The sequence below is a fragment of the Lepus europaeus genome, chromosome 5, assembly GCF_033115175.1.
Source record: "Lepus europaeus isolate LE1 chromosome 5, mLepTim1.pri, whole genome shotgun sequence".
NCBI lineage: Eukaryota > Metazoa > Chordata > Mammalia > Lagomorpha > Leporidae > Lepus > Lepus europaeus.
In genome coordinates this window covers 145,576,059-145,648,147 of record NC_084831.1, presented here as the reverse complement: position 1 = coordinate 145,648,147, position 72,089 = coordinate 145,576,059, and the positions used below count along the sequence as shown (strand labels likewise).

Sequence of the window (72,089 nt, the reverse complement as noted above, 5' to 3'; positions counted from 1 at the left end):
TTAAAGACACAGACAGATTCAGAGCAAAGTGATAAAAGAAATATTCTTACAAAAAGCAACCATATCAAATTGGAGAGGCTTTCCTATTATAACAAAAATAGACCAGAAGGCAAAAATGGGTCACTGTATGCAAAGTGGTACATTTTAGAAAAGTGTAGGTTCAATCTATTAGAAATGTGTAACAATTTTAAACATGTATGCACCTAAAAACAGAGCTCCCCCCCAAATACGTAAGGCAAAACTGAGAAAATGAAAAGAGAAATACACACTTTTATGTCTCACTTTCAATATTATATAACTCAACCAGACAGAATATGAACATGCTATAGGAAATTTAGCAACACTAAGAAATATCTATAGAACATTGCACCTGAAAGCAAGATGGTACAAATCCTTCTCAAGTACATTTGGAATATTTTTAGTAAATACCATGTGTGAGGTCATAAAAATAGCCTCAATACCTTTTAAATGATTGAAATTATACAAAGTTTGTTCTCCAAACACATTGGAATTGTCAGAAATTAATAACAGATCAGGGAGAATATATGATATTTGTCCCTTTGGGACTGGCTTATTTCACTCAGCATAATGTTTTCCAGATTCCTCCATTTTGTTGCAAATGACCGGATTTCATTGTTTTTCACTGCTGTATAGTATTCTATGGAGTACATGTCCCGTAATTTCTTTATCCAGTCTACTGTTGATGGGCATTTAGGTTGGTTCCAGGTCTTAGCTATTGTGAATTGAGCTGCAATAAACATTAAAGTGCAGACCACTCTTTGGTTTGCCAATTTAATTTCCTTTGGGTAAATTCCAAGGAGTGGGATGATTGGGTTGTATGTTAGGGTTATATTCAGGTTTCTGAGAAATCGCCAGACTGACTTTCATAGTGGCTAAGGAAACCTGTTGAAGTGAAATGGACACTATGAGAAATGGTGACTTGATCAGCCCTTGCCCTGACTGTTGATGAACAACTTAATACTTTATCCCTCCTAGTATTTTTTGTTTGTTTGTTCTACTTAATACTATTGGTTGAATTCTGTAATTAATACACAGTTATTCTTAAGTGTAGAAACTTAACTGAAAAGTGATCCCTGTTAAATATAAGAGTGGGAATAATAGAGGGAAGAGATGTACAATTTGGGACATGCTCAATCAGACTTGCCCCAAATGGTAGAGTTAGAAATATACCAGGGGATTCCAATTCAATCCTATCAAGGTGGCATGTATCAATGCCATCTCACTAGTCCAAGTGATCAATTTCTGTTCACAATTGATCATAATGATAGGACTAAGAATCAAAGGGATCACATAAACAAGACTAGTGTCTGAAAATATTAACCGATAGAATAAAAAAGGGAGAGAATGATCCAACATGGGAAACTGGATGCACAGCAGACTCATAGAATGGCGGATGTCCTAAACAGCACTCTGGCCTCAGAATCAGCCCTTAAGGCATTCAGATCCGGCTGAAAAGCCCATGAGAGTATTTTAGGCATGGAAAGCCAAGACACTCTGGCAAAAAAAAAAAATGACCTAAGTGAAAGATCTCCTCAAGTGAGATCCCAGTGGAAAGAACAGGTCATCAAAGAAGGAGGTACCTTTCTTTGAAGGGAGGAGAGAACTTCTACTTTGACTATGACCTTGTCTAAATAAGATCGGAGTTGACGAACTCAAAAGGCTTCCATAGCCTTGGCAACTCATGACAAGAGCCTAGGGTGATTACTCATGCCATAAAAAAGAGTGTCAATTTGTTAAGTCAACAGCAGGAGTCACTGTGCACTTACTCCTCATGTAGGATCTCTGTCCTTAATGTGCTGCACATTGTGATTTAATGCTATAACTAGTACTCAAACAGTATTTTTCACTTTGTTTTTCTATGTGGATGCAAACTGTTGAAATCTTTACTTAATATATACTAAACTGATCTTCTGTATATAAAGAGAATTGAAAATGAATCTTGATGTGAATGGAAGGGGAGAGGGAGCAGGAAAGGGAAGGGTTGCGGGTGGTAGGGATTTATTGGGGGGGGGGAAGCCATTGTAATTCATAAGCTGTACTTTGGAAATTTATATTCATTAAATAAATGTTAAAAAAAGAAATTAATAACACAGGGAAAAGTGAGAACTTTACAAATAAGTGAAAATTCAACAACATGCTCCTATATAACAAGTGGAACAAAAAAGGGAAATTAGAAAATATTTTGAGATGGATGAATGTCAACATGTAACATGTAAAAACCATGAGATACAGATAGAGCAATACATAGAAGAGAATTTATCACACTTAACATATATTTGAAAAAAAATAAAGATCTTTTACCTTTAGAAAATTGAGAAAAATGTGCAACTTCAATGAGAGCAAGGATATGGAAGGAAATAGTTTTTGAAACAGGCTACACACAAGTGAAATTGAATGTATAGAAACAACAGAGGCCGGCGCAGCGGCTCAATAGACTAATCCTCTGCCTGCGGCGCCAGCATACCTAGTTCTAGTTCTGGTCGGGCCGCCAGATTCTGTCCCGGTTGCCCCTCTTCCAGGCCAGCTCTCTGCTATGGCCCGGGAGTGCAGTGGAGGATAGCCCAAGTCCTTGGGCCCTATACCCTCATGGGAGGCCATTGGAGGGTGAACCAATGGCAAAAGGAAGACCTTTCTCTCTGTCTCTCTCTCTCACTGTCCACTCTGCCTGTCAAAAAAAAAAGGAAGAAAGAAAAAGAAACAACAGAGACAATGTACAAGACCCAAATTTTCTTTTCTGAAAGGATTAACAAAATTTACATTCCTGGAGACTTATTGAAGTACAAGGAAAAGAGAGTCAACATAGTTAAGCCTGGGGTGAAAGAGGACACTAATACAACTTTGCATACATAAGAAGCATTATAAGGGAATATTATTAACAAATATATACCAGCAAATTAGTTAACTTAGATGAAAGGACAAATTCCTGGAAAGACACAAACAGTTGAAGCTGATTTGAAAAAAATCAAACAAATATACATATAAAAGAAGTAAGGAGTTTAAGTTATTAATCAAGGTACTTCTAACAAAGGAAAGCCAGGCACACATAACTTCACATGAAAATTTCTCCAAACATTTAAAAAAATTAACCTCAACCAGTTACAAATTGTCCCATAAAAAAGAGTAGAGGAGATGACTTTTAGCAGCTAATCTTACGAGGTCAGTGTTGCCTTGGTATTAAAATGAGATAAAAAAATGACAAAGGAGGAAAACTGCCTATCTTAAGGATCTGGTTATAAATACCTTCAACAAAATACTATCAAGCCATGTAAGGTATTATATAAAAAGTATCACACACAATACCAAAGTATATTTTACTCCAAGAAAGGAAAAAAAAAGGATTAACATCTTGCTAGGAAACAATGTAAGCCACCACACTAACAGGGATGACAAAAATAGGTGATAATATCAGTAAATGCAAAGGAAAAATATGCTTTGAAACCCTCCAACACTCTACCATCATAAAAACACTCAAAAAACAAGGAATAGAAGGGAACTTCCTCTACCTGATTAAGAGCATCTACAAAAGCCCATAGCTAATGTCTTACTTAATGGTAAAAAATTGATTTCCCCTTAAGTTCAGGAATAATATGGTGTTGCCCACTGCCACATTTTATTCAGCGCTGCACTGAAAGTTCTGGCCAGGACAATTAGGTGAGAAAAACCAATAAAAGGCATTCATCTTGGGAAGGATGGAGTAAAACTACATATAATATCATTTTATCTGTAGAAAATACTAAAAAATCCAATAAAATCTAGTAGAACTATTAAGCAAGTTCAGCACACTTTCAGGGCACAAGAATAATATATGAAAATCAATTGTATTTCTGCATACTAGTGATTAACAATCCAAAAGACATTAGGAAATCAATTCCATTTAAAATAGCAAGAAAAAATAAAATGCTTTAGAAATAACTAAATAAATTTCAATATTTGTACCCTGAAAACAACAACATATTGTTGAATGATATTAAAGAAGATGTAAATATGTAGGAAAACAGATCTCTGTCACTTTTCAGGAGACAATATTAAACAGTAGCATCAACAAGATGGCTAAATGAGGTGTCTGGTGCACTCCCCTCCACATAAAAATGACCAAACCAAAGAACACAACAACAGTTATATCACTGGAATATTTGAGGCAGAGCATCAGAGTGTGGTGGCGATGTTGCAGAGATACCATGGAACACAGAGATACGCAATAGCCTTATAAAGAAGGAACTAAGCACATGGCATCCAAGGTTCTATCTCACAATATTCACACTAGACAAGTACTTTGCTTGGTGATAAAACACAAAGATAAGCAGGAGCCCCTCAGGAGTCCTCACTAATGCCACAGACATTTGCAGTGTTTACCATCCTATGCCCTTGCAGCCTTCTTAGGTTCTGAGCCCAGTCTGGAGAGTTCCTCCTTAGACACAATGCTATACAATATTCCAGCAAACACTCTGCTCTTTTCCTCCCAGATTCCTGCTGCATAGAGTCATGGTAAAGCTCGACCCACCCAGGGTCCTTTGAAACAACTACAGCTCTGCTAAACTTAGCTCCACAACCCTAAGACAGTACCCAACCTTCCGTAGCCCTGGGAAGAAAACAGATGGCTCACTCTTAGTGTCTCAGCAGGCAGAGGCCCTTAGAAAATAATCAGATTGGGTTCAGTGCTGTGGCATAGTGGGTAAAGCTGCTGCCTGCAGTGTTGGCATTCCATGTGAGAGCCGGTTTGGGTCCTAGCTGCTTCACTTCCAATCCAGCTCTCTACTATGGCCTAGGAAAGCACGAGAAGATGGTGCAACTCCTTGGGCCCCTGCACCTGCATAGGGGACCTGGAAGAAGCTCCTGGCTCCTGGACTCAGATCTGCCCAGCTCTGGCCTTTGCAGCTATTTGGGGAGTGAACCAGCAGATGGAAGACCTCTCTCTCTCTCTCTCTCTCTCTGCCTCTTCTGCTACCTCTGTGTGGCTCTGACTTTGAAATAAGTGAAAAGAAAGAAAAGACAGAAAGACAGGAAAGAAGGAAGGAAGGAAGGAGGGAAGGAAGACAGAAAGGAAGGAAAAAAGAATCAGGTTGTTTTCCCTATTCTTCCATGGCTCAGACGTCAGCACATGACCTGTGTGTTCACCCTTGAACACAGGACTTAACCAGGGAACCAGCCCTAAGAGCTCAATACACTGAAACCCCAATGAGGAGCTCCAAGGAGTAGAGAAGGCTTTCCCACTCTCACACTGCCCTAGAAATCAGTCAGCTTCATTTGCCCACCTTAAACTCTGAAACATAGCTAGGCAGGCATCACTGAACAGCTCAGCCCAGATACAGGGAAGCAGACAAGCAGCCCACCCACCCACCCACTCACAATGCCAACAAGCAGCCAAGCAGCCTTGACTGAGTGCTCAGCATGCTGTATCCCCAGGGAGACAACTGGGAGCCCTCACCTATCTTCTTGTTGCCCCCAAAAGCAATTGAGCAGCCCATTCTCAGAGGCTTGGCTCATGGAGGCCCTGAAAAGCACACACTAAGCCCAATTCATCCATTGTTGGCTCTTGGAGGCAGTCTTACAACCCCAGAAACCCAGGAAGTGGACACATCCTCAAATATCGTTGACGGTTGATTATAACTGAAGAAGCTATATGGACACTGTACTAAACCACTCACCTGAAACAGAAGCTAAGGAGCATATCCAAACAACACCACAAGACACTGAAATATACCCTACAAAATCGGTACAGTCAACTGACCAATCCTATGCAAAGTTATAAATAGAGGACGTAGAAGCATGCAAAAGCAAGGTTCAGATGCAAGACAACGAGACACTTTAGTGACCCCCTCCACATGGGGGCACCAATGTGAACAGTTGTTCACTCACCAAGTCACATCTGGAAGAGCTGTGGAAACCAGGTGAGGGACAACAATGCTTGCCTTTAATATGATAGTCAGAAAGTCACGTTAAAGAAAGCAGGAAGGAAAAACTTGCCCGTATCACCCCTCTCTGAGCACCACATAGCACAACCTAGAGAGATGCTTCCTTCTTGGGGGAGGGAGTAAGAATTAAGTTCATTTCCTATGTTGGAATCCCAGTGCCAGGTCCAATATGATTAAATTTAATGTTATACAGGGACCCAGGGCTCCAGCAGATTAAGTATTTGTACCTTTCATAGATTATCAACCTCCTGAATAAAATGGAGGGAATATGTAAGACACGAGAGGGAGTTTAAAACTTTGCTTTGGTGATCAAGGTCAGACCCACTGCCAAGGGACTCAGCATCTGTTAGATCCTAAAGGCCTCTACCTGAGTCCAGTGCTTGCAGATGGAGCCTCTAGTCTTGTTTCAGCAAGAGACCTGCACTTGGTGAATAGACTCTTTCTTTGTGCATTGACTCAAGTGGGGCTACTATGCACCCCTACGAGCCTAGTGACTGAGAGCCAGGTGTGATCCAACCTAATTTAAATATCAGATTGACACCTGTGCTCTTGTTTTTTTTTTTTAATTTTTTATTTATTTATTTTTTTGACAGGCAGAGTGGATAGTGAGAAAGAGAGAGACAGAGAGAAAGGTCTTCCTTTTTTTGCTGTTGGTTCACCCTCCAATGGCTGCTGCGACTGGTGCATCTCATTGATCCGAAGCCAGGAGCCAGGTGCTTCTCTTGATTTCCCATGCAGGTGCAGGGCCCAAGGACTTGGGCCATCCTCCACTGCCTTCCCGGGCCATAGCAGAGAGCTGGCCTGGAAGAGGGGCAACCGGGATAGAATCCAGCGCCCCAAATGGGACTAGAACCTGGTGTGCCGGCGCCACAAGGTGGAGGATTAGCCTGTTAAGCCATGGCGCTGGCCGACACCTGTGTATCACTGCCAGCCTCATGTGGACCTTTTATGCACCCTCAAATTGCACAGACCTAATAACTCTGAGACTGAGGTGTGATGACCCCTCTTCCACAATGATTGCCTAGATACTTTTGGGGCTGCCTCAATCACCCTTCCTTAAGCCTTGAGCAAATAATAAGGAATCACAAGACTACTTTGGCATTTAAGGACAGGCTGGTAAATCCCAATAATGAGCAGATCCTAATGGTTCCTGTCATCAGGCCAATGCCTGCAGATGGAGCCTCCAGAGACTTTGGTGCCATGTGGAGATCTGGAGCCCCAGCTATACTGTCATATCCTAGAGATCAAAATTACTGGTGAGTAGGAATCGTGTCAGGTGGAGAATCCACTTCAACAGTAGACAACAGAAGGGTGGGTTGAATGAGTCTAAGTAGACTGAAGGTTTTGGATATGATATAGCATCATGATGTTAGTAGCCAGAGGAGCAGGCTCTTGGGCCGACCACAGCCACAAGAATGGACCTATAGTGATGGACCATTCCTTCTCAGACACTTCCCCAGTTTATTCTGAACAACAGACAAACTGCATATCAGGAACAATTCTGAACTTAGGTAGTCTTTTGGGATGGAAACAGTGAAAAAAACACCAAAGTGGAATGGCAACACTCTTTGACTTAGAGTGCCATACAGTGATGAAAAAGCAGAAGTATATACATGCTGAGGAAAAATAGACTCATAAGAATTTCAAGAGACAGCCACAAATGAAGCCATATTATTATAACCAATTCTACAATGTACAAGTGATGCCAAACAAAAAAACATAAGAAATTCTGTGGGAGGGGGGATGTGGGAAATAAGCAATACAGAAGGTATTACAAGAAACATCAAAAATGAAAAACATGGAGAATGAAGTGTAAATGTTGAGCTCTTTACTAGTATTTATTTTTTAATTCTTTCCCTATTTTGTGTTCAATGGTACATTTCTACTATATCAAAAATGGTTTGTTATAAGCAAAAGATTACTTATAAAATCTTCTTTGCTTATTTCACATTTTAATGTAATGATTAATGTTTATTTCTATTTTTTAGTATTCACACTGAAGATACAAATAGCTTATGCACTATGTTATATTATCTGATTATTCTGAATTTGTCCTTATAGTTACTCTTACCAGTGAGTTTCCTACCTTCTGATATTTTCTTCTTACTCATCAGCATCTGTTTCTTTCAGTTTGAAGAAATCTCTTTATCATTTCTTGTAAGATGTTTCTCGAGGTAATAAATTTTCTCACCTTTTGTTTTTCTAGTAATGTCTAGATGATAACATTTCCCACATCAAAATGCAAAACACAACAATAAAGAAAAATCATTCTACCCACAAGTGAAGATTATGAGAAAGGTGGAATATAAATGAAGGAACTACGACAAACTAGAAATCCAATATAAAATTGGTAGTATTAATTACCTTAAATGTAAATGGATTAATTTCTCTGATTAAAAGTAAAGGAGTAGGGCCAACATAATGTATATTGTTCAAAATGAAATCTTGGAAATGAATAATTCAATAAATGAATAAAAAATGTAATGGAAAGCCTTAACAACAGAGTCAATGAGAAGAAAGAATATCCAAATTAAAACACCACATGACAGGCCATAAGCAAGTCTCAGAAAATTCAAAAATTGAAATCATATCATGCATCTTCTCAGATCACAATGGAATGAAGCTCCAAATCAACAACTCAAGAATCACTAGAACATATGCAAAAATATGGAAACCGAAAATCATGCTCCTGAATGAACAGTGAGTCATTGAAGAATCAAAAGAGAAATCAAAAATATTTCTGTAAATCAATGAAGATGATAATGCAACATATCAAAACTAATGGGATACAGCAAAAGCAGTGTTAAGAGGAAAGTTTATAGCAACTAGTGCCTACATCAAGAAATTGATGATGTCACCAATCACCAAATGAATGAGCTATCAGTGCATCTCAAGAACGGGAAAAAAATAGCAAAAAGAAAAAGCTCCAAAATTAATAAGAGAAAAGAAATAATTATAATTAGAGAAGAAATAAATAAAATTGAAACTAAGAAATAATACAAAAGATCAGTGAAGAGAAGAGCTGATTTTTATGAAAAAATTAACAAAATTGACACACCGTTGGCCCAACAAAAAAAAAAAAAAAGGAAGGAGACGACCCATATCAATAAAATGAGAAATGAGAATGGAAATGTAACAACAATACCACAGAAATAAAAAGAATCCTCAGAAATTACTACAAAGAGTTGTATGCCAACAAATCAGGAAATCTGGAAGAAATGGATAGATTCCTGAACACATACAACCTATCTAAATTGAACCATGAAGACACAGAAAACCAAAACAGACCAATAGTCAAGATGGAAATTGAATCAGTAATGAAGACCCTTCCAACAAAGAAAAGCTCAGGACTGGATGGATTCACTGCTGAATTCTACCAGACATTTAAAGAAGAACTAACTCCAATTCTTCTCAAACTATTTGGAACAATCGAAAAAGAGGGAATCCTTGCAAATTCATTCTATGAGGCCAGCATCACCTTAATTCCTAAACCTGAAAAAGATGCAGCATTGAAAGAAAATTACAGACCAATATCCCTGATGAACATAGATGCAAAAATCCTCAATAAAATTCTGGCCAATAGAATGCAACAACACATCAGAAAGATCATCCACCCAGACCAAGTGGGATTTATCCCTGGTATGCAAGGATGGTTCAATGTTCGCAAAACAATCAATGCGATACACCACATTAACAGACTGCAGAAGAAAAACCATATGATTATCTCAATAGATGCAGAGAAAGCATCTGACAAAATACAATACCCTTACATGATGAAAACACTAAGCAAACTGGGCATAGAAGGAACATTCCTCAATACAATCAAAGAAATTTATGAAAAACCCAAGGCCAGCATCCTATTGAATGGGGAAAAGTTGGAAGCATTTCCATTGAGATCTGGTAGCAGACAGGGCTGCCCACTCTCATCACTGCTATTCAATATAGTTCTGGAAGTTCTAGCCAGAGCTATCAGGCAAGAAAAAGAAATTAAAGGGATACAAATTGGGAAGGAAGAACTCAAACTATCCCTCTTTGCAGATGATAAGATTCTTTACTTAGGGGATCCAAAGAACTCTACTAAAGAGATTACTGGAACTCGTAGAAGAGTTTGGCAAAGTAGCAGGATATAAAATCAATGCACAAAAATCAACAGCCTTTGTATACACAGGCAATGCCATGGCTGAGAAAGAAACTGCTAAGATCAATCCTATTCACAATAGCAAGAAAAACAATCAAATACCTTGGAATAAACTTAACCAAGGACATTAAAGGTCTCTATGATGAGAATTACAAAATCTTAAAGAAAGAAATAGAAGAGGATACCAAAAAAATGGAAAAATCTTCCATGCTCATGGATTGGAAGAATCAATATCATCAAAATATCCATTTTCCCAAAAGCAATTTATAGATTCAGTGCGATACCAATCAAAATACCAAAGACATTCTTCTCAGATCTGGAAAAAAATGATGCTGAAATTCATTTGGAGACACAGGAGACCTCGAATAGCTAAAGCAATCTTGTACAACAAAAACAAAGCCAGAGGCATCACAACACCATATTTCAGGACATACTACAGGGCAGTTGTTGTCAAAACAGCATGGTACTGGTACAGAAACAGATGGATAGACCAATGGAACATAAGAGTCTTGAATTTATTTGGACAATTTTTGACAGAAGTAGATTTTTATTTGAAAACATAAAACAGCATTTTAAATAAATTTATCATATGTAATCATCTTGTTTAATTTTAAAAATCAAGTTCTACTTAAATTTGTCATGAACGTTGGAGAAATAAACCAACATTTATAATATATAAATATTTCCTCCTGTGGCCAGCACTGTGGCGTAGTAGATTAAGCCTCTGAATTGGATGCCAGCATCCAGTATGGGAACCAGTTCAAAGCCCAGTTGCTCCACTTGCAATCCAACTCCATGCTAAAGCACCCGGGAAAGCAGTGGGAGATGGTCCAAGTTCATGGACTCCTGCACTCACGTGGGAGACTGGAAGAAGCTCCTGATTCCTTGCTTTAGCTCAGTCCAGCTCTACCTGGGAGTGAACCAGCAGATGGAAGATCTCTCTCTCTCTTCTCTCTCTCTCTCTCTCTCTCTGTCTCTCTCTGTAACTCTGCATATCAAGTAAATAATAAATAAGTCTTTAAAAATATATATACCCCCATTAATTTAAGGATTTGTAAAAAAAAGTACCTTCTATAAATATTGACTTCTGAAATTGTATCATTATGCTTTATTTCCATCATTTTGCATTCAAAAACAATACAAACATTTTTAAGATACTGTTTTATAAAAACTAGTAAAATACTATTATGTTTAGCAGCTACTGTTAGAAATGAACACAATTTTCATTCTCTGTACAGTTAAGAGAATATTCCCATAGCATAAATCTTTGATAGTTCAACAAAATGAATGTGAAAGTTATACTACTGTCTTTTTTGCACTCACAAATTTTGAAATGCTTCATAGGTAAATGAAATTCCTTGGATATACTATCACATGTTTAATTAAAAATACTTCCCGGCACTGTGGCATAGCAGGTAAATTTGCTGCCTGCAACACCATCATCGCATATCAGCACAGGTTCATGTCCTGGCTGCTCCATTTCCAATGCTGCTCCCTGATATTGTGCCTGGGAAAGCAGCAGAGGATGGTCTGTGCCCCTGCCACCCACATAGGAGACCCAGAAGAAGCTCCTGGCTCCTGGCTTCATTCCGGGCTATCCCTGGCCATTGCAGTTATCTGGGAAGTTAACCAGCAAATGGAAGATACTCTCTCTCTCTCTCTCTCTCTCTCTCTCTCTCTCTCTCAACTCTACCTTTCAAATAATAAATAAATCTTTTTAAAAATACAAAAATAAATTCAGAATCCTAAATTGTTCTCTGCACTCTTAGCTTCTGACACACCCATCTCTGAAAAATTATTACCAATAAATACATTACTGTACTAAGACTACTGTCTACAACAAAAGCTTTAATATTGAAATACATATATATCTCAATTATATTCATTTGATGATTTTTAATATTTGTGGTTCTGAAAGAAAAACCATTAAACTTATATTCCCAAAAGAAAAATTTCCACTGTCATGACAGCATTCTGATTTTTACATTTTTATGTTCTTATTCTGTCCACACATATACTTATCACTTTAGATTTTGGTCAAGAACATTTATTTTTCCTGAAATGTCTGATATTACAGTGAGCTAAGTTCTTATTAAACAAATCCTATTTTGATTTCATTGACTTATGGTTCAGTATGTCTGATTTCTAGAGACTGCTGAATGCCTGGTCACACTGATCTATGCTAGTGATTTTCTAAAATGAACATCATCCTTTCCTTTGATCACTAGTGTGACTGTAACGGTAACAGTATTATTCCCTAAGATCCTGGATAAGATTCTGTGGGAAAACATGTACATTTCTTCCTGCCTGCAATGCTACAGCTAAAGAGTGAGGCTAATAATTTCATATTCCGTGTGTGTGTGTGTGTGTGAATAGATTCTTAAGGAATACGTTCAGAATAATTGTGGATATGGCCTAGTTGTTTTATGGGGATCGGATAGCAAATGACTTCTACAAAAATTATATTATGCTGATAATTGTTTTAAAAGGGCAGAGAATGAAAACATACTATGTACCTCATCCTAAGTCACAGCCGTATAACATGTACTGTACACATATTGATGTGTGAACTACTTAAAAGAGCACTATGAGATAGCTAATTAATCTTGATTGTTGAAAGAAGGTATATGTATTTTAGAATATTTATTAATTCTCTTAAGTGCACAACCTGACATGAGAGTCTCAAGCGATGAATAAGTCTGATTCTGCAGCCTTTGTTTTTTTTTATAAACTTCAATCTAAGGAGACAGCAGTGAAACACTCAAATCTGGGGACATGAGAAGCACTCAGTTAGCGATTAGCCTTTCTGAATACAACCTCTACACAGCAAACAAAGATGTATCCGTAAGGAGGATTTTTAGTCTCTAGCTAGTCTATACTTTGTAAAGTTCTGGACATGAGAAGATTCTTTATTTGTATTAAGTTTAGCTTTGGAGACATGCTTAATGAGCATGAGCATGGGAAAGACTGGGGAAAGACTGTCATTGCTAATTTTTCAGAGGGAACGTGGATAGTGCCTTGCCAGCTGTTTGCCCACAGCTCCCAACAGAAAGCAGAGAGTCTCTTATGTCAAACCCCAAAAGCCCTTATGAAAGCTTAGATGGAAAATGTGTGATGGACACTGTTAGAGCATCTTCTTTTCCACGCTATGTGATTTGGTGATAGATTTGTTTTTCAGGTTGGATCTATTACACAGCATATGTACAAACACCATCACTCACGTTTTCATTTTGCTTTTTAAAATTAACAGAACCATTTCAAAATATGATAAAGTTTCCTTACTTAATTTTTCCTTTACAGACAATTGTGAAATCAGTGGAATTATGTTCTATTTTATAATAGTGATAAAGGCCTTGTTTGCTTTCATCTTTTCTATTTAGTTTATCACATTATCAAATGAATTTCAATGCTATTTTCAACTACATTTGATTTTCCCATATGTCATGGAAGAATATCCTATATTATTTTCAGTCTTTTAATGAATTTGTATTTTTTTAATTGAAAGACAAGTGCCCGAAATAATTCAAATGTTCCCAATAGCCAGGGTTGAGCCAAGGTCAAAGCCACACAGGCCAGGAATTTAATCTGTGTCTCCCATCGGGTGGCAGGGACCTCCTTGGGTGTGCATTAGCAGGAAGCTGGAATCAGAAGTAGAGGTGGGACTTCAACAAGTTAAGCTGATAAGTGACTCAGGCATCCCAAGTCACATCTTAACCACTATTCCATCTTCCCCTACTTTTACTCTTCATATATTGATCATTCCAAATCAACTGCTTATAGTCAAAATAAACCTTTTGAAGGAAAGTGAACACTTGCCTGCTTTTTCCTAATGGTTTTGGATGTAAAAAATTACAAGAAAAATGTCTAAATCTTTCATCTGAATTTCTGTGTTAGACTGTGGAGTATTGCTATTTTTTGTGTTTTTTGATTAGCTAGTTTATATTTTCTTTTTTTAAGATTTAGTTATTAATTTGAAAGGCAGAGTTACAGATATGAGAGAGAGAGAGAGAGAGAGAGAGAGAGAGGTATTCCAACCACTGTTTCACTCCTCAGATGGCCACAAAGGCTGAAGCCAGGAGCTACGAGTTTCTTCTGGGTCTCCCACGTGGGCGCAGGGGCCCAAGGACTTGAGCCAACCTCCACTGCATTCCCAGGCCATAGCAGAGAGCTGGATTTGAAATGGAGCAGCCCGAACTCAAACTGGCTCCCATATGGGATGCCAGCACTGCAGGCAGCAGCTACCTACTACACCACAGTGTAGGCCCAAGCTAGTTTACATTTCCAATGGCTAACTATACATGTTGGAATGAAAAGATGTCAAGGAACATTTACATAAATATATGTTGTTTATATAGCTAAAAACACAATAGAAAGTGTATTTTCTAGTCCATGACTTCCAAAAAAAATTTTTAACAGTTTTCTACAATAGTTCTCTTCTAAAAGAGTTGAAATATAGTTGGTGTACTGACTATGAATGCCTATGGGAGGTGCCAAATTAAGTTAAATCAGTTTCTGTAACAAAGGATTTATCAGAAGCTTTTAATGTAGTGTGTGTGTATGTGTATTTCTTCTAGAAACATCTCTATGATAAAGCACATGATTTAAGAAATTACACTTCTAAATGCATCAATTTGTAATTCATGTCAGAAGATTCAGATAATGATAATACATCTTATAAAATGTATGAGTTGGATTTTTTTTGACAGGCAGAGTGGATAGTGAGAGAGAGAGACAGAGAGAAAGGTCTTCCATTTTGCCGCTGGTTCACCCTCCAATAGCCACTGTGGCTGGTGCACCGTGCTGATCCGAAGCCAGGAGCCAGGTGCTTCTCCTGGTCTCCCATGAGGGTGCAGGGCCCAAGCACTTGGGCCATCCTCTACTGCCTTCCCAGGCCATAGCAGAGAGCTGGCCTGGAAGAGGAGCAACCGGGATAGAATCCGGTGCCACAACCGGGACTAGAACCAGGTGTGCCGGCGCTGCAAGGCGGAGGATTAGCCTGTTAAGCCATGGCATTGGCCGAGTTGGATTTAATTTTCAGATTTATAATTTAAATAAATCCTCCTTTGAATTTAAAGTTTAGCTATTAATCTGCACATCTGTCCATTCACTGTGTACTTTGAGTAACTACACACTCTCTGTACTTGCAGACACAGGGACACACAAAGATGAATTAGACACAATCTCTGCCAAAAGGTACACACAACAATGAAAATGCATTGTGGATTTGACTGGAAAAAGAAGACAGCAGAGTGCATTTAAATATTTAATATTTCATAGCAATGATGCATTTCAGTTGTCTTTCAAGAAATTACTAGTTTATTAGGTTCTGAATGTGCTGAGTAAAAATGTAAAAGCAGAGAAAATATAAGCAGAGAGAGAGGTTGGGTAAAGTATTTCAGATAACATGTAGTGGAAGAATAAATGCCCTTCTCTTGTATGTTTTGACTTCTGTGGTTAATGTATAGTAGTAGACTGAAAGTTGCAAGACATCTGATTTTTCTTCTAAATCAACTGGAAAACAACAAAAGACATTTCACCCTTGATACACGAATGCAGCAGCTGATGACTAAAGGTGAGGCCTCCTTCCACTTCCTGTTCCTGAGAATCACCAAGGGCCAGATTCCGGGACCTTGTGTAAGTGGATTATTTTTCTCACATTGAAGCATTGCCAGGAAGTTAGTCCTTTCCTGCAACTGCAGTGCAGTTCTTACGGGGAAATACTCCATCTCTTTTAAACAAAATTAGAAAGAGAAAATCTGGAAAGTGAAAATGAAGAAACACATCTTAGCTCTTCCATAACAGTGTGCCTGGTAAGGGGAGTGGATTGAATGAGAGGGAAACATGGGAGGTATTCCAGAAGTTTTCTTGATGATTTTATGATCATTCATTTGTTTCTTCTGAATGTCAGGGATCCTTGATAAAGAGAAATATGCACCTTCAGCACATATGATTTGTATTACCTTCCAGAGCTGCCTGTATCTCCCGATGCCTATCCATACTTAGGGGACCATTCGTTAACACAATGCTAGAAATACCCCAGAGAAAAGAAAGAGAAAGGAACAAAAACAAGATAAAATAAGAAAATGAAAATGGAAAGATGCAGGAAAAATCATTCAGGGTAAATGTAAAGAAAATTGGCAGAAATGAACTATGGAGCTGGGAGGAGGAGTGCAGAGGGAGAAAGACAATGATGGAACATTTCCATTTCTGGCATTTTTTCAATCTCATCATCTTCAAAATCTTGGGTTGAAGTGTTGTGTTCTTTCGGGGGCATCATGTTGTCTTCTTTAATCTTTTTTCTTGAATTAATGCTTTTGTATGGAGCATTTGTGGGACTACTCATTGATTTCTTCTTTTTTGTTTGATTTTTGCTGTGGCAGCTTTTATCTTTGTACTATGCCTCTATAGATTGGTGGAGGTCTACTTTCAGTGACTATCTAGAGGTGTGTGGTGGGTGTGGCCTGAGAGCTCTGTTCAGTTCTCCAATGTGAAGGGTGTGTCTAAGGTGACACATCCAGGTTTGCCCTGGTAAATTTCCTCTTTTTTACTTATTTATTTATTTATTTATCTATTTATATTATTTATTTATTTGACATGCAGAGTTAACAGACACTGAGAGAGAGAGAGAGAGAGAAAGACAGAGAGAAAGGTCTTCCTTCCATTGGTTCACTCTCCAAATGGCCGCAACTGCTGGAGCGGCACTGATCTGAAGCCAGGAGCCAGGAGTTTCTTCTTGGTCTCCCATGCAGGTGCAGGGGCCCAAGCACTTGGGCCATCCTCCACTGCTATCCCAGGCCACAGCAGAGAGCTATACTGAAAGAGGAGCAACCTGCACTAGAATCCAGCGCCCATATGGGATGCTGGTGCCACAGGTGGAGAATTAACCTAGTGCACTATGGCAACAACCCCCTCTTTTTTATTTTAATCAGAGGGGAAGTTTATTCTATTCCACTGAGCTCCTCTCCTCAAAGGAGACCAGTGCCTGAGTGCTAGCCCCAGTGGGTATAATATTCACTGTGCCACAAGGACCACACACAGGATCTGCGCAGTCCTCAGTGTAAGCTCAGATTCCTCAGCAATGTCCCTTACCAAGTAACTAGGGATCCCTGAGCATGTGGAGTCTACCACAGTGCCTGCCCAAAGTCCCAGCCACACTGTGAACCCTCCCAAGTAGCCTCGGTGTTTTCACAGTCCTGGCACACAGGCTCCCACTGTCACAGCCCCAGTTATTTCTGTCCACCAGAGTCAGGACTCTCTACTCTGACAGTTGCTGTGTGCAGACACAAGCTGGCACAACTGTTATGTATGTCCACAATGGCACTCGCTCTATCAGCTTATTACATCACACTGTTGCAGGGTGATAAGAGAGAGAGAAATGTGCCTCTCCTTCAGCAGTCTGGTGTCACCTCACTCTCCAACGCTAGTGTGGAAGCTCTCAGCTACTGGGGTCCTGAATTGTGGGTATCCATTCCCTGCATGTAGGATTAATCTGTCCCTCTAATCTGTGTAGAGTTCCTCTACCATTTTCTCCCTAACTCTTCCTTGAGACTGCATTCTCTCCATTTTTTAAAGCTATCTTCTCCTAGAATAGAACAGTAAACTCCCTCTCTAATCTGCCATCTTGGAAGCAGCCCCCCCTCCCAATTTCACAATCATGGAGGAAATCATAATGCCAAACTTTAAAAATAGAAAGAAAAGTACAATGGCCCTTAAGAACACAGAAAAGAGTTTTCTTTTCAATGCTTATAATCATAAGATTAAGTTCATTTTCTCTCCTATATGTTAATAAATTCAAGGTAGTTTTCATAAAGCAACTCTTGCAATAATAATGATGTGCTGCTTAATCAACTATTTTGGTTGGTGGAGACTTATAGTGCATAAAATATACCGGTTTCCAATGTTCACATAAAAAGAGACTAAAATATGATAATAATTGGACACTACAAAGTGGACAGTAAAATATTGCATATAAAATTCAATTTGAAGTTCAATGTAGAAAGTGAATTGCCTTGAATCCTTAATGTATTAATTATTCTATGGGGAAAGAAAGTTAATCCAGCATGATTCTAAGAACACATTCTTTTTTTTAAATATCTTTTAGTTAAATAATTTTTAAAAATAGCAGCAGGGGCAGTGTTGGGACACAACAGGATAACCCAGTGTTTGCAACACAAGAATCCTATAGGAGTGCTGGTTCAAAACCTGGAGGTTCTATTTCCCAATTCACCTGCAAATACACCTGGGTAGGCAGTTGATGATGACAGAAGTGCTTGGGATTTTTTCATTTTTTGTGGGAGTCCCAGATGGAGTTCTGGGTTCCTGGCTTTGGTCATGCACAATTTGAATAGTGTTTTACTACCTTAGCATGAAATTTCTCAGAGATTCTAAAGTGGCTGAATACAGAAAACGCATGATTTTGACCAGGGGGAAATAGCAGAAGAAAGGTGGAGGAAGTTCATTCCTTGGAGAGAAGTTTGCCATGGAAATTCTACAGAAAGGAGAGGGACGCTGTGCAGCAGCAGCATGGAAATTGCAGACACGTAGCAGTGAGAGGGGACACCACTCATGATTCCCACAGCTGGAGGCTAGAGGAGAAACAAGCCTCTGAGAGCAGAGAGCAGACTGTGGCAGCTCATGCTACTGGTGATACTGCCCGAGTGATAGCCTTGTGGACAACACCGACTTTGAGTCTGATCTGGAATCCTAGCAGTGGGCAGGGTTCCCCCCTAATCCTGTGAAGTAAAAGCACAATTCTTCCTCCTCACCCCCTAAAAGGTACCCAGTGACCAGCAGAGAGAAGGAACCATCTTGATGCCAGTAGAGAATGCTGCAGCTCTCACCCTTGCACAACCAGGGGATTTTATCAGAGGAAAAATCCATATTTGCCATATTTTGAGTCTGGCTGGGAAGGTTGGCAGTGGACTAGTCACTCACTTAAGACTATGAGGTACTCCCATCCCCTCAAACTATCACAGGGCTCTGGGATTCAAACTGCCAATTAATTGCCATTTATTTGCTATTCAATATGGTGTGGAAGTTTTAGATAGAGCCATTAAGTTTGAAAAAGAAATCAAAGGGATACCAAATTAGAAAAGAGGAATTCAAACTGTCCTTATTATCAGGTAACATGATTCTATATATCTCCCTACTTATGGATCAAAAAGTCTCCACTAAGAGACTACTGGAAAACACAAGAGAGTTTGGTTAAGTTACAGGTTATAAAATCAACACACAAAAAAATCAATAACATTTGTATACACAGATAATGCAGTGGCCAAGAAAGAACTTGTATGATCAGTCTCATTCTTGATAGCTACAGAAAAATTAAATCTCTGGAATTAATTTAAGGATGTGAAAGATCTTTACAATGAAAATTCAAAATATAAAAGAAAGAAATAGAAGAAGAAATAAAAAAAAGAAATAAAAAACAATGGACAAACTCTTCCATGTTTATGGATTGGAAGAATTAATATTATCAAAATAGACATACTACCAGAAACAGTCTACAAATTCAATACAATCCCAATCAAAATACCAATAACAATCTTCTTGGACATAGAAAAAATTATACAAAAATTCATATGGAAACATAGAGACTCTAAATAGCTAAAGTAATCTTACGCAACAAAACAAAGCCAGAAGCATCACAATACCAGATCTCAAGACATACTACAAAACTGACATAATCAATAGACATGTAGACCAATGAAACAGAATAGAAACCCAAAAATCAATACTTGATTCTACAACCAACTTATCATTGACAAAGGAGGTAAAAGCAACCCCTAGATAAAGGAGAGTCTCTTCAACAGTTGGTGCTGAGGAAACTGGATCTCCACATTCAGAAGTATAGAACAAGACCCCTACCTTATATATTTTACAAAATCAACTCAAAATAGATAAAAGAACATTAGGGAAACATGACAAGTCATTGGCATAGGCGAAGATTTCTTGGAAAAGACTCCAGAAGCAGACATAATCAAATCCAAATTGACAAATGGTATTACTTCAAGCAATGCAAAGGAAACACTCAGTAACTATGAACAGGAAACTGACAGAATGGGATAAAACATTTGCAAACTATACTACTGATACAGAATAATATTCATAATGTATAAAGAGGCCAAGAAACTCAGCAACAAAACAAATAATCCAGTGTGTTTTGAAATGGGCAAAGGACTTGAACAGTAGTTTTTCAAAGGAGAAGATTCAAATGGCCAACAGACACATGAAAGAATGCTCAGGATCATTAGATAGGAGGGGAAAGCAAATCAAAACCATAAGGAGTTTCACCTCACTCCAGTCAGAATGGCTCTCATAGAGAAATCAACAAACAATAAATACAGGCAAGGAAGTATGGGAAAGGATACCCTAACCCACTGTTGGTGGAAGTGTAAAATAGTACAGCCATCTGAAAATACGTTACGTTATGACCCAGCCATCCAATTCCTGGAATTTACCAAAATGAAATGAAATCAGTGTGTATAAGAGATATTTGTACACCTTTACTTTAGATCAGTTTACAATAGATAAGATATAGAATCAACCTGGATGCCCATCAACCGAAGACTAGATAAAGAAATTATGGGATTTTTACACCATGGCATACTACACAGTGGTTAAAAAAAAATCTAATTTTTTCTTTTGCTACAAAATGGATGCAACTTGAAACCATGATACTTAGTGAAATAAGCCAGTCCCAAAAAGACAAATACCATGTTTTTCTTGATCTATGGTAACTAATAGAGTACAAAAAATGTAGGGGCCAGCACTGTGGCATAGCAGGTAAAGTCACCGCCTGCAGTGCCAGCATCCATAAGGGCACTGGTTTGAGACCCAGTTGCTCCACTTCTGATCCAGCTTGCTGCTATGGCCTGGGAAAGCAGTAGAAGATGGCCCAAGTCCTTAGGCCCCTGCACTGCATGGGAGACCCAGAAGCTCCTGGCTCCTAGCTTCAGATTAGCACAGCTCCGGCCATTGTAGCCAACTGGGAAGTGAACCAGTGGATGGAAGGTCTTTCTCTCCCTCTCTTTCTCTGCCTCTCTTTTTCTTTCTGTGCAATTCTTTTATAAATAAATAAATCTTTAAAAATGTAATGTATAAGAATGAAATTGACATTTTGAGTTTTGATTATTGTTTACAGACCTTGTCTCTATGGTGGAGAAACAGTGTTTTTATTCTTCTTGCTAGTTGTTGAATTCTTTACTTGTGGAGTATTAAGCCTATGATTATAAAATAAACTGAAACTATGTCATTATAAAAATTAAAAGATAGACTAAGAAAGGAAGGTTTTGGGAAGGTGGGAGCATGGGAGGTAGAGAGGCTGGAGTGGGGAGTATCACTCTGCTCTAAATCTGTATATATGAAATACATGAAATTTGTTCATCTAATAAAAATATTTTAAAAAGTAAATTTCTCACAAATTTATGTAATGACAAAAGTGATTCACACTGCACAAACTTATTTTATTTTTTTTATTTTTTTTTAACTTTTATTTAATGAATATAAATTTCCAGTGTACAGCTTATGGATTACAATGGCTTCCCCCCCCCATAACTTCCCTCCCACCCGCAACCCTCCCCTCTCCCGCTCCCTCTCCCCTTCCATTTGCATCAAGATTCATTTTCAATTCTCTTTATATACAGAAGATCAATTTAGTATAAAGATTTCAACAGTTTGCACCCACATAGAAACACAAAGTGAAACATACTGTTTGAGTACTAGTTATAGCATTAAATCACAATGTACAGCACATTAAGGACAGAGATCCCACATGAGGAGCAAGTGCAAAGTGGCTCCTGTTGTTGACCCAACAAATTGACACTCTAGTTTATGGCGCCAGTAACCACCCTAGGCTGTCGTCATGAGTTGCCAAGGCTATGGAAGCCTTCCAAGTTTACCGACTCTGATCATATTAAGACAAGGTCATAAAAGACAGAGTGAGGATAGTAACCAATGATCCTAAGAGTGGCATTTACCAGGTTTGAACAATTATACAGCATTAAGTGGGGAAGAGGACCATCAGTACACACATGTTGGGAGTAGAGCCATTGGTGGTAGAGTAGAGGTTATGATTACAAAGGAATGAGGCCCAAGTGCACTAGACAGGGCCTAGAACAAAGGACAGAGTCATTATTAGAGGAGCTAAGAAAGGTGCTGTCTAAGCTACAATTAAGTTTTCTAATTGAGAGGCAAATAGAACCTGATAGAAGGGGCTTGATAATAATCTGGTGGGCTTTAGGCCTTGTAAATTCAGAGGCCCAGACCTATCTATCTCTTCACATGGGGTATATCCTAAGGGAGGTGTGAACCTCCTAGGGGAAGGCACTCTGTAGACTTTCATTACTTGGCTGGCCTGGGAGGAGAGCTGGCCAGGTAAAGGCAGGGGGCATCTCTAACAAGAAATTTACAGTTCTGCCTGCAATGTTGCTGACCCTACTTGACCATCCCCTCAGCTGCAGTGGTCACTTTGGAAGTTGGGCTGAGTGAAGGGCTTTTCAGCTTAGAGCCAATAAGATCTGTGGCTCTGACCTGGGCATCCTTCGACTCCAGGGCAGGTCCATTTCCAGTGATCCGACTCTTGGCTGGCAGAGCTGCCAGGGCTCTTCACAAGCTGACTTCTGCTGAAGCCCAGGCTTACCACATTGAAAGCCACTGCAGTGGACTGGCCTGTTGGGTCTCCTTGAGGGCAGATCACTGTACAGATCAGCCATTAATAGGCCTGCCACCCATTGCTTCTGATGCCGAGCTTTCTTTTCCTCCTGGTTTGTGTTAAAGCAGACCAGAGGATGCAAGTCAAGGGAGTGCCCGTTTCCCATCTCTAATCTTCGGTGGCCTGAACTACAAGTCTATAGTCACAGGCATGTTCTGTAGTAGTTTTTCTAAGGTAGACAATGCCCATGAGGAAAATTATATTCTCACTTTAAAACTTTCTTTCTCTTTGGTCTGAAAGGGAGGTTTTTTCTACTTACTGTATATTTCGCTGATGGCGAAGTGAATCTAGCTATGAGATTATTATTTAAGTTCTTATTTTGGCTATGCTATTGCAGAAAAATGTTAGCCATCTCTTTTATAAGGTCTAAAGATTAAATTGTGTATCCTACAGATTCCTTCATAATAGAATTAGTTTCCTACCTTGAAGAGAATAGAGAAATGAAAGAACAAGTTGGGCTTAGAATAGAGAAATGAGGGAGCAAGTCCTAGATCGCTTGCTGACAATAGCAATATCACATGAATACTTAGCAAACCGTTTCAACCATTAGATAACAACTTAAGAAAACATTTACCAGAAGGTCCAATGCCTTCTATAAATTTTAAGAATCATGTATTTGGAAACACCTCTTAAATATCTAACATGGTGTAGTTTGTTTAGCCAGTAAACTTAAGCACAACCATCTAAAATGTTTTTAGTTTCTTTCTACCAACAAGTCTAAAACATATGATACACAGATTCAGGTCCCACAAATTAAAATGTATCTTTGATTGATTTTAGCAGCTTAAATTTATGGACAATCTTATCTATAAGCCATTTAAAATAGAACTCTTAATAAAATTTCCTCATGTGGACATACAATATGTACACACATATAATATAGCATAATAGACCAATATAGCAATTTTAATAATAGCTTTTAAAATCTTTAACTCTTTTTGTAGATTGCCAATTGATTTGAATTGCTTTTTCTTTTTAGTAACCTCAGTTAACCATACTTTCTCTCAGTTGGTACTCTTAATACATTATTGGCTTCATCTGTTTACAGAGCCATCCCAAAGTACTGAATACAATAAAAGTGGCTGGAAAAAGTCCATAGGAACCTATAGGAGGACAGCTAAACACAGAACCAACAACGCTTTAGTTTTATGAGCAGCAGATCATATATAACTGTGGATGACAAAAGACTTTAAGTCGCCATGTTTCAAATTATAAACTCATCAACCAACAAGAGGCACTTGCTTACTTCACAGTATTTTTGAAAGCACCTGTAGGATTTTACAAGTATTTAACCCTTTAAGCCTCTGGGGCTTTCTCATTAAGATAACTATCATGTCTAGTAACACAAGATCATTAGACTTTTTAATTCTCAAACATTTGTATTAATAGCATTTTCCATTATAGAAACTTAAAGTCTGGTACCACATCACATCTTGACAGTACTTCTAATATACTCCAAATAGACTGATTAGTTGGTGTCTCTATAAGATGAGAGACATAGGTCCTTCGATTTTTTCAGTTGGGCCCAAACTGGAAAAACCAAAGTCCAGTGTTTACTGGAAATTTTAGAGACCAGATTGTTTGAAACTTTGATTTTTTGAATGCCTGTCAAGAATGCCAAGAAGGCTCAAAATCCAAAATATCTGGTTGAAATAAGATTTCTTAAAATCATGACATAACATAGACCAAATTTGATCATTGTTACAAGGTGATTATTCAAATCTTTGAAAATAAGCACATATTTAAATAACCCATAGCTCTTAATAAAAATTCAGCTGTTTTTGAACAATTAGAAGTTAACAGACATCAAGAGAACATAATAGATTACTTTAACACATTGCTTTAACAGAGCATCAGAGTTTAATTCTATGTCAAAGAGAAATTGAGCTTCCTGTGATCTTTTGCTGTGAGGTTTCCTTCCTTTACCTTCTTTCATATTGGTGACCATGTTTCTGTGTTTCTGTGTGTAAGACATCTTTAAGCATCTTTTGCAGGGCAGGATGAGTGGCAACAAATTCTTTCAGTTTCTGTTTGCTATGAAAAGTCTTCATTTCACCTTCATTCACAAATGAGAGCTTTGCAGGATATAGTATTCTGGGCTGGCAGTTTTTCTCTCTTAGTACCTGGGCTATGTCTCGCCATTCCCTTCTAGCTTGTAGGGTTTCTGATGAGAAGTCTGCTGTGAGTCTAATTGGAGATCCTCTAAGAGTGATCTGACGTTTCTCTCTTGCACATTTTAGGATCTTTTCTTTATGTTTCACTGTGGTGAGTTTGATTACAACGTGTCGTGGTGAGGATCTCTTTTGGTCATGTTTATTAGGGGTTCTATAAGCTTCCTGTACTAAGATGCCTCTGTCCTTCTCCAAACCTGGGAAATTTTCTGCTAGTATCTCACTGAAAATGCCTTCTAATCCTTTCTCCCTCTCCATGCCTTCAGGAACTCCTAGAACCCGAATGTTGGGTTTTTTAATAGTATCCTGTAGATTTCCGACAATATTTTTTAGATTTCTAATTTCTTCTTCTTTTCTTTGGTTTTCCTGTTTCCTTTCCTGTTCTCTGTCTTCTAAGTCTGATATTCTCTCTTCTGCTTCGCCCATTCTGTTTTTAAGGCTCTCTAATGTGTTTGTCATTTGATCTATTGAACTCTTCATTTCATTATGATTTCTAGTCACTATCAGAGTTTCTTGTTCCAGTAGTTGTTTCATTTCATTTTGATTCCTCCTTAATATTTCACTTTCACGAGAGAGATTTTCTATCTTGTCCATGAAGGATTTCTGTAGTTCAAGAATTTGTTTTTGAGAACTTCTTAATGTTCTTATCAATTTTTTGAGATGCACTTCTTGCATTTCTTCGATCTCATCATCTTCATAATCTTGCATTGGTGTGTCTTTTTCATTTGGGGGCGTCATAGTTTCTTCCTTGTTCTTGTTAGCTTGGTTTTTGCGTTTGTTGTTTGGCATGTTGGAGATATTTGGTTTCTTCACTGTGGTGTTTTTTCTTGTTGCACTATGGCTCTATATTAAGTGGACTGTCTGCTTTCAGTGGAGCCTTAGAGGCTTGAGATGAGTGTGGACTGAGAGCTGTGTTTGGTTCCTCAGGGTTGAGGGTGTGTCAAGGATGACACTCCCAGGTTAGGTGTGGTAAATCTCTCTTTCTTTTTTTGATTTAAAAGGGAAGTAATTCCGCACAGCTGAACGTAATTGGAGGTAGTTAGCAGGCAAATGATATACCCACAGGAGCCAGAGATCGGAAGCTCTTTCCCAAGGACCACACAGGGAATCTGTGCTGCCCTCAGTGTGGGCTCCAATTCTCCTGCAGTCTCCCACTGGGTTGCCAAGTTAGATGCTAATCTCCTGTTATTTCACCCCTCCCCACAGAGTCAGGTTTTTCTGCTAGGCTCAGGGCTGGTGCAGACCTGAGGTCGCCCTGCTTATGACGTATGTCCAAAATGGCGCCTGCTCTGTCTTGCTCGCCTTTGAGAGGTGAGCGGAGAGAGAGAAACTTGTGTCCGTATCAGTCACTTTTTTAATTTTTTTTCTCTCTCTACTAGTTAGCCTGGTGAACTTTTCCCCACGGAGTTTCAAGCCTCGTTCCCTCTAGCCTCCTCTTTCTGCTTGCCTGCTGGTATCTCGGGCTATGGTGGTTCGGCTCACCTCGCGTTCCAGTGCTGGTGCGTTGAGTCTGCCGCTGGTGTCCCGAACTTGGGCTCCCACGCTCTCCACGCAGGTCCACTGTGAATCACTAGTTCCGGAAGAGTTTCCTCTGCTGTTTCATCCCCTACTCTTCCTTGAGCCTGCAGTATCTCCACTTATATTAAACTTTCTCTACCCCCGGACTAAGTGTGCTCCCTGCCTATTCCGCCATCTTGCCGCCTCTCCCCCTTCACAAACTTATTTTAAATGTCCTGAAAGATAACACTACTTGCAATAACCATTCTTCTTAGTAAATATGTATTTTTTTTAAATTCTCCATGATGGCTATATCCCATTCTTGTCACATGTATATTTGGAATTTAATTCAGACTCCACATCCCAAAGGAAAGTTATTTGCTTCCATTTTTCTCTTTAAAAAATGATCAAAAAATCAGAAACTGATAACGAAATTATAGAAATTTAGTTCAGTGTGTTGGCCTCAAAGTTGTGATTGATACCACATGCATTATTAATATCCATCAGTGTCATAATTGCTGTTATTATTATTACAGATTAATTTTTAAAGATTTATTTATTTATTTGAAAGTCAGAGTTACATAGAGAGAGGAGAGGCAGAGGCAGAGAGAGAGAAAAGTCTTCCATCCAATGGTTCACTCCCCAATTGGCCGCAAAGGCCGGAGCTGAGCAGATCCAAAGCCAGGAGCCAGGAGCTTCTTCCAGGTCTCCCATACAGGTGCAGGGGCCTAAGGATTTGGGCCAGCTTCTACTGCTTTCTCAGGCCATAGCAGAGAGCTGGATTGGAAATGGAGAAGCCAGGTCTCAAATCGGCACCCATTTGGGATGCCAGCGCTTCAGGTCAGGATGTTAACTCACTGTGCCACAGTGCCAGTCTCAATAGATTAATTTTTTAAATGTCTGTCACTTCACTTTTTTAAGATTTATTAATTTATTTGAAAGTCACAGTTAGAGAAAGAGAGAAGGGGGGAAAGTCAGAGTGAGATTTTCCATATGCTGGTCCACTCTTCAAATGACTGTAATGGCTGGAGCTAAGCTGATCCGAAATCAGGAGCCAGGAGATTCATCTTGGTCTCCCATGTGGGTGCAAGGTCCCAGGGACTTGGGCCATCTTCTACTGCTTTGCCAGGTACAGTAGCAGGGAACTGGATTAAAAGTGAGTGAGATCCCAGTGGAAAGAATGGGGCCATCAAAGAAGGAGGTACCTTTCTCTGAAGGGAGGAGAGAACTTACACTTTGACTATGAACCTATCGGAATAAGATCAAAGTCAGCGAACCCTAAAGGCTTCCATAGCCTTGGCAACTCATGACTAGAGCCTAGGGAGATTACTGACGCCATAAACAAGAGTGTCAAATTGTTAAGTCAACAACAGGAGTCACTGTGTACTTACTTCTCATGTGGGATCTGTCCTTAATGTGTTGTCCAATGTGAAGTGATGCTATACCAGAACAGTATTTTTACACTTTGTGTTTCTGTGTGGGTGCAAACTGATGAAATCTTTACTTAGTATATACTGAATCGATCTTCTGTATATAAAGATAACTGAAAATGAAAAAAAAAAAAAAACCCTGGTGTTAAATTGGAAATTGCATAGAAAATTAATCAATTTTTTAAAAAAATATCATGTAGGATCATGTAGGATATCTGTCTTTAATGTGCTGTACACTGTTATTTCATGCTATAACTAGTACTCCAACAGTATTTTTTCACTTCGTGTTGCTATGTGGGGGCAAACTGTTGAAATCTTTACTTAATATATACTAAACTGATCTTCTGTATATAAAGAGAATTGAAAATGAATCTTGATGTGAATGGAAGGGGAGAGGGAGCAGTAAAGGGGAGGGTTTCAGGTAGGAGGGAAGTTATGGGGGGGGAGCCTTTGTAATCCATAAGCTGTACTTTGGAAATTTATATTCATTAAATAAAAGTTAAAAAAAAGTGGTGCAGCAGCCAGCCCTGCAGGCAGCAGTTCAACTGGATATACCACAACACCAGCTCCTGTTACTTCACTTTTAACTCTCCAAAGACAAGGATGCCTTAGAATCCATGAAGAATCAGGAAATGTGTCTAGTTTGAATGAGGTTAATATTTGTCTATTGTTGTTTTAAAAGTGTTGAGTTCATGGATATCAATGATGTTACCATTTAGACAAAGTCGATTTTTGGTGTGCTGTGACTTACTAACAAAGAAAAGTATATCATATAAGTTTCTGTCAAACATTTAATCCAATTAGTACACTGAAAAATATTATAGTTTAAATTTTAACCTGATTTAATACGAAATTAAAAGTGTGTGAACTCAGGACCTTTTCTTTTCCCAATTACCTAGTTTTAATGATTATTCAACTTTTAATTAAAGGTTTGAGCAAATTATTCTCAATAAGTATTGCAACTATCAAGATTAATCATAACTGTAATAGCTTTTAAATTAACACAGTCTTTCGCTTAACAAATCTTTGTGCAATAGGGCAAGAAATAATTACATTTTATTTCCCTTAAATGTGTTAGTAATTAACATTTCTAATTTTGTGTGTAAAATAAATGCCTTGATTCAAATATAAAAGGAAATTAATGAAGATTGTAGTTTGTAATTTAAACTGAAGTCACAGGATATACCTATTCATTTGTTAAAACTAGACTTTTCCTTAAGGTTTTTGAACATAATTTCTTGTGATTTTCTAAATATAAGATTATCCTGACACCATAACAGTCAGAGTATGTTCAAGAAACTGATGTGTAAAACTCTGAAACAAAGACAACTAAGGTTAAAAAGTACAAATAAAAGCAAAAAATAAATAGATGTAGACAGGTCAGAGTTTGTATCAGTGTAATGACCTGGAAGCATTTGTACACACTTTAGAAAACAGTTTATTGATCAAAGTGCCTAGACACATTTTAGACAGTAGAAATAGCATGTGAATTATTTGGCACCAACACTTCCCATCTCTTGAAAAGTATTGAAGTATTACAAAATGTCACTGGGGGATTTCTGTGCATAGTTTGCAGCACGTTGCTAACCACACATTCAGTACATCCAACCAATTCAATATCAACTAAACTTTACTGAAATTACAGTTGATTAAGTTTACTAAATGAACAAAGACAAGTAATTTCTTTCCTAAGCAACCAAAACAAACACTATAAATAAAAGCAAAAAAGTGTATCAGTCTCCACTACTCTCTGACAATAAGAATTCAAGTCATTTTATAGCTTTCAATGTAACTAGTATTGAAAGTCACAAGTTAAAATATAAATAAATGCTTAAGTTTAATATAAAGTAATAATGCTAATTAACGGTTGTAGATGACAATGAAATATTATGAAAAATATTCTATTAAAATTATTAAATTAATTTTCAATTTATTTTCTTGGTTGTTACAATACAATTGAAAGAAATAAACTGTTTGATGCATCTTACCTGAAAAATAATTAGCATTTTTGCTTTTCCAAAAATGTGCAAAATAGCAAAGTTATTTTGTTGATGTAGATTCAGAATCAATCATGAGAATGAATCACAATGCTTTTTCATGACATTAGGGAGAAACCATTTAAATAAAAAATAAACAATCACCAGAAATGACATTCTTCTCAACATTTAGCTGATGAGCTCACACTCTGACTTTTGCCTTTACTGAAAATAAAAAGAAAGCTAAAATATAAAAATGTGGAGTGTCAGTGATAGGCCAATTTTGGAAGATTCTATCCATTTCAACAGTTAAAAATTTGAAGATTTCTCTTAATGTTTCATCCCAACAAACACACCCTACAGTACCAACATTTTTGGTAAATTGAATAAATTCAGTGAGGAATATAATCAGTTAGACCAAGATTCACTGCAAAAAAGAAATAAAAGAATTTGTTGTTTGAATTTAATTAAGACAAGCTTAAATGTGGAAATTTTGGAATATAAATTAATGAAACATGTTTAAAACTGTATAACTATTATTCTAAAAAGAATACATTCATCAAGTAATTGCTGTATGAAATATATAACTTCGATTTAAATGTCAGAAAATATGACTAATCATTTAGTTGGGTAATATATAAAACAGGCTTTTACCCAGATAGATTGTGTTCCATTAGAGACAAAAAGAAATGAAATATTATTTTCTCTTACTTGTTTTTTCTATCAGTTTAGCCTTATAAAGATCACACATATTTCTACTCTTGGGTTACTTGCATTTGAATGCTTAAATTAACAGCAATTCAATGATTGATTATATTTTTAAGAACATTTTTATTTAATGAATACAAATGTCATAGGTGCAGCTTTAGGAATATAGTGGTTCTTGTCTCCATACCCTCCATCCTACCCCAACTCCCATCCTACGTCCTACTCCCTCTCCCATCCCATTCTTAATTAAGATTCATTTTTAATTAACTTTATATACAGAAGACCAATTCTATGTTAAGTAAAGATTTCAACAGTTTTCACACACACACACAGTATAAAGTACTGTTTGAGAACAAGTTTTACAGTTAGTTCTCATAGTAGAACTCATTAAGGACAGAAGTTCTACTTGAGAAATAAGTGCACGGTGACTCCTGTTGTCGATTTAACAATTAAAACTCTTATTTTTGATGTCAGTGATCACCTGAGGCTCTTGAGATGAGCTGCCAAGGTTATGGAAGCCTTTTAAGTACACAAACTCCACCAGTACTTAGACAGGGCCATAAGCAAATTGGAAGTTCTCTCCTCCTTTCAGAGGAAACTACATCCTTCTTTAATGGCCCCTTCTTTCCACTGTGGTCTCACTCATAGAGCTCCTTCAGGCAGAACAGTTTTTTGCCACGGTGCCTTGGTTTTCCATGCCTGAAATGCTCTCATGGGCTTTTCAGGCAGATCTGAATTATTAAGGGCTGACTCTGAGGTCTGAGTGGTATTTAGGATGTTTGTCAATCTGTGAGTCTGTTGTGTGGACTGTTCCCATGTTGGAACCTTCTCTCCTTTTTAATTATATCTATTGTTATTATCAGACACTTGGTCTTAATCATTTGGTCCCTTTGACAATTAATCCTATATATATTATCAATTCCTACTTAATGTGATCATTTGATCACATAAGATGGCATTGGTACTACCAAGCTTAATGGGATTTGAAGTCCCATGGCTAGTTTTTAGCTTTACCTTTAGGGGTAAGTCCCATGATTGGTTTTAACCCAGGAATGTTTGCATATGGAAGAGGGGATGGGAAATATATAATGGGAGATTAAATTAGCCCAAGATTATTTGTTATTCTTCTCATGGGTGTGGCAAATGGGAGTCCAGTTCCCCTCTTCTGAGATCTGGGATGGAATTAGGGACTTGATAGAATGTTAGAATGTGCTGGAAACTGAGTAAAAAGAAATCCTACAGCATCAACTCAAGGCTCATGCAAAACTCCCCTTTTGTGCAAGAATGAAAAGACTCCAACAACTTGTAAACCTTAATGTAGAGGACAGAGAATTGATTCAAACATACTATTGAATACTTCAAGGACTCTTGTTGAATGGCTTTTTTCTCTCTCCCTGGGCATTTCTGTTTGACTCTTATAGTTTGAATTTCTTTGCTAAAATCTCAAACCTGTTCATATACATTAACCATTTTTAATAGATACTTTAACATGTTAAGTATAAATATTACAATGGTATCTGAGAGCGACTTGGGGGTCATCTCGGATTCATATTCTTCTGAGTACTTTGTTTCTTGGCATTGGGTGAGGTTTTTTTCTTCTTGTGTTTCTCACAAAATTGTATGTTGTCATAACTTGGTATCAAATACAGAACATTCTATGTAATACAGTAAATTTTGAGATAAATATCATTTAGATAAAATGTGCATGTCACTTGTTCTCTTGGAACATTAAAGTAGGAATTGAGACAATCTAAGCAAAGGATGAAGTTTCTTTGGGTTTGTTTATACTTTGAATATGGTTAACGTCAGTGACCATGATCCTCATCTTTCTTCACTTCTGGGCAGCCAGCTCATTATGCTTAAGATGGAGTCTTGCCGGGGGTGGGGGGACTCAGAATTTTGTCACAATGTTAATATTTAAACATTAACTTTTAGTATTCCCTCTCCCTCTCTATTTCCATCTACAGACCCATCTGTGGTGGTCTCTCTCCTTGCTTTTGCCACCTCCCATCCTTAGATTTTGCTGTTCAGTATATGTATTTGTGCCGGTGAAATACTACTCTTTCAGACTTTTCTACCATGAATATATATATATATATATATATATATATATATATATATATATAGAGAGAGAGAGAGAGAGAGAGAGAGAGAGAGAGAGAGAACTCAAAGAAAGTGTGTAGAAAAATCTGATGAGGGGGACTCCAATGTGACCCCAGGCAATTCAACATGCAATACTATTCCATAGTTGACCTTTGGCCATTCAATAAATTTACCTGACTTCTTATATATTTATATGGTAACTTACACCTCTACTATTAGTGTTTTACCACAAATGACATAATCCATGCATCTTGGCTCTTGTGAGATTTGTCCCTCTTTTTGACTCACTACTTAATTCCTTTGGTACACTTAGTTCTCTAGTGGTTTCAAGAAAGTTATGATGTGTTGATTTATTTGACTTTATTTCACTGTTGGTATGACAATATCATTCTTTAAATCCTTGTGTGTCTTAAGCAGAAATGGAAGTCATGTATATTTGTTTTTGTGGTTGTATGCATGCAGTAATTATGAAACCTTTATGACATTTTATAGACTTGAGCAAAAGAGGAAATGTGTGATGTTGTTAGGCTTAGAGTTCTCACTGTGTAACAGAGGGAAGGCAAGCAAAAACCTTCTAGGGATAGAGTCATGGATTGCTCCAAGTTTTCTAAGGAGATAGATACTGGCAAACAGAAAACATTTTGGTAGCCTTTTTAATGACTAAAATTAAAATACTTCTTAACCCTCTGAAATTCTGTAATAATTAACAATAAGACTTCCTAAAATAGCAGTTGGTATTAATAATCATATTTTTTGAAAAAATAAGGTTCTCTTCACAGTCACGTGTTTATAAATATTAAAGGCAACATAACAGAAATGATATAACTGATCAAACTAAACATTATAACATAAATCTTATTGATTAAATAATTGACCATTTTTCTTATATTTTTATATTTAGTATACATTCACTAATGAAATATATTTCGTTTGCAAAATGATAAAAATGTTCATGGCATCTGTATTTGTAGCAGTAAAATACTACTACAGTTTCAGATTTTCTGCTATGAAAAATATCATTCTTTTATCAAAACATATTCATTGACACGGATTGACAAAGAGAAAATGGAGTATACCTGAATAAAACTTTTACATCTGAATTTATTCTTGTGTTGTTTGTGAATCCTTTTTGTTGATAGTACATACATTCTGAGATTTCAATTTAGATCTGAAGTGAAAGTGAAAGAATATGTTCTTACAAGATTTGCAGAGAATTCTACTAACTCAAGTGGTCTAGATTGCTGATACAAGTACCTGAACTTTTTCACACTTTTTTCTTTACCTGCTTCTATCTCCACTAAAAATCTTCATTATTTTGCCAGTCATTTAACTTGTATCTACCATATCTGATTCTATTGAGTCTTGATTTCTCACACCTTCTTATTAAAACCTTTGGCAGGCCCAAAGTATGAGCATTTTACTTAGTTTCTAATCTACTGCAAAAAATCAAAGCCCAATCCTCCGTTGATTAGAGTAACCTCTGTTCTAGATTCCCAATATTTGACCTCCTTCATCTCTAAACTCTTGAATCTTTAATGCATCTTCTTTCCTGGTTGGTCTGATCATAGTCAAGGCTTCATTTTTTTTAAAGTCCTATCTTAGTTAAAAAGGACTTATCTATCAATAGCCCTTCCTGCACATTACTCATTTCTTATAACCTCTTTTGCTTCTTAGTATTTTCAAAATAATTTCCTACTATCTGACAAATCTTTAGGAGAACATTAGTTTGTTGAAAATTATTGTGCATAACATACTGTATCCTAGGAAAAATTTCCTTTATTTGGATTTTTTCTGGGAGAAGATCATAGTTTTAGTGGAATTCAGTAAATGTACTTTTTGAGCATTTATAAGAATGTGTTCAGCAGTTATTGGAAGGGGTATTCTAAAAATGTGAATGGGTTCAAAGTAGTAGTATTCACATCACCAATATTCATCCATCTGTATACCTGTTCTATCAATAACTGAGAAAAAATTGTAGAAGTTTCCATGTGAAATTGTAGATTTAAATATTTTCTTTTAGATCTATCAATTTTTGTTGTACATGTCTGGAAACTATATTGTGAGATATTTGCACACTTAGAATTGTTATGATTTTTTTTAAAAATTGATCCTTTTTATTAGCCTGTGATGACTATCTTTATACTTTATAACATTTTTTTCCTGGAGTTTGGTTTTTCCTACAATCAATATAACTACATCTATTCTTTGTGTTGGTATTTGTATGGTACATTTTATAGATCCTTTTGTTTTAAAACTATCTGTATTTATATACTCAAAGAGAATTTTCTGTTGAGATGTTTTACCTTAATGTCTTTTAGCAGTTTATATGGCATTCAGCAGAGTATGCCCCAAGTCCACTCAGAGTTTGTTTTCATTTGGATATCTGTCCTGGTCTGAATTTGTGCTTATTCTGCCCACAATATTCTACATTTTTTAGTTTTTAAAAAAATATAAAATAATGATAACAATTACTGGCTTTTATTTTGTTTTTGATTATATGAGTGTCTTCAAAGAATTGATTTTTGGCTTTGTTGATATGTGTGTTATACTTTTTTTCTATAATTTTTTTGCTTTATTCTTTGTTATTTCATATATTTAGCTACCACTAGTAGCTGGCATCAGTACACAAGGTATTATTTTTCAGCTTTTTTTGGTGACTTTTATATAGAGATAATAAACTTGCTGCTCAACACTTGATTTGAAATACTGTATTGGGGCCTGTGCTGTGGTGCAGTGGGTTAATGCCCTGGCCTGATGTGCCAGCATCCCATATGGGCGCTGGTTTGAGACTTGGTTGCTCCACTTCCAATCCAGCTCTCTGCTATGGCCTGGGAAAGCAGTAGAAGATGGACCAAGTCCTTGGGCCCCTGCACTCGCATGGGAAACCCGGAAGAATTTCCTGACACCTGGCTTTGGATCGGCTCAGCTCCGACTGTTGAGGCCGAATGGGGAGTGAAGCAGTGGATGGAAGACCTCTTTCTCTCTCTGCCTCTCCTTCTTTGTATAACTCTGACTTTCAAATAAATAAACACATCTTTAAAATATAAAAAGAAAAGAAATACTGTATAAATTTTAATATAAATTTTTTTACTATCATTGATTTCAAAGTATTGTCTTATTTTGAGTTGTTGCTGATTCTGCAAACCATAGATTACCTATGTATAACTGGTAAATTTCCTAATAATGGGGAATTTTCTGATAATTTTCTTAGTGATTTGCATATAATTTTAAAAGTAAAATGACCATTACCTATATGCTTTTTTAAGAATTTTTAAAAAGACTTTTTGCTTATTTATTTGAGAGGTAGAGTTACGAGCAGAGAGAGGGAGAGACAGATAGAAAGGTCTTCCATCTGCTTGTTCACTCCCCAAATGGATGAAAAAGCAAGAGCTGGGTCAATCTTCAGCCATGAGCCAGGAGCTCCCATGCGGGTCAATCTTCAGCCATGAGCCGGGTCTCCCATGCAGGTACAGGGGCCCAAGCACTTGAGACATCCTCTGCTGCTTTCCCTGGCCATAACAGAGAGCTGGATCAGAAGAGGAGAAGCTAGGACTAGAACCAGAACCCATTTGGGAAGCTGGCACTAAAGGCAGGGGCTTAGCCTACTGTGCCACACTGTTGCCCCCCTACATGCATTTAAAAGCTGATGAGGCTGGAGTTGAGCATTTGGCACAGTAGATAAGACAGCAACTGAATTGCCACAACCCCTAGTGGGGTATCTGTATTTGAGTGACACCTCCTCTTCCGATTCCAGCCTCCTATTAATGCATGGCATGCAACGGATGATGGCTCAAGCAGCTGGGTCCCTGCCACACATGTGGGAGTCCTGAGTTCCTTGCTACTGACTTCAGCATAGCCTTGCCCCAGGTTTTGTGAACATTTGAGAGTGAACCAGCAGATGGAGGACAGCTCACCTGCTGTCTGTGTATCTATGCCTCAGTCTCTCTCTTTCACTCTCTGTCTCACTCAAATACAAATAATAAATAAATAAATAGAAAGCTGAAAAATATTTGATGAGGTTCACGCTTCAGATCCTCCTATTCAGATGCCACCTATTGATTTTCTAATCCACTGTCATTTTCAAGGCTGCATCATTTAGTTTAGAATTCTAACCTGATAGTTATTTTCTTTCAGATCTTAAGTGATATTTTGCTATCATCTTCAGGTTGCCAACATTTTTTGTTTGGATTGGTCTGTCAGAATTACTTTTGTTCCTTTGAAGGTAATATATCTTTTTGTTCATGTCTTGCTGCCTTCTTGTATTTCTCTTTGTTGGATTTTACAGTTTTACTTTGATAGTTCCACAAATGGATTTCTTTGGATTTATCCCACCTAGAGTTTGTACAGTCCATTTGAATTTGACTTCTATTTTTTGTCTTTCATCAGTTTTATAAACTTCTAGGCCATTTTATCTCCCATGAGAGTTTCTGCCTTGTATTTTTTCTTTTCTCCTCCATGACTCCAATTACACTAAGTCAGACCTTTCATCATTTTTCCTATATCTATTATGCTCTTGAAAGTACATTTCAACCTTTGCATCTCAACCCTTACCATCTGGATAGCTTCTACTGATTCAGTGATCCTTCTTTTTGGGGATCTTGTCTGATGTTACATCTCTAGTGTTTTGATACCAGTTGTTGTAGTCTCCCATTTTATAATTTCTACTAGTTGCTTATAATTTATATACATATATACATATTTATGTATATTTTCTACTTGTTTTTTTTCTTTTTGGGTGAAAATATTTGTCATATCTCTGAGAACTGCAACTTTTGGATCACCTCTAAGTAGGATTCTACAGTTTGCTTCTTTGCTTGCTTTCCTTTTTATTCTTCTATCTTCTGGTTTGGTAGTTTTTTGAACTTATTATGGCTTCTTTAAATTAAAATACATTAAAGAGAAATTGATATTCCAGATGTAGTTATCTTCTACTAGAAAATATTATGTTACACTGCTAGAACAGGCATATACTAATTTATTTCATTTCATGTGGTAGTTTGATCAAAGCAAGGTTTTCCATTTTGCAAAGGCAAGTATGTTCCCAATTCGTTCTTATTCTTATTTTTTAGCACTGCAAGATCCAATGTGAGTGGGTGTGAATGTATGTATATGTGTGTATTTATGTGGTATCTATCAATGTGTAGTGAGCTCTACAACACGTTTTCTTTTTCTAGCCGATACTGTGAAACTCCTAGAATCTCTTCTCTTCATCCTAATTTACTAGCAATTACTTTCTTTTGATGTTAAATCTGTTAATGCACTGCCACTTATAAGCCAATAAATGCTTTGAATTTTAAAAGTGCTTTCAAAATTTGGGCTTGCTTAAAAGTTTTTCCTTCATTCTAATTTGTTAGTCCTCACTGACATGGTAACCAAAAAAATTCAGCTTTGATATTCCTATTCCACAAAGTTGTGGAAAGTTAATCTCTGTTTACTGTGCGTCAAGTTGATATCTTGAAATTTGATTATTGTTTCTAACCCTTGTCTCTACTTGTAAAGAATAGTGCTCTTTCTACATTCTGCTTGCATTCTTTATATAATGGAGTATTACACCTGTGTTTATAAAGTAAATCGGATGTTATCACAAAAATTAAGAAGAAAAGGAAGGAAGGAGGAGGGAGGGAGTGTGGAAAGTGACGTTATGTGCTTAAAGTTGTGTATATGAAATATATGGAATCTGTTTTCTTTAGATGAATAAGAAATTTTTAAAAATTAGCCACCACTTTCTGCTTGGATTATTAGTTTCCTCCTTTATAATAGTAATTTTTTATGGGGAAATATATCCAATAATTTGTGTTTGCTTCTATATTTTATCCTCTTTGTGATTCTCCCTTCTCAAGTCCTAAATGATTTGATGTAGCTCTGGAGTCCTCAAAGACTCAATTTGTTTTTCTTCTTTTAATTTATTCATAATGTTTATGTTTATTCTTAATGGGAATTCAATGCACAAAAAGCTAATGTACCACTAACTACCAGTTATTCTCAATTTTTTAAATAAATTTCATGTACTTATTTCTATGTCTACAGTTTAAATTTTATTACTAACTTTCAAAGCATCGCAGTAAGGCTTTTTATGTTTTGTTTTATTTTCACATTGACTTTTCCAAATATTCTAGTATAAATAGGGGAAATTTGTCTCAGAAAGACCAATTGACGTAACTGCTAAATCAAATTAAGTAACTAATGATGCTATTATGATAACCAAGTTTGAGGTGTGGGAAATATTTACAGTAATCCAAATTAACTTCACTTCATGCTTCTTTGGATTTCTCCCACTTTTTAGTTTTAGAAAAACTTCACACATTTCCTAATATGTAAAAGTAAAAATTTGAAGGCCTCTTTTGCTCATGCTGCTATGTAGTCTCAGAGAAGGCAAAAATGAAGAAATGGAGAATCCCACTATTTCTTTCAGTTGGGTGGTATTGAGAAACTTTGTCAAAGGATAGGGACAAAGGAGGGGCAGCTGCCGTTTGTTGTCTGTCGATGTAACTAGAGGATGTGGTCCTTTAATAGCTGTAGTGAAACTGCCCTTCCAGTTGTTATGAGAAAAGGAGAAAAATAATACTAACATGAAAATTCCCTAAAGGGATTTTCAAATCACAGAAAAAATTTAGGTTCACACTTCTATAATACTTTGCCTGTTATTTTTACTTCAACTCAGATTTCATCTATTTTGGCAGTGTTACCTTCGGGAGTATCACAAAAGGAGTCCATACAAGCTGAAATGAAAAAAAAAAAAAAAAAGGAGTACACTGCCAGAAATATTCTCGCTGGTTTCTGCAATTACCTCCTTTTTAATAATCCATTTGTTAGTGTGTAAATTCTAGTTCCCTGTGTCCCAATGTCACTACTTGAGAAGAGCATTCTACTTTTTATGGGCAGGAAAAATCATGCCAACAGAAGTATAAGAATTCTATGTATAATTATGAACGACCTTGCAGTAGTAAGCCAACACATTTTGCAGAATCGATAGCCAGATATGGAGTTGGCATTGAGTCCAATAAAGTGAAAAGGAACTATGAGAAGAAAGGGAGCTTTAAGGGCGGGAAGGTGATGAATGAAGAGAGGGAGGAGGGCAAGTAGATTAAACTGAAGTCACAGTGATATGACTGTGCCAGACTGTTCATGCTGCTTTTGAAACTAAAATTTGATTCCCAAAAAATGACAGATGTTACAACATTGGCCAATTAAGAGACAAAAACCTGTAATAATATGCTCTGCTGGCTATATAACAGTTACTTGAACACAAGTCAGATCATCAAATGCATTTATAGGCAATTTGTTACTAAATAAAAGAAAACATTAAATAAAGGTAGCAGTAGGAAAAACACAGATGTGTAAATTAAAATTTATAGGATCGTTCCAAGTTATTTTACTCTATGAAAAGCATGTATGTGTAATATGTAATGCATATAATTTTATTCCCATTTTTAACCGAGTGAACTGTTATTTAAATATTGTTAATACGAATTTAAAACCTTAGAAGTAAAGAGTTTAAAAAGCCACTCGCGAACTCAGTAAAAGATCACACTGTGTGATTTTGTTTCAGATATCCCCAACTAGTCTTTTTTTCTCACATATTCCATACACACACAGGCACGCACATGAGAACACACAAAGTGCACATTAGAACAAGTTTCTCATTTACTGGATTTTCCCAAGACCAAAGAGTACCGAAAGTGTAAAAACATTTCAGTGTCTATTTTTTTTTCTCTATTCCCTAAACTCTACATTGATTCTTCAGAAATCTTCATTAAAATTATATTTGGGAGATGTGAGAAATAAATTGTCTTGATACTGTTTTTATTTAGGGTTCAATTAAAATGAATTGTATTAAAAACACAGAATGGCAAGAATGATTGAAACAATGAGTTCTGGAAAATGAAGAATTTTTAGATTCAGAAAGAAGTCTAGAGTTCATCTCCTCCAATCCCCTCTTTTTTTTGGAAATCATAGCCAAGCAAATGCTTTTGTAACTTGCCTACATCCCCATGATTTCCCATAGAGGAGGAATAACTAACAATATCCATTCCTTTAGACTGGAAATCATTACAGTCTTCAGCCACATTCAGAAATTTAGGTGAGAGAGAGTGTGTGTGTGTGTGTGTGTTGCTACATAAACCAATTTTCACCAAATGACGATTTTTATACCTATATCATCAATTATATTTTCTTTCAATAATCATAATTTCAAATCAATAAATTCTATTCTCTATATCTAGCCAAATTTCAGCTACATTGTAATACCGTCAGCCAGCTTTATATAGAAGTTATGCTGAATTAGAGTAAATACAGGAGTCTTTTTACTTACTGCATATAGATCCCTGGATGTCCTTCCAGTCCACGGCGGGGGTGACCATCTCTGTCATGGACATCGACAAGGCGCTCTACTTCCCCTCCAACCACCAGCTGATCCGCCTGGAGGAGGCCGTGCCCCCGGCACCGTGCTCACCACCTTTCCCGCTGTGGATCCCGACCACTTCATGCAGCGGGCAGTGAGAACTCGAAGCTGTCAGACCGGGCAAACTGGCTGCACATCAGCACAGCCTCCGTGCTGGACCGCGAGTCCCTGGACATCAGCAACCACGTCTACGAGGCCACCTTCCTGGCAGCTGACAATGGGATCCCCCAGCCAGCGGCACCGGGACCCTGCAGATCCATCTCATCGACATCAATGACAACGTCCCAGAGCTGCTGCCCAAGGAGGCGCAGACCTGCGGGAAGCCCAACCTGAGCGCCATCGACATCACGGCCGCCGACTCCGACCCCAACACCGGCCCCAAGTCTTGGAGCTGCCCTTGGTCCCGGCCGCCGTGCGCAAGAACTGGACCAGCACACGCCTGAACGGTGACTACGCTCAGCTCAGCTTGCGCGTCCTGTACCTGGACCAGGGATGCACGACGTCCTCGTCATTGTCACAGACTCCGGGAACCCCCGCTGTCCACCATGTCCATCATCAAGGTCCAGGTGTGCCCGGGGACTGCACCGCCATTGGTGCGGGGGCAGCGGCTGGTCCGGGCACAGGCGCCACTGTGGCCATCCTCCTCTGCACCGTCATCCCGCGGACCGTGGTCCTGCTGTTTGTCCGTGGATGAAGCGGCGGGAGGAGGAGCCAGGCGAAGCAGCTGCGCATCCACCCGAGGACGACGTGCGCGACATCCTGGAGTCGGGTGAGGAGGGCGGCGGCGAGGAAGACCAGGACCAGGACTCAGCCAGCGGCAGCAGTGCGCGGTCACGGAGCACGCCCTGAGCAAGGCCCCCGCGTGCGGCGGGTGGATGAGCGGCCCGTGGGTGCCAAGTCCCGGTACCCGGCCAGGCCCGCTGTGCCCCACCCGGGGGACATCGGAGACCTCATCAGTGAGGGGCTCCGGACAGCGGACAGCGACCCCACTGCGCCCCCATACGACTCCCTGCTGGCAGCGGACAGCGACCCCACTGCGCCCCCGTACGACCCCTGCTGGCAGCGGACAGCGACCCCACTGCGCCCCCGTACGACCCCCGCTGACAGCGGACAAGGACCCCACTGCGTCCCCGTACGACCCCCGCTGGCAGCGGACAAGGACCCCACTGCGTCCCCGTACGACCCCCGCTGGCAGCGGACAAGGACCCCACTGCGTCCCCGTACGACCCCCGCTGGCAGCGGACAAGGACCCCACTGCGCCCCCGTACGACCCCCGCTGGCAGCGGACAAGGACCCCACTGCGCCCCCGTACGACCCCCGCTGACAGCGGACAAGGACCCCACTGCGTCCCCGTACGACCCCCGCTGGCAGCGGACAAGGACCCCACTGCGTCCCCGTACGACCCCCGCTGGCAGCGGACAAGGACCCCACTGCGCCCCTGTACGACCCCCGCTGGTCTTCGACTACGAGGGCCGCGGCACCACGCAGGCTCCGTCGGCTCCCTCAACTCGCCCAGCTCCGGGGACCAGGACCACGATTACAACGACTGGGGGACCAGGTCCAGGAAGCTGGCCGACCTGTACGGGGGCGGCAACCAGGACTAACAGGCCTCGCGCTGTGGACCACAGCTGGCAGAAGCCCCGCCCCACCCGGCAGGGACCCCGCCCCCGCCAGGCCTGAGAGTGAGCAAGAGGCACTGCCTTAACTTGAATTTTTAGAGCAGAAGCACTGTTTAAAAAAAAAAAAAAAGGGCTTGTGCCAGCACGCCAGATTCTGGTCCCAGTCGGGGCACCAGATTCTGTCCATGTTGCTCCTCTTGCAGGCCAGCTCTCTGCTGTGGCCCCGGGAAGGCAGTGGAGGATGGCCCAGGTCCTTGGGCCCTGCACCTGCATGGGAGACCAGGAGACGCACCTGGCTCCTGCCATCGGATCAGCGCAGTGCGCCTGCTGCAGCGGCCATTGGAGGGTAAACCAACGGCAAAAGGAAGACCTTTCTCTCTGTCTCTCTCTCACTGTCCACTCTGCCTGTCAAAAAAAAAAAAAAGGAAGTGCCTTTTGGTACAAAAAACAAGCAAACAAACAAACAGAAGAAAACAAAAAACCAGGGCCTGGGGAGCAATTCAGTGTATACTGGGGTTCTGGTGGACCTGTGGGGTCACGGGACATACTGAATATCTTATGATATTCAACCCTTAGAAGTCATACTGACTGTGCAAGTATTATCAATGCACTTGTTCTAAAAGGATCCTGAAACCTTATATTTCACAAAACAGAGTGAATGACATAACGAATGGCTGTCTACAAATTTGAGCACTTTTTGTATACCTGATCTAAACGTGAAGTGAAACAATCTTAGCAGCATGAATCCGAATTCAAGGGCAAGTGAATAATTTGCCTAGGGAGCATGCGTCAGGAAATCTGTAGCATTTTATAAGAGGTGGTTATTTAGTTTTGAATTATCTAAATTATTTTATGTATTGCCTCGATTCTCTAGGCAATTAATCATCTTCACAATGAAATGGAATGTCTTACTTAAGGATAAATTTTCTTGATTTTTAAAAACGAACAGGAAGTCTACTTTCTCCCTTTCCAAAACAACATAAATAATTGAGGCATTTCAATTCACTGTAATATAGAACTAGATAATTAAGCTAAATTTTAAAAATAAAATTAGAAAGACCTATTTTCCCTCTAAAGGGGAAATTATCCCTACTACCAAAAGCAATTCTAAATTAACCGAAGACAAATTTATTTCTGAATATCCAGGAAAGCAAGGGGAAAGTAAAACATGAATGTTATTACTGCACTATTCATTATCAAATACCAATTGATGTTCTGGACAATGCATTAGGCAATGTTGATAAGAAAACATGAAAGCCACAGTATATTTCCACAAAAGGTACAAAAAAGCAAATCACAGGCTTTCTAAACAGTACTATTTGAACAATAAACATAAGAACAAAAGACCTTATGTATAATACACCTTTTTATTTTCCCACATACTCATCATAGAAAATTTTCCAAACTGAAAAAATAAAAATGTGAAGAAAATCAAAATGTTCTGGGTATTTCCACCTGCACTGATGTGGAGATAAATATACTAACATTCCTCCACACAATTAAGTGCCATATTTATACGCATAGACATGCAAAATCAAATATACTTTGCATATAATTCAAAATTCAGACCCTCAGTTTCCTCTTGGTAGACAATTTTCCTTGCTGTTTGTTTCTAATATAAACAACCGCGTAGTAAACACCTTTGGAAACACATCCCTTATTGCTTCTCTGATGACTAATCTCTAACACTGACTTCCCACAGATCAATGAGCCATACCTGCCAGTATCTGTGTCCTGGTGACAGTCCATCTACTTGAATTTTGGCAGGTTCTGTGACTCAGAACAAACAAAATCTGGCAGAAATTAATTGTTCTATGATGTAAGTTCCAAGATCTGGTCTGAAGATATTTTTGGATTCCATTTTGACTTCCTGAAACATTCACTCTTAAGACTTGAGCAACTTTGCAAGCAGTTTAACAACTCCTAGAACACTGACCAAAAAAAAAAAAAAAAAGCCATACGAAGACACACTAAAGATGAGATGCCACATGAAGAAAAAGTCAGCAACATAGGGAAAGAGGCAGAGAGGAAGAACAAGAAAGAAAGAGATCAAGAAAAATCTCTGAGACTTTAGAGATATTGAGACACCCCATTGAAACTGGACTCTCCAGCTCAACAGTATCCCTTGACATCATATCAATCACACTAACTGCCTAGCTGAGCTGTTCCAAAGTGCCTGACATAGAGGTGGGTGTGGCTCCATGGGTTAAGCTGCCACCTGCAGTGCAGGCGTCTCATATCTGAGTGCTGGAAACAGCAGATTTATTTTAACTTTAATTTAATCAATATAAATTTCCAAAGTACAGCTTTTGGATTACAGTGGATGTCCCCCCCCATACTTACCTCCCACCCGCAACCCTGAGACCTCCCGCTCTCTCTCCCATCACATTCACATCAAGATTCATTTTCAATTATCTTTAAATACAAAAGATCAATTTTGTATCTATTAAGTAAAGACTTCAACAGTTTGAAGTCTTCAAGTCATTAATTTCCCCCTTGGAAACTAAGTTAAGCAAAGAATCACTGATTCTTATAATTAATCCATATTTATGATAACTTTCAAGGTAAAAATATTTAAACATAGTAAATTGTGTAAATAATGATTGTTATTAGGCATAGAAAAATTCAAATGTAAATATTTTTGTCATTCTATATATTTTATCATTTCTAAAATGATAATACATTCCTGTCAGCATCAAAGAAAAAATAAGTATAAATATGGATTTGAAGATGTAGAAAAGCAATCACTAAAATTACATAACAAATTTATTTGGCTTGTTTATATCACAGCATAAAATATTGTTCAAAATCTGTAAGCAAATTAAAATTAAATATTAGTTTAGCAACAAAAACTAAATGTTTATTTTTTAGATGCTGCCTCTCTTCATTGTGATTTATAAAATGTCCAGCAAACCTTTGCTTAAATCCCTTGATATTTGAAATTATGTGTCATTTGATGAGAAAATTGCCTCTAGAATTATAAAATTCTCAGCTTTCTAAAATGCTTCTATTCATGAAGGTAATTTCTCTAATTGGTGATCAAAATGTAAAATTTAACAAGGTACTAATATCTCACTTGAAGTGTATATATGTTTCTGAATAGTTTTTTTTTTAAATAAATTCATAAGCAGATCCAAAAAAATTCCTTTAGCTGGAAGGTCATACTCTACCACCTCATAGAACTCTGCAAGTTTGAATAAAAGTGTTTATTAAAAATGATCCCTTATAAGGGTGGGCAGGTGGTGCACTGGTTAAGATGCCACATGGGTGTCCAGCATCCTTCACCAGAGGCCTGGGTTCGAACCCTGGCTCTGCTCCTGATTCCAGCTTCCTGCTAATGTGCACTCTGCAGGGCAGGCATGATGACTCAAGTCGCTGGGCCCTGCCTGACACGTGGAGACCTGGATTGAGTTCCTGGCTCCTGGCCTTGGCCTGACCCTGTCCCAGTTGTGGCAGGCAGCTTGGGGGTAGGGAGGGAATCAGGGGGTGGAAGATCTCTTTCTTTATCTCTTCTTCTGGTCAGACTTCAGGAGGCTCAAGTTGATTTTGGAAACTGCCACTAGCTTATGGCCTCTGTGTCTTGAGGGGTTTTAGACTCCAGGGCTAGGAGATTTGCCCCCTCAGGCTCCTGTCTCCTTGGTATAGTAGGACTCTTGTTATGGTTCACTCGTGCTTTCAATGCCGGACCAATTCTCTCTCTCTCTCTCTCTCTCTCTCTCTCTCTCTCTCTCTCTCACACACACACACACACACACACACACACACACACCCCTCTAGAAAATATTCCAGTATAGAGGTCGGCTCTGTGGCGTAGCGGGTAAAGCCGCCATCTGCAATGCTGGCATCCCATATGGGCGCCGGTTCAAGTCCTGGCCACTCCACTTCTGATCCAGCTCTCTGCTATGGCCTGGGAAAGCAGTGGAAAATGGCCCAAGTCCTTGGGTCCCTGCACCTGTGTGGGAGACCTGGAAGAAGCTCCTGGCTTCAGATTAGCTCAACTCCAGCAATTGTGGCCATTTGGGGAGTAAACCAGTGGATGGAAGACCCTCCCCCCACCTCTGCCTCTCTGTAACTCTGCCTTTCAAAGAAATAAATAAATCTTAAAAAAAAAAGAAAAGCATACTGGCTCACGGTGTCACTGCTGAGGTCACTCACCCTTTGGGAGTCTGCCTCCTAGGCAGACAGCAGTTGCTCCAACCTACTCAGAGTGGGAGGGAGGCAGGTCCCACTCACCTGCCTTCTGCCTCTCCTCCTGGCTCGTGCAGGGGAGGGAGGCAGGTGTCAGCCCACAGTTAGGCCAGTTCCCTCATGGAGCTGCCCACACCTGGCTTGCCCACCCCAAACCAGCAAGGTGAGCTTCTGAGACCCACTGCACAGGAGAGGAGACCCAGACCTGGCCACTCGGGCGGCAGGAACAGAGCCTGCACACCTCTTTGCTGCCCTCCAGGCAGGCTACCGTGCACTCATTCATGACTTTGTATGTCACCACCCTACAGTGTCCACATTTTAACACGACTCTTCCCATCAGAGGTCCTGTCACCCAGGAACTGGCTCAACACAGCCAGGAGGGTTGCCCAGCCCACCCTCTCCAGCACCAGGATGCCAGGGCGCTCCTCATCGGCTCTCACCCAGTCAGCCACCTGAATATCTGAGGCAGGACATAGGGGCACCCGCAACCACCCTGGAAAGGGAGGCAAGACATTTTCCAGAGGCGGGCAAGGCCTACGTGTGAGGCCAGCTTTCGCTATGGAAATAGCTGGCAGACCAGTTCCAGAAGCCTGGCGGGTTCCTTCCCAGAATGCGGCTGGGAGGAAGATCCATTGAGGAGATGAGAGCAGCTGGTGGTGAAGACCACACCGCCCAGTCCCATGGGGCTCCTCACTACACTCACCGTGCTGGACCGTGTGGAGGCTCCGACAAGCACTGGCGTTCTTCCCCATCCCTGTTGCTCTCTGGCTGTGCCTTGGCTAAGAGGGTTAGCAGGTATGAGCTTGATCCGGTCCCACCCACGCCCACTCACTTTTAGGGACACCTTCAGCTTCCAGGTAAGCTGGCCCAAGGCACAGGCAGGCCCAAAACCCGAGATGCCACCTGTTATACCACAGCATCAGCCCCCAAAACCACAGTTTCAATACTCAGGTATTCGTAATGTATAAAAGGAAAAATCAGTCATTTTCTTTTCATAATTGTATGGATATTTTTGGGTATTCTTCTGTCCAATAAAATGTATACATCTACTCCAGAACTCAATCAGATGGTAGCCTTACAAGTATCACACTCATTTTATAAATTTTTTAAGAAATCAAAAATTTTTTTAAAATGTTAATTTCATCTACTTGGAAAGCAGGGCAGGAAGAGAGAGGGGAGAGAGAGAGAAAGAGAGAGAGACCTTCAATCAATTGGTTCATCCCACAAATGCCCATAACAGCCAGAGCTGGGTCAGGCCAAAGCCAGGAGCCAGAACTCCATCCAGTTCTCCCTTATGGAGGGACCTAAGTCCTTGGGCCATCATCTACTGCCTCCAGGATGTGTTATCAGGAAGCTGTGTCAGAAGTGAAATAGTCAGGATGCAGAACCTGTACTCCCACATGGCCTGTGGACGTCCTACTGATAGCTTAACCTGCTGCATAACAGCACCTGCCAATTGATTTATAAGTTTTCCAAGGATTGATGGCCTCTTAACACTCTTAAGTCTTCTTTCCAAAACTTGTGATACCATTATTTTTTATTTTTGCAAGTCCATGTTTTTTTTTTCAGAAATATCTTACAACATTTTGATACTGATTGCATTTTAAAGATAATTTTCTATAGAATGCAGCTGATGTCTCTTTGCATGAACACATGACTATTTCCTCAGGCTGACCCCCACTTGCTTTCCTGCCAAATATTTGCAGTTTTGTCATCCAATAGTCTCCATGTCCTAATCCACATTTCTCTCATTCCCTCCCAGTATCCATCCTATGTATCCACACACCTGCTATTCTAGACACTCAGGTTCTCTCCATGAATACCAGGTAAAGAGCGATCCCTACCCAGAGAATACAGACACCAAATGGGGAACATAATAAGTGATTTGATAATATAGTATGTTAGAAAATTATAAGTGATGAGGCTGGTGCTATGGCACAAATGGTGAAAGTGCTGCCTGCAGTGCTGGCATCCTGTATGGGTGCCAGTTCAAGTCCTGGCTGCTCCACTTTTGATCCAGCTTCCTGCTGATGGGCCTGGGAAAGCAGTAGAGGAAAGCTCAGGTCCTTGGGCCCCTGCACCCATGTGGGAGACCCAGAGGAAGCTCCTGGCTCTTGGCTTTAGATCAGCTCAGCTATGGCTGTGTGGCCATTTAGGGAGTGAGCCAGTGGATGGAGGATCTCTGTCTCTCTCTCTCTCCCTCTCTCTCCTCTGCTTCTGTCTCTCTGTAACTCTGCCTTTCAAATAAATAAAAATAAATCTTTTTTAAAAAGAAAAGAAAATTGTAATTGCTAAGGAAAAAAGAAAAAAGAGGTCAAGGTGAGAACCCTGCCTTCAACACCGCTGATCAAAGCTGTCACATGCTCAGTCCATCAATATTTGGAAAACAGTTTCTGAATTGTCTCTCCCGCTGTCAGTAAGTCCTAGTCAGGATTTGTTAGCTGTCTGTGTGCAGGTGAAAGGCACATGACAGAGATTGTGTTCAGAGCTACTGGGTTGGCTTCTTTTATTGTGGAGGGGTTGGTTCTTATGGTTTATTTTTTGGTCTGTTTGGAATGGTGTGGTCATGTTGTTTTTTGAGATATGATTAGTTCATATTTCCAGCGTGTATCAATACACATTGGTAATTCTTATTTTTAAAGATTTATTTATTTATTTATTTGAAAGGTAAAGTTACAGAAGCAGAGAGAGAGAGAGAGGTCTTTCATCCACTGCTTCACTCTCCAAATGGCCACAATGGCCGGAGCTGTGTTGATCTGAAGCCAGGAGCCAGGAGATTCTTCCAGGTCTCCAGGGGCTCAAGGACTTGGGCCATCTTCCACTGCTTTCCCAGGCCATAGCAGAGAGCTGGATGGGAAGAGGAACAGCTGGGACTCAAACTGGTGCCCATATGGGATGCTGGCACTGCAGGCAGCTGCTTTACACACTACCCCACAGCGCCGGGGCCCATACTGGTATTTAATAATCAACCTTTATGGATCTAGATTGTTTGTTCTCCCCTACTCTTCTTGGTGGGCACTGAAAACTGGTCACTATCTTTTTCATCTTTGTTGCTCTAAAACCAACCACAATCCCTGTTGTTGAGTAGATGATTAGTAAATACTTATTTATTCCATCTGTTGAACCTAGAAATTTTTGGAATTTTTTTTTTTGCAAAATTTATCTAAACACCAAAATAAACAAATTTGCCTATGGGAGTACATTCATATGCTGGCACTATCTGAACCACAAGCACTCCCTTAATGAATCATCCTGACATAAGAAGAATTACAACTCAGAATGCACAATGACAACTAGTAACCCTGGGGGTGGGGGCATAGGTGATCCTCTGCAGCCCATACTCACACCTCGTGCACAGCGCCATGGGCTTGCTTCCCCCACGGCACCGGCACACACGCTGCTGCTCACACAGAGAAGGTGATCAGGAGCTCTTAAGGGGGTTGGACTCTCGAAATCCCCCAGGAAGGCAACCAGGCTCCAGAACACCTTCTGTGGGGTGGCTCCAGGGCCAGGTTGTGAATGGCCTGGTCCCAAGATTCACAAATCCACTGTGACATGAGAAGCTGCCCAGTGCACCATCAGAGCAAGGCAAACAGGTTGCAGGTGCTCATTGTTAAAGCTGTGGGCAAGCTTTCCACTGAGGTTCTTCGGGATCTGATGCTGTACTCGCTGTACCGGGGAGGCATCCATTTGAAAGGCGTTTCTCAGGGCCAGCACTGTGGTGTAGAGGGTAAAGCCATTGCCTGCAGTGCTGGCATCCCATGTGGGCACCAGTTCAAGTCCCAGCTGCTCCACTTCCAATCCAGCTCTCTGCTACGGCCTGGGAGAGCAGTGGAAGATGGCCCAAGTCCTTGGGCACCTGTACCCACATGGGAGACCCAGAAGAAACTCCTGGCTCCTGGCTTCAAATCAGTGCAGCTCCAACTGTTGTGGCCAATTGGAGAGTGAACCAGCAGATGGAAGACCTCTCTCTCTCTCTCTCTCTCTCTCCCTCTCTGCCTCTCCTTCTCTCTCTGCCTCTCCTTCTCTCTCTGTGTAACTGACTTTCAAATAGATAAATCTTTTTAAAAAAAAGGAAAGAAAGAAAGAAAGAAAGAAAGAAAGAAAGAAAGAAAGAAAGAAAGAGAAAGGAAGGAAGGAAGGAAGGAAGGAAGGAAGGAAGGAAGGAAGAAAGAAAGGCGTTTCTCAAGGCCAGAGGTCAGCCAAGTGTGGTGCTGGGGGTGCGTTGCAGTGGTCCAGGTCAAAGGTCCCCGATGTGGGATTGGGCAGTTTGGCTTACGAAAGACATTTCACAGGAGGGTGGGACAGAGTAAAGGCTGAGTGGCAGATAATTGGGATTTCTGACTATGACACCACTCACCTGATCACAAGGTCTCCCTGGAGAAGATGCCTACCAGACAGGTAGCATTTTTTTTCCCTAAGATACAGTTTACTCTTTACAACCAGGGTCCACAGGTTCAGGCTGCAGATTGGCAGTGGGAAGCAGACCCTCCAATCTGGTTTTGGGTAACCTGGTGATAAAATCAGCCTGTAACACCGCCCTGCCCTGAGACACCACACACTGCCTAAAACATCTAGTGCCCTGGAAATAGTAAATGGGAGAGTGATTTCCAGGGGCAAATTTTAAATAAGATACACATGGGACAGGCCATACAGAGTTTGCCAAGTTAAATTTGGTTCATAATTGCGTTCACTCTGTATCCGAAGGAAGCCTGGTTTGAGCCTCATTTGAGCCTGGTTTGGGGAAAAAAGGAAATTAGATGGAAGACATAATTTCAGGCCTGGCACAATGCACAACCTATTTGGAAAGAGGAAACATGCATATACACAGCACCAAAACTTAGTTATAAAGCGATTTCGAGAAATGCAACCCCTCGAGCCGGGCTGCAGGCTCTCGGCTTTACCACCAAACTGCGCCTCAAGGAGAAATTGGGATGCCTTAAGCAAGACCCACCCTGGGACCTAATCAGAGGTTGTCCCAGCTGTCTTCAGCTTCCAGTGCCTCCTGCAGCCTGTCAGCCTCACACCCAGTCTGCTGTCTGAGGGGGTCAAGCCATCTGCCCTGGGAGTCAGGATGGTGGCAATTCTAGGTCACATCAAGGAGCTTTGGGCCTGTGCCTGGTTGGGTTCGCCAAAATTTTTAAAAATGTATGAAGCCCACGTTGTGGTGCCAGCACTCCATATGAGTGCGGGCTCAAGTGCTGACTGCTCGACTTCAGATCCAGTTCCCTACTAGTGTGCCTGGGAATGCAGTTGAAGATGGCCCAGGTACTTAGGCCCCTGCACCCAATGTGGAAGACCTGGATGGAGTTCCAGGCTCCTGGCTTTGGCCTGACCCAGCCCCAGTTACTGAGATCATCTGGAGAGTGAATCAGCAGATGGAAGATATTTCTATCTCCTGCTCTGTAACTCAGCCTTTCAAACAAATATTTTTTGACAGGCAGAGTCAAATAGTGAGGAGAGAGAGACAGACAGAGAGAAAGGTCTTCCTTCCATTGGTTCACCCCCCAAATGGCTGCTATGGCTGGCGTGCTGTGCCGATCCGAAGCCAGGAGCCAGGTGCTTCCTCATGGTCTCCCATGTGGGTGCAGGTGCCTAGGACATGGGCCATCCTCCACTGCCTTCCCTGGCCACAGCAGAGAGCTGGACTGGAAGAGGAGCAACCGGGACAGGACTGGCGCCCCAACTGGGACTAGAACTCAGAGTGCCGGCACTGCAGGTGGAAGATCAGCCTAGTGAGCCAAAGTGCTGGCCATTAAATGTTTTTTAAAAAGTGATTTATTCTTAAGTATAAAATAACATAATTTAGCCCAGGCTCACTTGCATAAGGGCTAAAAAGAATGTTAACAAACTCATCCCAAGGTCTGGTGTTAATCCTGGAAACTTTCCTTCAGGGGGTGAATCTCAAGCCAGTTTTTAAAGAACAGGGATTGTAACAAGGAAAATGCTTCAAAATGAGAAGACACCAGCATACAGACACAAGACCCTCAATCAGTTCTGTTTTAAGACAAAAAAAAAATACTATGCATGAAAGGGTGAGGAAGTCGCAAAGAGAGAGAGAGAGAGAAGAAAAAGAGATGGAGGTGCGGGGAGGAGAGGAAGAGGAGGAAGGGGAGGAGAGACTTCTCATTTTGTTTGAGGACACAGCCCTTAGGAAAATAACTGGAAATCAGAAGATGCATTGGCATTCTCTTTCTGCCCTCCCAGTATAAACAGTGGACAACTGGTGTCCAGATGTCTGCCCAGCTCTGGTGGCTAAGGTTAGTTTATTGAATTAAAGTGGTTATTGCAGGCAGTCGCTAGGAGTGCATTTGTGCTCTCTTCTCACTGGCCTCCAAAACCTGCATCAAGGGGACCAGCTCACCAGCTGACCCTGGAGGCTATTTTTATCCTCTTGATCTCCATGTGCTTATTAAAGGCAATTAAGCAGCTGGAGCTGGGACAATCTGAAGCCAGGAGCCAAGAGCTTCTCCTGGGTCTCCCATGCTGCTGCAGAGGCCCAAGGGCTTGGGCCATCTTCTATTCCTTTTCCAAACTACAGCAGAGAGGTGGATCAGAAGAGGACCAGCCAGGACTTGAACCAGCGTCCAAATGGGATGCAGGCACTGTAGGCGGGCACTTAGTCCATTATGTCACAGTGCCAGAACCAGGTTTACCAATTTTTAGAGATTTACTTATTTATATGCAAGCAAACAGGAGAGAGAGGGAGAGCTAGATAGAATGAAACGCACACACAGAGATGTTCCATCTGATTCACTTCTCAAATGCCTGCAGCAGACATGTCTTGGTTTGCTTTACAAAAAAATGTAAATCAAAATATGCTGCAAATAGTTAAGATTGCACAAACCTACAAGAATGTAACAATTACAGATAGTAAGAGGCTACTATCATTATGGCTAAATGGTTACCCACCATGTTCCATACACTGAAAAATTTGTTGTCTTATCAAAAAGAGATGTTACAAATATTTAATGAAACCCGAATCACTAATTTCAGAGTAATGCAAAATGTTAGCACATTTGTTAATTGGACTGTGTGCACCTCAACATGTCTGTTTAACAAGTAACAGTGCCTCAGATCTCCATGCCATGGGATTGTCTAGCCAGTTCTCAGGCTGTCTGCAGCAGCTTGAGTTGTTGTATTGAAACAGTACTGTTTTTTATGTCCCTGACATGGGTGCCCAAGAAGCTAATTCCCTATCAGATACGTTTCAATTTATCCTTAAAACGCCTTAAATATTATTGTGTTTACTGGATGTACACTTGTATGAAGAATTTGTATTGTATTCTTATAATGTGTTAATTATGTCTACCTCTCAATGCAACCCTAGGGCCAAATGTAAGGACAGATTTTTGGGATGGAGAGGCTTGTATCTAGGTTCGGCTCTGGTAAACAAGTAACTTGTCTGTCGGATGACCTTCTCCTGCTCCTTGGGAGCCTGGCCAGTTCCCGGGGAGAAGGATAAAGGAATGTTTCTGATAAACAAGTGGGCATGCTTCATGTCTCGGGTCTCTAGCCAAGATCCAAGATGGGACACACTGCTTGCCTAAAATCTTAGCAATGAGCCACCCTTGTCCTTGGGGGGCTTTAAGAGGGAGCCGGAGCAAGCCTCTGCTGCTGCTGTTTCATCCCAGGGGAACACACAGTCAAGCTGAATATTAAACATGCCTGTAATGATTACTGATAATGTCTGATTCTCAGTATGGATCCTTTTCCGGTGCTTTGTGAAGATTGCCTAGTGATACCCACAACACTATAAATTCTGCTAAACATAAGTACAATGTAAACATGGATCGATTGGCTACTGTGGCTGAGGCGTTCTGTAACAGTCCCTTTGATAAGGGATTAACAAAATGGATTCACTTAAAAATAGGACATTCAGGACCTGCCGCTCTGCATAGTATGTCATTATAAAAAAATCATCAAGGAGGGCTATAAATGTTGACAGCAGGGACATGTACAAAAATTGTCCAAAAGTCAAAAATCAAAATAAGGCTCCTCCTGGGATTTTCCCCCGGTGCTAAAGGGAAACGCATTGGACCAATTAACATCACTCAAAAACTGATAAAGAAGGTAATTCATTAAAAAAACAGAGTTCGGGAAAACTGGAAGTGGGGCCAGCCTCAGGCCCTCCCTACAGGGATCAGTGGACCCTCTTGCTATAATATCATTATAGCAATGGAGCCATGTTTATTGCAACATTCTGTTAATCTATGCTCCTTTACCATCTTTCCTCTAAATAATTTTAGTGTGCACTACAAGGCTTGCAGCGTATTTCTTGCAGATTAAACTAAAAGTAACTAAGTCTGTGCACAGCAGACAGCTAAAAAAATAATTTGCTGTCACAAATTGGCAAAGTTGGCAGGATCTGCAAGTATACAAAGCAATGCCTTTCTTTAAAAAGAAAACTGAAGTTGCATATGTAGCCTGTGATGTTCCTGGCTGGAAAGACCCTCAGTTGGCCTCTTTGGCAAAGAAATGGGCTCTCTGCTCAGGATTGAGTGAAAATTAAAATGACAAGTTACGTTATTGAGGTTTGCAATCGGTGCCAGTAGAAAAGGGAAATGAACTATAGGCTTTGGGGAGGTAAAAATAAATTTTGTTATCTGCATACTGATGCATGTGTAAGTAATTTTAAAAAAGCAGTACAGAGTAAATATAAATTTAAAAAAATGCTGCCCTTTGGAGTCAAACTGCTAGGTGGTAACAAAAAATTATATCAAGCCTCTGTGCCGCTGCCAGAGACAACTAAGGTTATTCAGTGTAAACAATACAGAATTCCAGGTAGACATAAAAAAATGCCTAAAACAGTAAAAAATTATGTTAATGCTGGAGTGATGATTCCCATAATCACTAAAAGAAATTATCTAAGTTGGCATGTTAAGAAATCAGGTGAAACCTGGAGAATGACTGTAAGTTAGAAAAGGTTTGAGTAAGTTACAGAAGGTTTGAGTAAGTTACAAAAGGTTTGAGTAAGTTACAGAAGGTGCGAGAAAGTTACAAAATGTTATGAGAAGAAGACATTTTCGGTTATAAAACTATTAGTCTATTTTCTTTTTTTTTTGACAGGCAGAGTGGACAGTGAGAGAGAGAGAGACAGAGAGAAAGGTCTTCCTTTTGCAGTTGGTTCCCCCTCCAATGGCCGCCGCGGCTGGCGCGCTGCAGCTGGCGCACCGCGCTGATCCGATGGCAGGAGCCAGGTGCTTCTCCTGGTCTCCCATGGGGTGCAGGGCCCAAGGACTTGGGCCATCCTCCACTGCACTCCCTGGCCACAGCAGAGAGCTGGCCTGGAAGAGGGGCAACCAGGACAGAATCCGGCGCCCCGACCGGGACTAGAACCCAGTGTGCCAGCGCTGCAAGGCGGAGGATTAGCCTAGTGAGCTGCAGCACTGGCCTAGTCTATTTTCTTTGACATAAAATCAAAATCTGATCCTCTGTTAAAGCAATGAGTTAAAGTAATCTATTATGTTCAAGTCTTGATGTCTCTGTTAAATTCTAACTGTTTAAAAATAGCTGCGAAAAGAGCAATGGTGAAATGGAGGGATCCTATCACCAATCAATGGAATGGACCTGATCTGGTACTGGAATGGGACGTGGGCTCCTAAGGGATGGGTTTTTCTATGCAGCCAATATGCCTTTACATCATTAGCCTCTAATAACTTCCGCAATTGCTCCCTGGGCCGTGTGGCCCTGATGCTGACATCTGTATTTACAGCGGCGGATAGAGCACATTGGCGGCATGCTTCACCTGAAGACTGTAATGGCAACGTCATCCTAATAGGAGAGGACACTGCCCTTGCCATGGCTGTATCAGTAGTAAGTGTTCCTGGACTGGCCTTTGGAAATAACCGTGGACTGCGAAGGCTTGCATGTTTAGTGACCAAAACAATTAATCTTACTGCTACTGGACTGTCCAATATAGCCAAAAAATTGGTTCAAGTTTGCTACCAAACCTCCTTTGTAATCAAAAATAATTGATATTTGGCTGTATGTTTCATCTCTCACCTAATGTCAGGCTGGAATGGTACTCAAAGACGGGTAAGACACTCAGCATCCTGTACCAACCTAAGACAGGGCTCTAGGCGAATCTGCCAGAGTTACCGATGACGGGTAAGGACAGGAATGACTGAGGGCAACCTAAGACAGAGGCCATTCTCAATTAAATAAAAAGGGGATTGTGGCAGGTGTGGGAACAGCACCGCTGCCCTTGAAAAAAAATAATGCCAGAAATAACAGGCCTTCCATAGGGCAGTAAAAGATGATATACTGGACTTAGAGCAGACCATCGGTAAGCTAGAACAGTCTTTAACATCACTTTCAGAAGTAGTGTTGCAGAACAGAAGGGGAATGGACTTATTGTTTTTTTTTTTTTTAAAAAAAGGTTTGTGTGCTGCCCTGAAAAAAGAGTGCTGCTTCTACACTGATCATTCAGGGGTCATCAGGGACTCTATGGCTAAACTAAGAAAAGCCCCATAAATTTTAAGATTAAAATCAGTACAAAAAGAAGAGGAGGGAATGTAAGACCCCTGCTAAAAGTAAATATTAAAATAATATTATAGTAAAGGGTTAAAAAGTTTAGCTGCTGACAGTAGACATCCCTTAAAATAACTGTCTCCACCTGCCTGCAGAATAACCTTGGGAAACTGCCTTGGGAAACTGCTCTGTGTAACTGCCTCAGCGATAACACTTGCAGGAGTCCGGAAAAGAGTTGCAATAAGGTTCTGTGACCATTGTATAAACTTACCCCTTCCCTCGCTAAAATCCCAACAAGAGTTTGCCCTTCAAAATAGCTAATCACCAAACTCCCCACATACATATGTTAATCAGGTGGCTATTGTCTTTAAAAACTGCTGTAACTCCTGCTCAGGGCTCTCTGGCTCTCTGGACTGCCTGTGGTGCTGGGGAGCCCGTTTGCGCAAGGTTTAATAAATATCCTCTTGCTCTTGCATCTTCTGGTCTCGAGGTTGGGTTTTTGGGAGACCACCCGAGCACATTGGATTCCCAGATTTGGAGTCCTTCAAAATGCCTGCGGCAGACATGGCTAAACCAGGCTGAAATAAGGAATCCAACAACTTGAGCCATCTGCTGCCTCCCATTACTACAGGAAATATGGCTTAGAAGCATCTGGGTCTTGAACCAGGCACTCTGACATGGATGCTGCTGTCATACTGATGGCTTTACCCATGGTCCCACAATGTCTGCACCTGCCTTGTTAAAAATAAAAAAATAAAATAAAAAAGCAGCATTACAGTGAAGAGGCAGAGGATGAACAGTGGGAGAAAAGGGAGAGGGAGGTGGTGGTGCTGGGGTGGAGAGAGAGAGTGAAATACCTTCCATCTACTGGTTCACTCCCCAAACACCTGCAAACTCAGGGAAAGCTCCTGAGAGACTTGAATATTTTCTTTTTCTATTATTTTTATTTTCTTATTTGAAGGACAAAAATACAGAGAGAGGTAGAGACAGAGAAAGGACTTCCATCCACTGGTGCACTCCTTAGATGGCTGCAATGGCCAGACCTGCGCGGATCCAAAGCCAGGAGCCAGGAGCTTCTTCCAGGTTCCCCACATGGGTGTAGGAGTCCAAGGACTTGGGCCATCTTCTGCTTTCCCAGGCCATAGCAGAGAGCTGGATGGGAAGAGGAGCAGCCGGGATTAGAACTGACACCTATATGGGATGCCAGTGCTGTAGGCCAGGGCATTAACCTGCTGTGCCACAGCACCAGCCCCTGAATATTTTCCGTTTCTGCACTTTGGACTCAAGGGCAGAATGAAAGTGTCTCTCCTGGAAGTCCAGCCATCTGCCAGCAGGTCTTGGGACTTCCTAGCCTACATGACCATATGACACAGTGCCTTATCCCATGATGCCCTTGGGAGCCACAGGTCCACAAGTGCAGATTCCATTAGCATCCCCTCCATTATTCTTCTGATGAGTATCCCCTTCCTCCCCCTCTGCACTCCAGGACAGCCACAGAGACACACTGACTCCATGCCTGCTATCCCTCCCCCATCCCTCTCCAGCCTCCAGGTCTAACCCAGTCCTGGGGGTCACAGAAAAACAACAGGAAAAGCACATTATGTTGCATTTTCAAAGCACCTGGCCCTAGCAACCTCCGTGAAACCCCCAAAGTGTTCAAGGAAGCTCAGCACTTAGGGTCACTTAGGGTCACTCCTCCAACTTCTGAGAGGGCTCTGGGGACTGTGGCTGAGAGGAAAGTGGCTGAGAGAAGAGGGAAGAGAAGCAGCTCCCAAAAGGCGGCTGTGCATCCAGGACCTCACAGGGAGGTCTACTCAGCTGGGGCAGGGGCGCTGGGGCTTCTGCTCCCGTGCACATCGTGTTCCCAGAAAATGTTGAGGACAGGCAGTGGGCTTTTAAATACAACCTCTAGCAGGTTCCTCATTCTTGGCTCCCCCCTGGCTCTGTACCTGCTTCTTTAACAACATTTTTATTGATCCGTTGGTGCAGTGCAGTGGGTTAAGTCCCCAGGCATGCTCTCACCTCAACAAATCAATGCTTCTAACAGTGAAGTAAGGACACATGGTGTGGTTTATGGCATTGGACATTGGAGTCAGGGACTAATGAATTTTTTTGTGGACAGGCAGAGTTAGCGAGAGAGAGAGAGAGAGAGAGAGAGAGAGAGAGAGAGAGAAAGGTCTTCCTTCCATTGGTTCACTCCCCAAATGGCCGCTACGGCTGGCGCTGCGCTGATCCGAAGTTAGGAGCCAAGTGCTTCCTCCTGGTCTCCCATAGGGTGCAGGGCACAAGCACTTGGGCCATCCTCCACTGCCCTCCTGGGCCACAGCAGAGAGCGGGCCTGGAAGAGGGGCAACCGGGACAGAATCCGGCGCCCCAAACAGGACTAGAACACGGGGTGCCGGCGCCGCAGGCGGAGGATTAGCCAAGTGAGCTGCGGCGCTGGCCTATCTTTTCTTTTTTTCACTAATGACTTCTTCATCGATACATTTCCGTGAGGAAAGTGCGTGGACGCACAGGCGCACACACACTGGCGTTCAGGGCACCACAGCCTGACAGCAACAGCAGCTCAGCGAGGGGCCAGGGCCCAGGGGACACAAAGAGCTCCCCCCCGGGCAACGCTGGTTTCTCCTCCGGACTCTGCTGCTCCCTCAGGGTCCGGGCCAGAGAGACCCCGGGAAGAGGGGTCCACGGGCAGGGGAGGAAGGGTCGGGACCCCAGAGAGAAGAACGGGAGCCGGAGCCCAAGGTGGCAGAGCGATCATTAAATCCACAGAGGGAAACCCCACAGGCCACAGCGCCACGCACCCGCTCCTCCGTCAGCTCCCACACAGCTGGGAAGGGCGGGGACGCGGACACGCGGGACAACCCCGCACCGGACCTTGGGCGCCCACAGGCCACGCCCACCGCGCCGCTCCCACAGGCCACGCCCACCGCCGCGCGGCCCGGCCTTTCCCGCCCTCTGCAAGCCCCGCCCACCCACCCGGGGCCCTCGCCCCTCACACAGCCCAGGCCCCTGGGCCCGAGGCCGCCATCACGACTCCCAGCCCGGCCTGCAGGCCGCCGAGGGCCTGGGGGCTGCTGCCCCCCTGGAAACCCGGATGCGGACCCCGCTTCAGAACACAGAGCTGTGGACACTGGAGGACCCCGGCCAGGGCTCCGGAGCGGGGACAGCGGTGCGGGGCCACTTGAGGGCCGCCTTCCGGAACCGGAGTCCGAGGAGAAGACAGGGAAACGTGGACGCGGGGCGGACCCGCGCCGAGGGACAGGGTTCCCAGGAGGATGGCGCCGGCCCCAGGCTCAGGACGCCGCTCCTGGGAGGAGGATGGGGGAGCCGCGCCCACAGCTCCCGGGAGGGCGGGCAAACCGGGCCCCCTGGAGGAGGCCGCGGGGTGCGGAGCCCGGGCGGCAGGGGGCGCTCTCCTGGCCACAGCCTCCTGGTGTTGTTAACTCCACGTGCTTCATTCTTACTGTTGTGTTTATTCATTGGAGAGAGAATTACAGAGAGGGGAGAGGCAGAGAGAAAGGTCTTCCATGCTCTGGTTCGCTCTCCAAATGGCCACAACAAGGGGTCTCCCAGGCAGGAGCAGGCCCCAAGCCCTCGGGCCATCTTCCACGGCTTCCCCAGCCCATTAGGAGAGAGCCAGAACAGAAGAGGGGCAGCTGGACACGAACCAGCGCCCATGGGGAAAGCCGGCCCTGCAGCCAGAGGCTTAGCCCACCAGGACACAGCACAGGCCCGGACCACGGCCTTTCCGGTGCTGTGCAGAGAAACTGACTTGAAACTTCCCAGACTCCAGGAGCTAGAATCCTGCTGTCTTTTCTCTTAGAGCGAGGAGGCCTTGCCTCCTGCGTGCAGGCTTGTGGTTTATAACTTTGTTGCCGGCAGAAGTCTCTGAGGGCTAAAGTGCAGTTAAGGAAGTGAGGTTAAGGTGGCTGCAGGTCACCCCGCGCTGTCTTGGGCTCAGAGGCTCTGGAGCTGGCGCAGTCACACTAAGGAGAGGAGCCCAGGAGCTGCAGCGTGGGGGCGACAGGGCATGCACAGAAGGGCAGGGTGGGGGATGCTGTGGCACAGGGGTTAGAGCTCCAGCCTGCAGTGCTGGCCTCCATGGGGGCTGCTCCACTGCCTAAGCAACTCTCGGCTGTGTCCCCGGGAAGCAGCCAAAAATGGCCCTAGTCCTTGGGCCCCTGCCCCGGTGTGGGAGACCTAGTAGAAGCTCCTGGCTCCTGACTTCGGATCAGCTCAGCTCTGGCCATTGTGGTCATTTGGGGAGTGAACCAAAGACCTCTCTCTCTCTCTCTCTCTCTCTCTCTCTCTCTCTCAGGCTCCACCTCTCTCTGTAACTCTGTCTTTCAAGTAATATAAAATAAGTATTAAAAGAAGAAGAAGAAGAAGCAGGGCGTTTTCCTTTCCCATCGGCCACAAGGAGTTCACTCATGTCTTCCCTGAGAGGTTGCTGGGCCCAAGCCAGCTCCGCCCCAGGGTTTGAGTCATTCAGTTTGTTCTGCACCTTTTCTCTCCATCCTTATCCTCTCTACTTGTTTTGTGTGTGTGTGTGTGATTTCTTTATTTCTTTACTTGAGGGTTAGCACTACAGAGAGAGGGAGAGACAGAAAAAGGGCTTCCATCTGCTGGCTCACCCCCAAAATGGCCTCAATGCCTTGCTCTGGGCTAATCTGAAGCCAGGAGTTTATCCAGGCCTCCCACACAGGTGCAGAGCCCAAGCACTTGGGCCATTTCCCACTGCTCTCCTAAACGATAAGCAGAGAGCTGAATTGGAAGAGCAGCAGCCGGGACATGAACCAGCTGCCACATGGGATCCTGGCCCGGCTGACAGAGGCTTCAGCTACAAAGCCACAGCCAGGCCCCATCTCCTTCTTCTTTAAATCAGATGTGCAGAAATCCTGCCTGAACCCCATGCTCACATTAATCAGATTGCAGGGATGTGTGGGAAGGATCCCTCCTCAAGTAGGGCTGAAAACAAGACCTGTGTCTTTTGTGTTTTTTCTACATAAATTCTTAGTTGCTTTCTCTAATTATGTGAATAATGTGCTTCATATTTTTGTGGGGATTGCCTTGAATTTGTAAATTGCATTGGATAGAGTAGACATTTTCATCATGTTAATTCTTGTAATTCATGGACATGGATGTCTTTCTAGTGATTGTGTCTGCTTCGGGTTCTTTCACTGGTGTTTCATAATAGTCCTGGTAGACAAAACACTAAGAAATGCACAAGTAAGAGTACTTTCTACATGACTTGGCAAACGTTTTAATGAGATATGGGGGCAAAGCATTGAGGCCTGTCTGTGTCTAGCACACAGTAACTGCTCAGTCACATTAGTTCTTACCAGTCCATCACCATCCGCTCTTTCAGAATCTCCTCATTGCCTTAGACACAGGGATAACTGTTCATGGTGTGATGGACCATTCTACTCACATATCTTAATGTTAATGAAATGATTCAAAGGTTTAGTATTATTAATAATGTCTCAAGGGGCATCATCTACATTTATTTGGTATGTCCCTTATTGATTGTGAAAGTACTTCTCCAGGCTGAAATCCTGTAAACACAATTGCAAGAACAAAGTTCTGGTACATTCCTGATGGTGCTGTTCTGGCCCCATTGCCTGGCAAGAAGATTTTCCTGTTCACATTCGCAGCCACTGATGAGAATGTTCTTTTCTATCTCCCTTGCAGAAACTAGACAGCCCATGTTACCTTCTGTTAACGTTTGCCAGCACTTAACTCTTTATTGTGAGATTTTATCAACTCAGATTACACTCAATAGGCCTGGAAAGGCTGCGATCAATAGGATGGTCTGTGTTCTCTTGTTTGATGACTGCTCTGCTCTGAGATGATCAGACAACAGCAATGCGAGCACACCTGTCTTGCATGGTGGATGCCACTGCATGTTGGGTTCCTGCCGTGTTCCGGATTTTGTGTGTGAGGCCCTCGTTTCTCTGTTGCTCTTTCCTTTCTTTCTGCTTGCATTCTTATTCTTTCTTTCCACTGACTTGGGATTGGTCTGCTCCTGTTTTACTAGGATTTTTGAGATACTTTGTTAGGTTATTGGAAGTCTTTCTAATTATTTGATGTGGGAACTTAATCCCATAACCTTTCCTCTGAGTACTACTTTTAGAATTTCCCATCAGATTCAGTGCGTTGTGCTTCCATTTTAATTGGATTCATGGGATTTTTAAATTTCCCTCTTGGTTTCTTGTCCAGCCTTTATGTATTTGTATATCTTTGGGGGTTCTTGTGTTGTTGATTTCTAGTATTATAGCATCCATGTTCCATGTGCAGATGAAAAGAATGTGTATTCTGCAGCTGTGGAGTGAAATATTCTGTAGTCATCTGTTGTGGCCATTTGGTCTGTAGTAGTTTCTCTCTGATGCTTGTTAATTTTTTCTCCAGGTGATCTCTTTCTCTTGAGGAATGTGAGTGTTGAAGTCCCCCACTATTTCTGCATTAGCATTCATGTGTCCTTTAGATGTCATAATTTGGTTTTATAAATTAGTGTGCTGTAGCAATGGGTGCATATGCACTTACCATATTTTTTAACAGATAAAACCTGTTTTATCTGATCCAACCGTAAGTACTCTTGCTCACATCTAATATCCATTAGCATGAAGCATCTTTTCCCATCCTTTCCCTTTCAGTCTCTGTCTTTACTGGTGTGTTTCTTGTAGGCGACTTGTGGTTGGGTCTTGGTTTCCATCCAGTCATCCTGTCTGTATCTTGTAACTGGGTAATGATGTCTGTTGACATTCACAGTTACTATGGATAAGGGATGGCTTAGAACTTCATTTTTAAAAATGTCATCATTTTGTTGTGAGTATCCTATGTTCTTTTTCCAGTGGGTTTTCTGTCATGTGTCTTGATGGCGGCAGTGACTCCTTACTCCAAGTCACTTGCAGAGGCTCTGGGACAGGAACTGCACAAGGCAGACAGTGCTCCTGTCTCAGGAAGACATTTTCCAGCATAGCAGCCTGATGGTCTAGAGGTGGTCACAGACACTCATTCTGTGTCTGACTGCGATCACGACTTGATCCTTTCAGTGTTCTTTGTTCCTGCTGTGTCACCCAGGGATCAAACTGACTGAATATCAATGATAGATCTTAGTACCAGAGTGACTCATGGGGGAAGCACATTCTCCAAATGGCCAAATGATGTCCCTGTATAACAAAGGAGGAGAATTCCTCAGTTCCTTTGATGTCACAGCATCAGGTGCACTTACCCAACCGGTAAAATGTTTCTACCTGTGCAGAAATTTGTTGGCTTGATAACATCAGATTTTTCCAATTGGATTTTATTGTCCATGTTCTTTTGGTCTTAGCCCAAAAACTCTGTTGACTCTGCCCATTTCTTGGAGCATTTGCTCCTTGTTTTCCTTGTTAGTTTCATAGTTTCAGATCTTACATTTAGATCTTTGAGGTATTTTGAGTTGATTTTTGTAAATTAAAATCCAATTTTCCAGTCCCATTAAAATAGATATGCATATCTCCAGGGAGTGTTTTCCACACACTTTGTCAAAAGTAAGTGGGATGTAGGTGCATGAATTTCTAGGGGTTCACTTTTGTTCCATTGTCCTATGTGTCTATTGCTATGTTGATAGCATACTGTTTTGGTCTCAATAGCTTTATGGCATATCTTTACTGTTAAGCTGTGCTGCCTTCATCTTTGGCTTCATTGTGTTAAGAATATTTTGAGTATTCAGAGCCTTTTGTGTTTTCATAAGAATTTTGAGTTTTTTTTCCTAACACTGTGAGGATGTCATCAGTATTTTGATGGGGACTATACTGAATCTCTAAATTTTTTTGGGTAGTTTTGATATTTTAATAATATTACTTCTTCCAAATCAAGAACCCATGAGGGAATTCCATTATTTTGTGTCTGCTTCATTTTCTTTCATTAGATTCAGTGTTTTTGAATTTTCATTGAAGAGGACTTTCACATCCTGGTTGAACTTATCACAAGGTATTTAATTTTTTGTATCTGCATAGAATTGGATAGCACTTATCAATTCTCATCAAGATGGTTGAGTATATAATAAGACCATTGATTTTGGAATTCCAAACTGTGTAGCTAAGAAAGAATTACTAATCCAGAACACATAAGGAATGGAAACACTTCCCCTGTCAGGTGGAGGCCTCACAGCAGGAATGGGGGATTTCCCTGGGTCATGAAAGGAGATGTGAATGAGGGGTTGGAGGCATTTGTTACATGTGGATGCTTATTGACCTGATTTCCACTGGTCATTTTGGTTTTTAATTTTTTATCTTTGAAACTAGCAGCATTGCCGAGCAGAAAAGCTGGGTCCACAGAGGTCCAGAAGGAATCTCTACTCTCCCTGCACCAGGAGATAACAAGAAGAATGTGGGTCTCCATACAGAAATGACCTCCATGAGGTCTCACACTCTCCAGCACTGCAGCAGAGGGAGAGCCTGAGGGAGAATTCAAGAGGTAAGGGACCACACAGGACAGGCAGGGCTGTGTTAAATACTCGTTCACCTTGTGTGTTCTCTGCTCCCATTCTATCACCCAGTGATGGAAAACAGACAGAGAATAAATAATGGGACAATAGAAATGTGGGAAAAGCTGTGTCCAAGGAATGACCCTCATACTTTTGTTTCTTTGTTTTTAGCAGCAGAAATAGCAGTGCTTTATCCGAAGTCCACAAAACCCAACAATGCATTCTTGGAAGACAAGAGCCATGCTCGGCACAGCGAAGCTGGAGGTCAAAGCTCATGGGGTGGCCCTCTTCCATCAGGTGCTGTGGTGCTAAGACAACCTCTTAGTCTCTGTGGACCTCAGGTTCCTCATTAGTGAGGTAAAGTGTGTATTGTTCCTCTCTGAGGTCCTGCTGCTTAGGTTCCTCGGAGTCCCTGGGGAACCACACATGCTCTGGGAACTGAGGCTGAGAGCTGACCTAGTCCCTCCTCTGTGTCTCCTCCCAGATCCGGAGCTGAGTCCACATCCTGAGAACCCAGAACTGAAGGTGCAGATGAAGGAAGAGGAGCAGCTCTCTGGGACATGAGAATGACCCAGAGAATGACAAGGTAATGTTAGGGTGAAACCAAGTGTGGGTGAGATGAAGGACACATTGTGTCGGAAACTCGGGGGATACTCAGAAAGGCCTACTGCACTGTGCAGCCCCTGAAGGAGCCACCTTCCATGAGCACTGAGGTCAGGAGAGAAACTGACTCCACAGAGAACCTGTGCACCTGGCCAGGGAGATCCCTGGATGGAATCAGAGCAGGTTTATGCTGAACAAAAGCTTTCCATGCAAACTAGAGATCCTGGTAACTTCAGTGTCACACACACACAAAAAGGGATAGAGAGAGAAGCAACACCCTTCCTGCCCTCTTCAGCTAGGTACATTTTTCCACCCATGCTCAATTCTGCCCTGCAACACACTGCACAATCCAATAAAATGGCAGTGGTGCAGTCCCACGGCCCCAAAGTATGGATCCCCATGATCCCCACATGGGGCCAAGACCTATGTACATTGTTCACAATGCTTTTGCTTTCTCTGTGCTATAGTGTGAAAGCAATCACAGAACTCAGTAGCCAAAATAATTAATCATTCATCTGAGTAATTGGCAAAGGACCTGAGTAGACATTACTCCATGAAAGGAATATGCATTGCTACCAGGTTTATGACAAGTTGCCCATTATCAGTACTCATCAGGTAAACACCATTCCAAACCACAGAGGGATATCCCCTCAGAACCATATGGTCAGCTGTAATAACAAAGACAAGAGAGAATAAATGTGGGCAAGGGTATGCCGAAAAGGAAACCCTTTTACATTATGTGTGAGAATGTTGAGTGGTATGGCCATTATAGAAAACACTACTGAAATATTTTTGAAACGTTAAACTAGAACTGTCAAATGACCCATTCATCCTCCTTATGGGTATATGTGCAAAGAGAGAAAAAAAGAAAGCTATCAGCATTTAGTAGAGATACCTGCAATCCCTAGTTTGTTCCTTATTCACAGAGGCCAAGATGCAAACTGCCTAAATGTCCATCACCAGAAGGTTGGTTAAGAAATCTTGCTGGCTATATATAGGGCTTGAAAAGTGTATTTTAATAAAAGGATACTACAGACTTTCCATGGCACTTTGGAATCACTTGCAGCTTTTGAATCATTCTTATACATGTCTGTGTATGTATGTATGTGTGTGTATATATATATATATGTATATATATATATATACACACACAATGTGTAACAATACATTATACATGATAGATGTATACATAAATATATATATATATATATATATATATTACATGATGGAATGCTGTTCAAATCAAAGATAAAGGAACTCCTGTCATTTGTGAGAAACTGGATGAAATTGGAGGACATTATGGTGAGTGAAATAAACCAGATATAGAAATAATAACACTGCATGAAGCCTGTTATGTGTGGAGTCTGAAAGAAAAAATGGAAAATATTTGAATATGTCGAAACAGAGAATATAAGAGAGGTCATCAAGGTGGTGGAGTCTGGTGGGAAGAATAGAGAGATGTTGACCCAAGAGTACAAAGTCGTAGTTATAGAGAAGAACTAAATCTAGGGTTCTGAAATTAAGCACGAGAATCTGAGTTATTCATGCAGCATTCTATTCTCCATTAGAATTAGAAAGTCTGAGAATTTTCTAAGAGTATATTTTGTGGATTCTTACCATGTGCAGGCACATAAAGGTTAACTGTGAGATGATGAATATTTTATTTACTGGTCTAGAGTCATCATTACACTATGGATATGTACATTACAGTATCATTTTTTAATATTTTAATAATTATTTTAAAAGATTGATTATTCTATTTGAAAAGCAGAGTTACAGACAGAGAGGAACACATACACACTGAGAGGGAAAGACCTTGCATCTTCTGTTTCACTCCCCAAATACCTACAACAGCCAGGGCTGAGCCAGGCCAAAGCCAGCAGCCCAAAATGCCATCTGGGTATCTCACAAGAGCTCAAGGGCCCAAGAAAGTGAGCTGTCATTCACTGCTTTCCCTGGCACATCAACATGGAGCTGGGTCAGCTGAAAGTGGAGCCACTGGGACTCCACCAGCACTCATAGAGGAGGACAGTGTCTCAAGTGGTGGCTTAACCCACTATGCCACAGTGGCGACTCCTACATCATTAGACATCAGATTTTCAAATTTCAAGAAAATCCCAGTGTTGATCATCCACTCAAATGGAAACCTTAAAATTTGCAGCTTTGGGGACTGGCATTTTGTTCAGCAGTTAAGTGGCTTTTGCAATGCTCACATCCTATATTTGAGAGCTGGCGTTTGAGTCACCAAAGGGTTTCCTGTCCAGATTCCTGCTAATGTGCACCCTAGGAGGCAGCATGTGATGAAACAAGTATTAGGTCTCTTAGTTCTAAGGGTACAGTTTAACAACTTGCCATAGGACCCCAAAATCCCTTAAGCTGCCTGATAAAAAGAACAGCTTCAGTGTTATAGAGTACATGGACAGGATTAAGTGGTAAAGTGAACATATAGAGAGGCTCAAGTGTTAAAGTGATCATCTAAATAGGACAAAGTGTTTGGAAACAATAATAGAATTCCAAAGGAGTGGAGGCACTAGCATAAATGGTCCATAGAGCAGACTCATAGAATGAGTAGCACTGTGAACTCAAAATATCCCCATAAGGCATTCCAGTCTGGCTGGAAAGCCCACGAGAGCATTTCAGGCATGGAACTCTAAGACCCTTTGGCAAAAAGTACCCTACCTGTAGGACGGCTGTGGGTGAGACTGAAGGGGAAAGAAGTGGCCACTGTGAAGGATGCACATTCCCTGAAGGGAGAAGAGAGCTTCCTCTTTGCTTATGGCCTTGTCAAGCTAGAAGGATCCAGAAGGCTTCTGTAGCCGAGACAGCTCATGACAAGCGCCCTGGGTGAGCACTGATGTCAGACATAAGAGTGTGATTTGTTAAAGACACAGTGAGAGCCACTGTGCACTGCCCTCTGTCCTCAAAGCTGTATCAGGGGACTTAATAGTAGAACTGTTCTCCAGAATCACTTCCTTTTAGTGCATTCAGTGGAGGATATTCTTATGTCTCATAGGTTATAGTTCTGTCTAAGAGCTCACAACAGATGTAGCATCCATGGGTTCTTCTTTGAAGACAATTAAGTTTCTAAAAGGAAAGAAGGGGGAAGAAGGAAGGGAATAGCAGAAGGGGGCAAAAAGTGAAATCACCTTTGAGAAGCAATACCCTTGGACAGCCCTTTGCTAGGCTGTTGAGTAACAGTTCTCTTAGTTTTCTTGTTCCATTCTGTCTTTTTTTCTTTCTCAGACTAAAGAGGAGAGTTGGAGGAGGAAGAGGGGGAAAATAGGTGGGAAAGTAGGTAGGTGGGAAGAAGGACTATGTTCTTAATGTTGCATTTATGCCATAGATACAACATTAAATAAAGAAGTTAATTTTGAAACTACTTCAAATATGTAACACCCATATTCCTCAAAATAAGTTTGCCATCATTATAAAATTAGTTGCAATAATTATATATAAATATATTATAAAAAAGTATTAGGTTCTTCACACACATTGGCAAAATAAATTGGAGTTCTGTACACCAAATGTCACCCTGGCCAAGCCTGACTGTTGCATGCATTTGGGGACTGAAATAGTGATGGAACATATAGCCTTGGTTGTGTTTCTCTATGTGTATGTCTCTCTACATCTGGATCTCTATATCTCAAATAAGTATAATTAAACAAAAAGTTTTTCATTTTCATAAAATGTTTCATCTTATAAGTTCCTTGTTTTATTCAAAGGGCAAAAAGACAGAGAAAAGAGATCTCCTATTGACTGGTGTGAACCTAGGAGGCCTGAGCTAACCTGGGCCTGGCCAGGCTGAAGCTAGGACTGGGTCCATCAGGATCTCCCACATAGACTGCAGTGACACAAGTACTGGAGCTGTCACTGCTGCCTCACAGTGTGTGCACTACCAGGAAGCTGGAGAGGGGAACACAGCAAGGACTCGGTCCCAGGCACTCTGATCCAGGTGTGGGCACCCCAGGAGGCATCTTAACTGCTGTGCCAAACGCTTGTGCCAATTTCAAGCTCTTAGAAGAAAAAACAGTACAAAGTCGTTCAACTTGAATTAGATTACATTTTTTTAGGTATTATGCCCAAACTATACATAATAAAAGAATAAATTTATAAATGTCCCAATATGTTCAAATTTCCTGTTCAAAGTCATTGATAAGAAGATGAATAGACAGGACAACATAGGGAGAAAACATTTTGAAATTACATACCTGATATAACAATTCTTTTCAGAGAACTAAAAGAGCTCTCAAAATTTCATTCCGAAAAATGAAATGACCCATTAATCATGGAAACATAAAATTCAACATTTCAAACAGGTAGAAAAGCCTTGTGAAATCTTGAACAGCAGGTGGGGTGACTTCCTAACAGCCCTGAGAAAGGAAGGCTTGTTGGGACACATTTTCTGCCTTGGCATTTTCATACACATGCATGACTATATGAGCGATACATGTTTAGGTGATTTGGGGACACGATCTGTGGTGTCAGCGCAGGATCTATAACTATGAGACTGGCAGATGGGTAGGTTGTCCCCACCAGTGGGGGTCTTGTGCCTCAACCTAGCTTAGGCCCCTGGAAGGCAGAGTTCCAAAGATTCCGTGATGCTCTCCACCTTCTAATTCTGTGATGGCAACAGCAGACCGTTAGCTGCCACACAACAGCCAGTCCTAGCAGAGACTGAGCTACAGGCAGTGCCTTCAATCTAGGCTTTGGCAGTTTTATCCTTGTTTGTCCAGTGAAGAACTTCCCAGTGTTGTCTGGCTGTGGATCAGGTGTTTCACATCAGTAAGTGAAGCTTGACAGTTATTGTCACCCCTCAAGCCTACCTGAAACTGTTGGATGTCATTTGTTTGAACCTCTCCTCTGTTTGGGTTTCCTCTCCCCAGTCCCTGTTGTCCTGCTGTGACACACCATCAGCATGGCAGGATCCCACAGCCCTGCATCAGATCCTGTGGACCTCGAGTGCCAGCAATTGCGATCCCAGCTGGCAAAGAGCCAACAGGACTACTGGGAGCTCAAGGAGAAGTTTCTCATAGCTGAGGCCACAAACTTTGCCCTGGCCAAGGAGCTGAAAAAATACAGTAAGTTCTCTTGGGTCATTTCACCACAGTGATGATTGTCCTGTATCTTCTCCTGAGGAACTAAATGGCCACACTACTTGATTTTTGTCTTCTTTTTTGCTGAACTTAATTTCCTCCTATCCACACGCCCAAGCTGACACACAGGGTTTCCCAAGTTTTCCAAGTTAGCAGTGAGGTGTAGGGTGACAGGAGTGCTGAATCTGTCATGGATTCCTGATGAGGCATAGAGCTGCCTGTTGTCCTCAGGGTCAGGCTCCACCATATTGAGTGCATGTTTGTGATCATCCTGTCTGTGTCAGCTCCTGCAGCCTTATACCGTCACTGTGGGCCTCATTTCTGGGACTAACGCATTTCACTCAATTCAAGATTCCGTTGAGTTCCCATTGGCAAAGCACTGTCCTAGGTCCAGAAGTGGACGTGTGTTCAGAGTGAGCAGGATGTGCTTCCAGAGAGACAGAGAGTCTCCTGTGCACTGGAACTCTGGTATCCATGGGAACACCCTCACAACACGGCCTTCCCACTGGGAGAAAAAGTCCTGCTCCTGGAGCACAAGTTCTTCTTCCAGAAGAGGAAGACGGTGCCTGAGACC

At 41.3% G+C, this 72,089-nt stretch overlaps 1 pseudogene; it reads left to right on the top strand.

Moving 5' to 3' along the window:
- Window positions 1-40,996: 40,996 nt before the first annotated feature.
- Window positions 40,997-42,673, top strand: LOC133761159 (cadherin-4-like; annotated as a pseudogene).
- Window positions 42,674-72,089: the final 29,416 nt, after the last annotated feature.